This window comes from Ciconia boyciana, chromosome 3 (genome assembly GCF_034638445.1).
Source record: "Ciconia boyciana chromosome 3, ASM3463844v1, whole genome shotgun sequence".
NCBI classification, from domain to species: domain Eukaryota; kingdom Metazoa; phylum Chordata; class Aves; order Ciconiiformes; family Ciconiidae; genus Ciconia; species Ciconia boyciana.
This window is the reverse complement of record NC_132936.1, coordinates 63,349,632-63,410,579: the sequence shown is the minus strand read 5'-3', so window position 1 is coordinate 63,410,579 and position 60,948 is coordinate 63,349,632. Positions and strand designations below refer to the sequence as shown.

At 40.2% G+C, this 60,948-nt stretch overlaps 1 protein-coding gene across 1 annotated transcript; it reads left to right on the top strand.

Annotated features, from left to right (window-relative positions):
* Positions 1 to 1,477: 1,477 nt before the first annotated feature.
* MOXD1 (monooxygenase DBH like 1) lies at positions 1,478 to 52,172 on the top strand. Its single transcript, XM_072857911.1, has 12 exons — positions 1,478 to 1,759; positions 13,365 to 13,511; positions 14,980 to 15,147; positions 15,274 to 15,357; positions 33,085 to 33,264; positions 35,577 to 35,679; positions 38,805 to 38,971; positions 40,422 to 40,613; positions 43,394 to 43,453; positions 45,440 to 45,582; positions 49,146 to 49,314; positions 52,008 to 52,172. The coding sequence occupies exons 1-12, from the start codon at positions 1,478 to 1,480 to the stop codon at positions 52,170 to 52,172; spliced, it is 1,860 nt and encodes a 619-aa protein (XP_072714012.1).
* Positions 52,173 to 60,948: the final 8,776 nt, after the last annotated feature.

Genomic DNA, 60,948 nt, shown 5'->3' with positions numbered 1-60,948 from the left:
ATTTCTCCTTAAATTAATCCAAGTCCACTTGTAGGTGTCAGCAATTTTTTTAGAAGAGAATCTAAACACTCAGCATCTCCCCATTTTCTATTTCGTCAGTCATCTGGGTTTGTACCTTTGAAGTTACTGCTGTAATTGGAAGAAAGGTCACACCAATCTATTCCCTTTAAAAATTATTTTCATTTCACCAGTACCTAATTATTGTTTTGTTCTCATTTCTTATGATGTTTTAGGTGAAAGTAATTTTTGGTGCTTATCTTTTTGTAAGCATTTTCTTTTCTAGAAGTTGTTTTGTAGTTTGATGTATTCCTCACATCACAGTAGGTGGTGATATTCTGGAAGCCCCAGTGATACTTGTGAACGATTTTCATGCAAAAGTCTAGAAAGGAAGCATTATTAATTTCCCTTATGTACTAGTTTGATCGGTTTTCATAGAATTAATGTTAAATTTCTGTTGAGTGCCAGGCTCTTTCGTTTAAACATGAACAAAAACCATTTCCAACAGCATAACTTCATCTCAGAACTGATTTCCTATTGCTTGGAGCTTTCAAGGGCCAGTACGACTTCTCGTGGACCATGACCCTCCCGTTTTGGGCGCTATGCTATTTTTGCTTTCCACCCAGATTTGCAGGGGGCTGGGGAACATTCCTCCAAAACCATCTTTCTGATCTCTACTTCCCTACCGAAATGGCGGTGGCGGTGCGCGGAGGGGAAGTGGATGCAGCCTCTCTCACTGCTGTGTCGGGGACCGCACGGCCAGGCTGGCCGAGCCGTGCTGGCACCGGGGACGGGTGCGGGGGGTGCCAAGGGACACGCGTGGAGTTTTGAGCTGTGCTTTTGGAGCCGTCTCAGTGCAAATCACTCTGGGGGTCCTCGTTTTCCACTTACGGAGCAAAAGTACCTCTCCCGACGGGGCATCTCGCGCTTAGCCATCCGCCGCGGCACCGTCCTCTCAGCCTCAGTGAAGAAGCGTCTGAGAGCTGGAAAGCGCTCCTTTGCCTGCAGGCTTCCTCCCGCGGGCTTCTTCCACTGGAGTGAAAGCTCCCGTGGGGCCGGGGGGGTCCCCAGCGAGCAGCGGGAGAGCCCCGTCCGCCGCCTCCTCTCCGCTTCCCGCGTCAGGAGGAGGATTCTCGCTCGCCAGCGCGAACTCCGAGCGGCTCCCCGGGAAGCCCCCGCGGGAGCCCGGCAGCCGCGGCGAGCGCACGGCAGGTGCTGCCGGCCCGGCCCCGACGGGCGGCGCGGGGGAACCGGGGGCGGCCGCCAGCGCCGGGCCGGGGCGGGGAGCGAACTCAGCGGCTGCCGAGGGCGCGCTGCCCCGACGGGGCCGGCCGGCGCGGTGCCGCCCGCAGCGGGGGCGGGGTGAGCGGGGCACCCGGCCCCCCTTCTCCGCGCACACACACACCCACACGCACAGACACGCACACGCGCGGCCGGGCACACGCAGAGGCACAGGCGGCCGCCGGTGCGCGGCGGGAGGATGCGGCGGCTGCGGCCCTGGGCGCTGGTGCTGGGCGGGCTGCTGTGTGCCGCCGCCGCCGCCGCCGCCGCCGCCGGGCCGGCGCGGAGCTACCCGCACAGCGCGGTGCTGGACGGCGCGGCCGCCTACCGCCTGCGCTGGGGCCGCCGCGGCAGCGCCCTCGCCTTCCGCCTGGAGGTGCGCACCCGCGGCTACGTGGGCTTCGGGCTCTCGGCCAGCGGCGGCATGGCCTCGGCCGACATCGTGGTGGGGGGCGTGGAGAGGGGCCAGCCCTACCTGCAGGTAAGGCCCGGCTCCTTCCCCTGCCCGCAAGCCGCCGGCGCCTGCCGGGGGAGAGCGCTCCCCGCACCCCGCTCCCCGCCCCGCGTCCCGGGTCCTCTTCGTCCGCCCGCCTTCCCCCTGCTGTTTCTTTCCCGCGACGCCCCTCTCTCCCTGCCCCTCTGTCTTTGGCAGCCTCCTCGCCCCTCATCTCCGTACCGCCTTGCCTCTTCCTTCCAGCTTTTTGGTTATTCCTATTGTTCTGCGTTCCTCTCCCCCCGGAGGAGCTCTTCCTTTTCGGTCCGCTCCCTGCCAACCTTCCCTCTCAACTTCTACGTGGGTTTCGTCAAAGGTGTCAGGTTTCCTTCCTCTTTATCCAGAAAATGCAACAGCCCTTTTCTCTCTCCTTGGGCACTCTCTCCCTGCCGGCCCTCTGAGCCTAGACCCGAGGAGGAGAGGGGAGGCATGGCAGAGTCTCTCCCAGCGAGGTGGAGAGAGAGGTGGCAGGCTGAGGGAGGGAGAGGTGCGTTTCCCCTCACCCTGCCAGCCAGCGACGGAGCTTGGATGTCCTGGTGCCGCCTGAGCTTCCTCTTGGTAATCCCGCCGGCGTGAGGGCACGATCCCACTGCCTTCCCAGCCTGGCCACGTACTCGTCTGCTGGGGCACAGCCGGGGCTGCTCCCGTCCGCGGTGTTCCTCCTCTCCTCACCTGGAGGTGTTTTGACCCAGATGTTGAAAAGGATTTCCAGAGTAACCACTGGGGCTCCTGGTACTTGTCCTTGGTCTGGTAAAGCAACCTCAGAGGAGCCCAACTGTATTGGCATAATTCTCTAGGTATGTTTCTGTGGTCGTCTAGATATTGCCGGCTACGGCTGGGAACAGGCGTGTGGGACAGAAGCTCCATTGGTGCTTCCAGTAGAGCATCCCCTCCAAGAGGCACCGGTGGCCGGTGGGGTAGGAGCCGTGAGAGGGGAAGGGACCCATACCTTCGGTCCTCTCTCAGCGACCTGAGATCCAGCCTGGAGCAGTTGCTCTGGGGCCAGGGGAGCAGGGACACCTTGTCCCACGGGTGAGTGAAAGGGCAATCAGGCCCGGCATGACGACTTGTCACCCCCAGTTGCCTGAATAATTACTTTTAGAGAGGCAATTCAAGAGCAGAGCAACACCCAGTTGTTAGGGTATGGTCTAGGAGAAGTTGTCTGTCTTTTCTTCATCGTGTTAGAACTAGTCAATCTTTGAAGCTGCTGCTTAAATTTTGTGAGATTTTGCTTTAAAAATATGGATTTTTATATATAAATTTATAACGTAAATATATTTTTTTATATAAATTTATAACATTTCATCATGAGAAAGCTAAATGCTTAGTATGCTCCCCCTACTATTTGTCAAGATCTTATAAAATCAAACTTTTTCCAGAAAAAGGGAGTTTTAAGCATAAATATTTCCTTTTTTTCCCTATTAGTTCAGTATGTGAAGTTTAGGCAAGTATTTGATTTATCTCATTTCAGACTGATGATTTTCAGATTTTTTTTTCTCCATATTTCAAAAGGAAGATAATTTTTCCAAAAACCTCAGTCTAAATAAATCACTAATAATAATTAAAAAAAAAACCTGTTCTGATTATCAAGCAATGAGTTCTTAGCTCACAGAATGTAATGCTTGCTGGAGCCTTAGGTTTCAGAAGATACAGCTATTAACCGTTAAAAGAAACACAAACTTTGTGCTTGGTTAGTTCATAGATCCCGTTAGGGTAAAGCAAGCCTTTTAGAAAGGCATCCAAAGCTAGTGTAAAGACGTCCAGTGATAGAGGATCCATCGCTTCCCTTGAGAGTTTGTGGCAATGGTGAGTCTTTGCTATTCCTGATTTCCAGTATTAGTTTGTCTGGGGTCAGATTCCAGCTATGTATTTTCTCTACTATATTAAAAAGTCTACTCCCCCCCATCTCACCTCCGTAAAGTTATTTATATGCTGTAATCAAGTCACTCCTCAATTTTCTTTTGCATAAAATAAACAGATCGAGCTCTTTAAACATTCCACTGCAGGACATTTTCCCCAGCACTCAAAGCACTTCTGTGGCTTTCAGCACTTCTCGCAGGTTTTCAGCATCCTTTAAAAATGGCTTCATACAAGTTCCATTCTTCTTCCAAAGATTTTATTCACTGGCATCCCATGACAAATACAACTGAGATAGGAAAGGGAAGGACTGTAGCAAGAACCTCCCGTTACAGAGCACCTGATATTTTTCCTGAGACACTAATTTAGCAGGCAAACATCTGCTACGCTAAGTGCTATGAGTTATTTTGTTGCACTTTTGAGTAGCTAAGGCACAGAAGAAACACTTCTATCTGTTAAGCTTGCTCGCAGCCCGAGGTTTTCTCCATCTTCACTTTTTCTTCAGTTCTAGGCAGCAAGGTTTCTTTATAAACTGGAATGATGTCTTTTAAAAAAGTTGCTCAGTTTAAATATTTCTGTACTTGCACCAACAAGGAAAGGCCAGAAAGAAAGATGATGGAGAAACAAAATTTGTGCAAAAGCTTCTTCTGGCCAGTCAGCAGGGATTGCTATAAAATGAATAACTTGTTCTAGAATGCTATTTCAATAATATCTGATTCTTGCCTTTACTGGACATGCAAATACAGTTAATATTTTAAAAACACGTTCTGTGTTAAGTGTATACCATCACCATTTACATTATTTCCTACTAAAAAATAATTTTTTTATAGATAGTACCCTTGAAAGTATGTGGTTTTATGCCTAGCTGCACTCTATAAAATATGTACAGCCTATAATGAAAGAACTTACTTTTCTTTTCGGTTTTAGAAATATGTTTTTATTCCATGATCATCAGTTGGAAAATGTGCATCGTGGTCTAAACTCTTAGAAGGGTCATTTTTTGGTTTCTTTGAAAGTTTTGAGATGCTTGTTCGTGGCCTGATTTTCAGAAGATGTTCTGAAACACCTTTATAGCCTTTCAAGTGGGCATTGAAGTTGCTAGCCTCTTGGGAGAATTTAGCCTCTTTCCCTCCCTTAAATTCTCTCTCCTCCTTTAAAAATAGAAAGTGTTCTCGGAGGAAAGAGTCCTCTTCTGGGAGCAAACATGTAAATGTAGTTAGACTACAGCCGTCAGTAAAGGTAAAAGCAGATACTCCTTAGTCTGTGGAAGATCGGTGTATTGAGGTAGAGGAAAGCTTCCAGACAGTTTTCAGAGAAGAGAGAAAACATTTCCTCTGGCATTTATTCTTCACCCTTACAGAGCAAGTAGATGCTATTCCCACTGTCAGCAGGCAGTGTTTTCCTTGAAAAAATCTGGTGACTCAAAGTTCTGGATATCTGAGATTGGGTTTTACTTTCTCAGTTTTTAGCTGTATCCTGAACTTGGATGTAATAAGTTATTTGTTTTGGTTTGCTTTTCTGTGTTTGAGCTGTATTTAAGCTAAAAGGGTGTCTGGCATACTAAGTAAAGGCTAAAATGATTTGAATGTCCGAGGTTTAGTTCTCTCTGAATAAGTCAAGGTGAAAAGTGTTTCGATGTCATGAGAGAAGAAGAACAAACCTTCATGGTGTACCAGAGTAGTTTTTTGGAGAACATTGAACGATCAGAGAATTATAAATTTACTATCCTAACATTTCTGAAGTTGGGTATTTGGAATGGGAACCTAGACATATTTTGGGAGGTTGTAGAGGATGTAGCATGAATACACGTATACATACATGCATAGCTTTACTGTATAGTCGTGAGGGACACACCTCTACCAAGCAGAGGGAGAAAAAGAGGGAGATCAGTGAACAAATTATTCTATCATGTTACCGAGAGCCCTGTGGTGGTGACAGCGCAGCAGATTATGTGGGGTTGGGTGAGCGTGATTGAGAACAAGTAGAAGATGTCAATGGGGACTGGTGTTGGAAAGCTGGGAGCTGCCTTTGTCTCCATAGGGATGGGGTGGACTTAGAAGGAGAGTTCATACTTAGCAAAATGTTACCTTGAAATATTGCCATGGTCACTTGCAGCATGTGAACTCTCCAAGAACTCTTCACAAAAGTTCTTGGGGCAGCCTTAGCTTTTGCATCTAGTTCTTTTTCCTCCTTTTTTTTCTTTCCTTTTTTTTTTTTTTCTTAAATGCATCTCTTTTGTGCTTATGAATTGACACAGCATGCATTTTCATGCTAGACCCATGCCTTTTCCTTGGTCTCCACCCCTGTCTGGAATTGTGCATCCCCACCCACAGCACGTAGCTGCTGAGAGCCCCATTTTGGGGAGAGTAATCCTCCTTGATGAATGCCTATTTTGTGCAAGTTATACAAGAGGGTTGCATTGTTAGAATCTTCTGTTGAACTTGCACAAAAATAGTCCCCACTCAGGGTGAATAGGGACTGTGTGTCACTAAAAAGTACTTTATTATTCATTACAGCCTTGCTTGTTAACTGTCACCCAAACTAAAGAATATCTGTTATCAAATGTATCCCATAGAGTTAGCTTAATTGCTCATAGGGAAGCACTTGGAAGAGATTTTAAAGGACAGAAAACAGTGAGCATTCTCTGTACTTAACGATATGCTTCTTTTAAGTGCCCTCATGCCAACAGCAACAAAAGAAGTGTTTAGAAAACAACTTGAAAGGCACCAAGAGAGAGATGCAAAGTGAGTGCCACACTGACATATCTCAGTTGCTGCTTTGTTGGAGGTATTTCATGCCTTTGGGCATTTGGGCAAAATCTCCAGATGACTAATGAGTCCCTCTTGGCTTCGATGTGGGGCATAAAGAGACACTCCAGTGTACATCTCCAGTGGCTGGGTGCTTTGTAGTTCCCTTTCAGGGGTACAATAGTTAGGACAAGGAAGCAACAGTTGGTGAACAAAAGATGAGAAGAATTCTGTAGCTCTTGTATTTTGCAGGCTTTGGGGGGCTGTTTTTCAAGGGTTTTTTTGTTCTTTCTGGTATTTTTTCTTGTCCTTTGGATTTTGGAAACACCAAGAAAATGAAATTTTCTTACAGCTCCTCAAAAATCAGTATCTGGGGCAGGATGGAAATGTAGCCACCATGAGTGATGCAAAAGCTTAAAGTAATGGGGGAATGATTTCATTCTCAGTAGAAACAAGTATCTTAGAAGTAGGAGAGGGAGGGGGGGAGATTTTTAAAGGCACATATAGAGATTTTGGGAATAAGTATCACTAATAGGTGTGCTCAAAAATCCCTTAAGTGTTTTTACAACTTCCTCATAATTGAATTAATTAAAGTAATTAAAACAAGAATACTTATACTGGTTAAATGTGGCTCCTGTGTAAGGAATGTTCCTTGTGATAAGGTATAGTTGTGAGATTGAATCACGCAGTATCTCCTACTTACAGGTTTTCTTCCCCTTAAAACACATTGCTACATGTTTTGTCTAGTCTGCTTGTGTTAGGACAGCCTTTAATCTAGCTTTATAGCTTCTGATATAACTAGAATATAACCTCTTAAATCAACATTTATTCTTGCTGTGAAGACTCGGATAGGTCCTTGGGACTCTGCTGCAAAGTCAAATTATCCACGCCGATACGCGATGTCATATTTCAATTTCTAACCGCTCGTGCTTCTTACACCTTTTTGTGGTAAGTTAGAGAGCTCTCCACATTTCAGTGTTTTTCATTTGTGTGTGGAGAAAGCGATATTTTTAATCTCTCAGGAATGCCACAGAAACCAAGGGGTGTCACTGCCAGCTGCAGGCTACCGGGAAGCCGCCCCAGGCAGCATTTAACTAGATATAAGAAAGACACTGAAGTGTATTCAAATGACTTACAGTTTGAATGAGGAAAGACATGTCTCTTAGTTAGTAGTACACCTGAAGTAAATAAGCCACATTTACTTCAGTGTAATTCAGTTTAATTGGAATTGTACCAGGAATTGTGTACAGCTTCTCAGAACTGCCTGCAAGAGTGACATCCAGGCTTCCTAGCAAGGAGTGAATCACTTCATACTAATCTGCTGTGTAGGTAAAAATAAATAAATCAGTCAGTAAATTAATTACCAACAGACTTCTCATAGGGCAGCAGCTGAACTTACTGATCCCAGGAACTTCTTGCAACTGCTTGATTGCTGTCACTGTACCCTTTCTGTGGATAATTTTTCATTTGGGGCCAATCCCAAGATTGGATCAGTCAACTGGAATGCTCTCAAGGTATTCTCATACAGAGCAGTGATGCTTTCAGACTCCTGCTTCGTATTAGCTTTCTGTGGGTGGGCTCTGTTTTTCCCTAACATAAGAGCATAGTAAGATCTTTGCCTGAAACTCAAGCTGAAATTTATTTGAGGTTGCAAAAAAGTTTGGTTTGCTTATTTGTAAACTCATACCCTGTTTGCTTCTTGCCAAATACAATGTAAAAACAGCTTCTTTTTGGTGGTAACATCCAATGTGTGCTGGAACCATGAGCAGCAAGATTCCATCTAAGTTGAATGCAACAATAAAAAAGAGAAATGGTAACCACAGTTATTTTTTTTGAAACCCAGAAAGGCATAGCTTGGTGCTTATTTCAAACAAATGTTTTGGTCAGTTCTTTTGTGTACTGTAGCAATTTATCCATCCTATTTGTACTCAGATAGATCCCCTCCTGCACCAACTTTCATCTTGGTTACAGCTTCCTGATTCCTTTTGCCAAACTTGTCTTCAGCCCTGGTCTTAGACATCAATTTGGTAGTTTGGGGATGTTCAAAACTCCATGGGTTGGCTACAGACCATAGGCGAGGACTAGTTGCAACACAGGTTGTTTTTCCCTCATTTCCTGTTCCCGGGTTGTCCCTTTACCTGCTTGTAAGTGTTAAATTGCTGCTGAAATGGAAGCGATCTCCCGGTTAGAGAAGGGCAGGATGTATAAATCCCGGTGGCAGAGCTGCTCGCAAGCCGAGCCCGCAAGGCGATTGCTGGACGGGGCCACAGTTTGAGAGTTATTTTATGCTTCTTGAGGTTGAAAGGTGCTGTATGCAATTTAGGATGGGAAATGGATACCATAAACAAAACAATCTTGTACATTGTAAAGATCTGGGGAGGGAGTCCCATAAACACCTGTTCAAGTCTGGGACAACAGCTGGTGGGGCTTTCGGGGTCAGGCTTCTCTCTGCAGCTGTGCTTACATTCTCGAAGGAGAAACCAGCCTCTTTTCACATCCTTGAGAAATTATTCTCCCTGACTGTTTGGAGAGCAGCAATCAGAAACCATATATGCCGCAAAACATTTTTTTTAAGAAAGAGAGTGGTTAATGGGATCTGAAAAACAGTATAACATGATCGGCTTCACATCTGGAAAAGAACATAAAGTAACTTGTACTGTCAGGAGGATTTTTCATTTTCCATATGTTGTTTCACCTTCTAGGTAATGTGAAGAAGGAGATACCTAATTATTTGACTGATTGAACAACTTAGTCCAGAATTTAAAATGCCATTTTATGCAATGTTATCAAAGGGAGTACAGAAACTTTAAATGTTTCACATGTAAACAGTTTACATAAACAAATTATGAAATAAAAATAACATCTTTGTTATTATGTAGCATGACCAATAACACTTCTGAAACTTTGTTTTAAACACTTACTACTTAAATAACTGAAATAAGATATTCATACTAGAAAAATATAGTAATTTGACCCTTATCTTCTCTTTCTGTAATGCTTACACTTCTGTAAAGTTGATGTGAAACTCGAAAACTTTATCTTCATTTAACGTAAGATATATACTTTTGTGTGTATCAGAAACTGAAGAATCTGGATGCAAGTGCCGAATGAACACATAAATCCCTGTTGTCAGGTTTGTGCTATGAGTGTTTCAGAAATTCAGTTTTAAGGACTTGATAATTATTGTAGATGAAATTCAGGGGGACTTGTATCAGTATAATCTGTCCTACAAAACACACAGGTTTTCTAGCTAACTGTATGGGGTGGCAAAACCAAATCTGTGTAAAAGAGGTCACCACATTAGAGCCTTTTCCTACCCAGTAGGAAGAATAAACTGTTCCAATATGAGGCACATTTCAGACCATCTGTGATAGATATCGAAGCACTGTAATTCTGTTGAAGAAAATGTCACACTCCTTTCTTTACAGAATTAAATGAGTGAAACTTGTGAATTTAGATGAGTTCTGTGTTGCAGTAGTCTGGCCCTGAGAGAGTTTCCAAACATACTTAGATGCCCTCAGTTCAGCTGAAGCCCAGATGCCTAACGTCCCCTCTCTGGCCTCTGGTGGGTCCATCCTCTGTGCTGTCCTTTGGCCTTATAAGTCACTTTTCAAAGGCCTTCAGAGGTACCCAGCTTTCTCCTTTGACTAGACACAAGGACTTAAATGGAGTGTAGGCTGTCCAAATGTAGTGGTTTTGACTGCATTTGCACCATAGGAGCAGGACTTTCATTTATTATTTTTCTACTCTGAAAGGAGGCATAGGAGATGTATAAAGATACAGACATATATCTATATAGATATATCTACAACTAACTTATTATCACTTTTCCAAGATGCTGCTGAAAAGGATGTGGCATCACAGTTTGTCAGCGTGTCTTCATTTTTGATAACCTCCTTTTGTTCATTACATTTTGTACACAAACACGTCTTAAAGGCTTTTAAGCTCTGATGAGTAAATTGAACAAATTCTGTGTAGTTTGACTTAAAATCTCCTCTGTGAACAGAAAGAGGTCAGTATGTTTCCTTGGCAATGTGGCCTTATTTTGTTTTAAAACTGGTAAACAAACCATTTTCATGTGAGAGGTTGAAAAATCGAATTCTGAGCTGTTCAGAAATGTTTTTGTTACATTATTTGATTTTATTTTTGTGATGAACATCTGGATAATTTTCAACAAAGGAAATAAAAATAGGAATAGAGGCAGTTCGCTAACTCCTAAATAGCTCCTGGCAAGCATACTCACACTCGATTCCTCTAGGGCAGTCCCACTGCACTCAGTGGAGTTGTAGGATTTGGGGAATAAATGGGCACCTCTGTCTTCCTGGGCACTACATACATTTGCTTCCCAGGTATTCTCATCACCCTGATATTCAAGGGCTGTTTCAAGGTGGCATGTACCAGGCAGAGCAAGTAAGTAGAGACAAGGAATTAATTACTTCACAGAAATTTTCACATAGGAAAGATTAACGTTAGTCAGTCAGATTAGCATCTACCCACAAAATAATTTAAGGCGAGTCACCGAGTGAGGTGCCGTTCAGCGTCGACAGCAGGGGTAGGCAGGGAGCGCGCGGGCACGCAGCGCTGCAAGCGCCCAACGCAGCTCTCCCAACCCAGCTCTCCTCTGGTGGGGAGCAGCGTGGTCCTCTCCTGGGGCCTGGGCTGAGGGCCCACCCTCCTCAAACCATTCCCTGGCAGCCACAAAATGAGCCCCTTGCAGTGAGTCAGAGCTGTGACCTGTCTTTGACTGTCACCCAGGCGAGTGAAATAATTACGCTGGCGGTCACGTTATCAAGGCGCATCTGAGCTAATACCTTAATTACACAACTTCTTCGAGTTATTTTTGCATTCTCCCCACAGGCTCATGGAAGTCAGGGCTGTATTACAAGAGGTTATTTTGGTTATGGCTGTGTCCTCTAGACTTGTTAAGAAATGGTGAAGTTTACCAGCAAAATATTTGAGTGTGCACCCCTAACTTGGATTCACATTTCTGAGCTTTCCTTCACAGCGGTTTCAAGCAAAGACTTTCAACCTGTTCACATGAGGAAAAGCTATTCTTGAATTTGTATTCCTCAATAATTCATTCTTATGCTCTTGTGCTTATTCTAATACAAGGATGCCTTCTTCCAATTTAATGTAACATTTCAGCAAAGATATCACACTTTAATAAAAGCTGATGTTCACAAGGTTACGTTTCTCATCCAGACCAGCCCTTACTATTTTTAAGATGGAAGCGGAGATTCCGTAGAGGAGTGTTTTCAGAGCAGGGATGGGATTGCGTATAAATGTACACTGCCTCTTTCCAAGCTCTGATGCAGGGTTAAAGTGGAGCATTTTGATCCCATAAAGTACCCATCTTCAAGTACTATCCCAGAACAGGCCCATTATTTCCCTCTGGAAAAGCAAATCCAAAATTCTTTCTCTAAACAAACATAAGTCATCAGTTCCCTGCCTTTCAGCATACAACTTCAGGTCCCAGTGCCCTCTTCTGCTCTTTTTGGTGATTATTTTTCCATGCGTATATTCTTTCACATATGTACTCATTAATTTGTAGTCGTGAGAAGTGCTGACAGGAAATGAAGGATCTTTTTGGTACCTTCCAAAATGTTTGAAATTTACATTTGTTCCAGGACTGAAAAAATCCAACCTGTTTCAGTAGTTTTGGCAAGACAGAATTAAATCTGAGTATTTTCATACTGATAAAAAATGGTCAGCTTTTTACCCTTTCCTTGAAACTGCATCATGACTGAGATAATTTTATACAAATTTTCATCCAAATTAATATACCTTAATGAAATGTTTGGGCATGCAGTCGTTATTTGTACATCTATAAAAGGCAGACCAGCTTGTGAACTCGGACTGGTGTGCATGTGGTCTCTTGCACACACACGGATTTCTAGGGTGGGGTTAAGCTTAAGATTACAGCTCCTAAATGATCCTTCAGTGGATTAATAAGGTATCAGCTACTTTTACCGGTATCAAAATACTTGGACATAACATTTTACAATTTTTCAGCTTGGTTACCTCCACTTTAACAAAAGGGGAAAGCTAGAAATCTCTCTAAAAGTGAATGGAGGTCCAAATAGCTGCAGAAGTAAACGCCTTCCAGGAACAGCTGGCACTGCATTATTCTGCAAGGATGCTGCACGATTAATGGTGTCTGCCTGTAGCCTGTTCGGCATGAGAAACATATCTGTTAGTTAAAAGGCCCCCTCCCCATCCCAAACCAGGCAGAAACAGCCTAAACCTCAAAGGAGGGTGACTGGAGGAGGTGCATCTGAGGTGGTGGCGAGCCCTTTCCAGGTGGCTGGGGTGGGAGGGGAGGGAGGGCTGGGTCCCAGCTGCGTGGGGCCGCAGGAATTCGGGGTGAGGAGGTTAATGACCCGGCATCGCTGCAGCCGCTTCTCCATTGTACCGTGCCTCTGCTGAACCCCAGATGGGTAGCGTCTTTCTTACAAGCAGCTCCCCCCGCCCCCAAAACCCCAACCCAACCCCAACCCAGCACCTTTTGTATGAACTGAGCACTTTCCGTGCTAGTTAAGCTGTAGGGTTTCTAGTTCTAGTCGATGTTCATTCAAGAGGTTTGCTTTTGTGGGGAAGAAAAAAGAAAGAAGAAGTTGTGGTGATGTGAATACTGAGTGAAATTCGTTCTCTCTGTAATTTCCCCCGAAGTTCATGACACCCCAGTCACGATAGATTAGGCTTCTGGGTTGTTGGGTACAGCCTTTATTTCTGCAGTTACATACAGGCAGCGTGTTGTTAAAGTTGCTCAAGACATTCTTTAAGCTGCTTATCAAGGAGACTTGCTTTCCTGAAGATTTTTAATCAAAAAAATGTTTGGTGCCACCTCAAATTTATCATTTGATACAAAACTGTGATACTTCAACATTTTACATAAAGATGTGTTTTAAGAGGCTTCAGCATTGGACATAAAGTTTTATTTTTAATTTAATATTAGATATTAATAATGGCCCACCTTTTATTTTTGACAGGATTATTTTACAGATGAAAACAGAGTACTTAAAAAGGACCCTCAACAGGATTACCATCTGGAATATGCCATGGAAAACAGCACACATACAATATTGGCTTTTAGCAGAGAACTGCACACTTGTGATACAAATGACAAAAGCATAACGGTAAGAGGCTCTGCCTATACGTAAAGAGATGAAGTAATTAATACAGGCCAAATATATACATGGTTATGAATCTGGTTATTCAAATCTCATCTTAGTAAAAGGACAGAATTAGAGAAATTCACTTTCTGAAACATGTTTGGTGAACTTAAAATAACCATGTAAAATACTTGTGCTAGTTTTATTAAGCTCTTATATTTGAATTTCAGCTTTCTCTGTCCTTCTACTTTAATGCATTATGTTCTTTAACTTCTAACACACCAGGTGAGCGCAGGATTGAAACAGGTACCTCTGGGCCATCAAGGCCCACATCCCACAGTTACAATCATTCAAGAGCTGCCAACTTGAGAAACACATTTTAGGTCTTACACTAACTTGTAATTGATCTTAAAGATAGACTTTTTAAAAAGTTTGGAGCAGATATATTTAAAGTATATATTTGTTTTAGTTCTTCATTCAAAATTAAGAAGTTGAAGAGTTTTATGATAAAACTCTTTCCATGGTAAAACACTTTTCATGATAAATTCTCCTGTTGCCCTAGGGACTGCTGTACTGTTTCCTAAGCATAATTTTAAATTATATGAAGTTGATGACTTTGTATTGGAAATGACAGATAGGTTAGAGAGATTTGCAAGATTTTCTATGCTTTGGCTTGTTTACTACTCATTTTGGAAGCATTGCTATAGTAGTTCAACACTATTTTCATTATCTGTGTTTTCACAATATATGCAATAATAACAACATGAGGAGCTGAAAGATGCAGGAAGCAAACCACAGCTGTATAAACTGCCAGATTTCCAGGCAGTCAATAGATCTATGGTTTTCACACCTGCTCCAAATTCTCAGTATAATTTAACATTCTGGGACACTTCAGGATTTATTAGAGTACTTTGTCTCAAGGGTGATTATTGCAATCTGAGAATGGTTTACAGAGAATTGATCTGTGCTGTGGCTGTAGATTGATTTTTAAGATGTAAATCTGTTCTGTAATTGAATGCCTGTCTTCCCTATCATGTAAGGACAGCAGTTCACAGAAGGTATTCACATCTTTACAGAGCTGAGCTTGGAAGAAGTTTTTGGGGAAAACCTTCTGATTGCTGGCCAAATAAGTGACCTCTCTAGAAAAACTTTTTTCATGTGTTTAGTTGGTTACTCTTTATGAGTCTGTTCTGCTATATGCAGATATGAATTAAATTCACAATATTAATGAAGGAATCTATCAGAGAGAGATTCAACTTCTGCGTTATCTCCAATGAACCCTATGAGTATAAAACGTTATTAATTTTAAAGGCAAAGTTGAGTCATTAGGTGACTCTCCTCTGGTATACATTGTCATTGTTCAAATACAGCAACACCGACATCATACCTATCACAGGAGTTATGTGAACTATGTAAAGAAGATATTGTTCCTATTCCTTATGGGCTTTTTGGGTGGGTTTTTTTTGTTTTTGTTTTTGTTTTTTTTTCACAGGAGAGCACAGTGCGGGTAATATGGGCCTACCACCACAAAGACATGGGAGAAGCAGGTCAAAATTACCATGGGTCTAATCGTGGTACAAAGAGTCTACGTTTACTGAATCCTGAGAAAGAAGAAGTCTTATCTGCCTCTTTGCCATACTTTGACTTGACAAACAAAGACGTAAGTTACTCTGGGTTTTGGGTTTAAGTGGAGGTGAGGATGAGGTTGCAGCCAAAGCTTTGGGCTTATGCAGCAGGGTAATGAGACTTCTATAATATTGTGTTCTTGCCCTTTTTATTAAGACAGGTGCCTGTACCAGACAAGGATACAACATATTGGTGCCAAATGTTTAAGATCCCTGTACAACATGAAAAGCATCATGTGACAAAGGTGAGTGATGCTGACTGAGCACATTTAGAGGAGCTCAGATAACGATTATTCTTCAAATCGATTATTGCACTTTCAAAATTTGTTTCACTACTTACTGGAGTGAAAACAAGACCTCTTGACTGTCTTCACAAACATGGGTCAAGTGTATGTGTGTGCGTGTCCAGGATCTGATTCTGGTGTGCCCTGACAACCAGCACGCGCAGTGACAGAGCCCCTTTCTTTCTCTTCTCCTACGTCCTCTCTCCCTTAAGAAAATGAGGTTGAAAATTATTTCTGTTTGTAAACATTTTTGGCAAAGACTAAGTAAAATTGTCTAAAAGCATGGTTCATCAAGTTTCTACTTTTATATAAAGATGTAATGAATTTCTTTTAAAGGAGAATAACTTTTGATTAAAAAATAGTTAAATGGTGAAGTTCGTTCAAATAAAGGGCCAAATATTTGATTCCAGTCACCTCTCTTGCGATGACCACAGTGGAGTTATGCCTCGTTACATCACATGAGTGCAGACTTCGTTATTTTCAGCTGTGTAAAAGCCAAATATTATGAAAACAGAGATGGATGTTGTAGTTTATTTAAAAATTAACGAAAGTATGTAAACATCTACACAAGGTTCAGCAGGATCCAAGGTGATTTCAAAACACACATGCATAAACATGTTTTCCTATAACACATTTTCTAGCTTTTCTTTCAGTTTGGAAATGAAAGCTTAAGAGTGCTGGGGGAAAGATGGTTCTCGCATTCCTTTCCAGAAGCAATATACTGAAGACCTCCTAAAAGAGCAACTTCTTATTGTTGTTCTAGACTGCTTAAGATAGCACAGTGAGATAGCTCTGGCCCTAATTTTTATCTTTCTTTGAACCCATCAATCCTTTTAAGTATAGAATTCTATTCCAATTTTGGATTATTGTCAGCCATATTTCTCCAATGCATTCAGTAAGACTGAAATTTTAAATTAACTCAGAGAACTTAACGTGATCTCCAGTGCATGTCTGAGAAACACCTGTAGTTATTCTGAAATATTGTACGTTTCTGCACTTTATCAGAATGAAGAATTGCAAGGTCCAAATTTCTGCCTTCAGGTACTTGATCTTTAATCACATTTGAAACTTGTGACAGCTACTTTCACAGATCTGTATGAAAAGCAGAATTTGCTTGTAATACAGTATGTATGTCAGGATTCCTAGCTTTCTGCTTTCGAGTGAGAGAGCTTCAAAATGGTAGTATCAGAATCATGCTTTCCATGTTAAGTTTGGTGGAAGTTGTAGATATATGCTGTTCTGCTAAACAGTTCTCTGGAACTATTTATTATTTATATTTTCTGAACTTGTTTTTTAAATGTTTTGCCTCACTGCACATACGGTTACTCATTTTTTTAAAAAATTTTGGTAGGTTGAAGCTAAAACATGATTTTAGCTCAGAAATACACTGACTAATTTTTCAGAATAGTTTTATATTCTTTATTTTTATAATGACGTATAAAGAATATTATAATTTTAGAAATAATATTTTGGAATCAGCAATTTATTTGGATTTTCTATAAAGTTAAAAATTAGAGTAGAATCTGCAGCAATTTTCCACCTTCAGAAAAGCAAACAAATTTCATCTTGCTGCTTAAAAGAGTTAGTTTTATCTCTCTAATTTTTTTAGAGAGATAAAAATTATTACAGAAAGAGAGAAGAATTATGTAGGAACACTTTCTTAGCATTTCTTTTCAGGGGCACAAATTATGTTTTCATATACGTGGCTTTTGTAGATGACACACAGAGGGTTGTTGTGGAATTGTATCTATGCGCTCTTGGAAACAGATTAAACATTTCCTAAAGCTTACTGATACAAAAGGATGGGGCTTATGGCTACTCATGAGGATATTAGCTATGCAAACAAAGATTGAATTTCACAAAGGGGAGGACAGATGAATTATTTGGCCTGATCAAACTGTGTTAGTTAAATACTTATGTAGATGTTGATTCTGGATTCCTTCTGTAGCACTGTTTTCATACAAACCTACACATCTCGTTTTTGCAGACAGAAAAAAAAAATTAGAAAATGGTACAAATTCATCTCAGGTATAATTCAGTCTACTTAAGTAGTGTACATGTGAGCTGACTTTGGCCATTTCTATCCTCCTGTATGATTTTGTGGAGCACTGAAGTGCAGTTCAGCTCTTGTTGGACAATATGTGCCATCAATACCGTGGAAATGTGCGCTTAGCTGTGCGTGTCTGTAAATCTGCTGGTGATCTGGAGTCTCAAGTAGGTGCAACAGCTACAATAAGAATTTTTTTGATACTGTTCAGCTATTCTCTGTCATTCCTTTCTTCCTGAAAATTGCTCTGAGCATTTTATAAGAACGTATTTTTAAAAATACCAGTCTCATCAGGAAAGCACAATATTTTAATGAACTAAACTGTCTGAGAAAAAATTAGACCTGTCATTAAAGGCAGAGGCCAAGACATTTAATCATCTCTGGTTAATGAATGCCAGATTCTGAATCCAGATTCCGAATTAAAAACGATTTTTTAACTTCCATTGGTCATGCATTATTTTAAAAAAGAGTACCTCCATGCTGTCAGGCAGAACTTATTCAAAGCATTTAAAAATATATTTTGTAAATACAATCTAGTGGTGCTACAGCTGGGTAAGTGATAACACTTGGTCTTAGGGTGCACCTACAGTAGTGTTTTAGTTTGGATGAGAAGCACGCTTTTGAAGTAAATCTTGAAGTTATTCTTGCTTACTTCAGCGTGGTTGCTGCCATGGAGCAGTCGTGGAGCTTGTGAACTGAATCCCTTTCAGTGAAACTCAACAGGAGGGTGTGCGCCAGGAGCACGACAGAAGTCCCCCAGGTGGAAAAGGGCCATCAGTCCATGGGACCAGACTGGCGCTTGTACAAATAAAACATTTCTGATGCTGGATAGTGTGGATGTCAGGACCACATATTTTTCCTCTTTTGTGCTTTTTTTTCTCATGGAAAAAACATCCCCCAAACTGAATGACTCCCTGGACGATGAGAAGCTGTTTTGCAGATGTCCCAATATACTGGCTTTGCCTTCCGGGTAGCTCAGGCACGGTCCTCCACCTGATTGCTTGCATGAGCAAGCTGTTGATTTGAAGTGAATCAAAAGGCTTGTTTGGGTAACGATTGGAAGGTCTGGGTTCTTCTGTTAGCACAAGGTAAAGAAATAACTAGCATAAGAGATCTCAAAATTAGTCAAAGGTAAATTATGTAAGAACATATGTCTTTTCTTTCTCTTTACATAGTATTCATGCTACTTTCCAAGAACCTCAGGTAATGAGAAACAGCATATTTTCATTGACTGTTCTTGATCAAGCTGCACTACATGACGTGTAAATTGTGCAAGAGATAAGACTGTAATCTTGCGTTCATCTCATAGGTAGAATAAGGACATGGATAAGTAGTTTCTCCTTATGCTGCATTTAGCAATGGAGAGCAGAGCTTCACTGCGATAACGGGGCACCCAGCCAGGGTTAGGACTTCTCTGTTTAATCTTCCTTTGTTTCATATCTCTTGCAACTTCTTCCCTAGGGAAGAGATTGCGTCTTCCTACATGTCTCTACAGTGCCTTCTGTTATGAGATCTTCTCCGATGCCTCTGGGAACTCCTGGAGAAATAACTCACAATAACATTACGCCTGCTAAGAAATGAAACAAAACAAGATGAGTTCTCAATAGCTGGGCATAATAGTGATAAGAGTTACTCAGATTACAACCAACACCAGGCACCGAGCTGGTTTTGTGACTCTGACAGAGTACATCCCTGCTCAGCTTCAAGCTGCCTACCTGGCTGAGTGGTGGCTGCTTGAAAATTTGTTAAACTTCTACTGATTTTCCCTCCCATGTGTTTTTTGTTAGAAGAACCGGCTATCAGGGTAATAGGTCAATTTTGAAAATAACAATATGTGGAACAGATGAAAGAGATTGCTTGGAGGTAATCGCAGGCAACTATCTTTCTTCAAGTCAGCTGTTTGCAGGATGGCTCCAGAGTGGTCCTGGAGCAGTGTACCCTGCCTGCTCTTTGCGTGGGAGAGTGCACATTGCTGCCTGGCTGCAAAATCCTCCTGCAGCTACATGTGCATTGGCCTGTTTTGCTGCTTTGAGCTTCAGGCTGTGGTATGTGCCTCAGGCTTACTATCCTACAGGGATTTTTACTTTTCTTACGTACAGAAGTTAGCCGGGAGCTTTCTCAGAAGCAGCTTTCTTAGAAAAAAAGCATTCCACTTCTTAGCCCAGACTTTCCGGAGATGGGTTTAAGGTTATTTCTTGCTAGGATTTTTGCAGTTCTCTGTAAATATCGTTATTCTGACTGGTCCTGAATGTGCCTCTTAATCGCATCCCTAAAGAAAGTTCCTTGGTTTCACCAACTGCACCTGGGGAAGGACCTCTCAGAGAGAGGGAGGGAGGGACCCGCTGGTAGAGCAGACACACAGGCATGTCCATGCGCTGACCTCTGCATGAAAAGGTTTCTGTCTCCCTGCTGAAGCCATGCTGAGGGCAGCTCCTCGGGTGTGGCGAGCCCTTGCAGGCAGTCACTGCCATGCCAGGGCCGGGAGCCGGGGCTTGCAGAGCAGGAGGTGCTTACTCAGAGGAGCACGCGCTGAAAAGGGGAGTCTCTGCAGCACTCTCCCTCTTGCAAATCGCCTGTGTTTGTTAAAAGTCTCTTTTTTATTGCTCTTTCAGTTTAAAAAAGAAGTTACTCAGTGGCAGCACACTGGAGCTTCTGAGATCCTTTAATTCTTGTACCGTCGAGATGTCTGATTTTCGTGATTTTCAATGTGTGTGGATATGTGTGCTGACACGTCCCTCTCTACTTCGACAGTTTGTAAGACTATTTGTTTATGGGGTTTTTTTTTCTGCCTATTTGCTGAATTTATTTTTTCTTACCACGAGCTGGCATCACGCAGACATTTACCAGCAGCATGAAAGTGAAAATTTGTTTCACATTCATGAGAAATACTTCCCAGTATTTCAGTAAATACAGCTTTTGCTGTATGTTCAAAGCTTGTTTTTACTGCTCTTTCTACTTGTGGTTCTACAGATACAGGGTTTCTTTAGCTTAAATTTCAATACTCCATGTCTTCCATTTGTTTAATTTAATTGTATTTTGCTTATTAATGTAACTGCATCTGCTAAAGATTCATTACTTTAGCTTTGCATTAACCGTAGGTCTCGCATGTGCTCCACTGTTTTTTACACTGCAATTAAAAAAACCTTAAGATACAGTATTTCCTCTACTGTCTCTAGATTTTCTGTGAATTCTCTATACCTGTGGTCTCCCACGACACCTGACAAATTGTTTAATGCTGTGTGTAAACTTCTGAAAATTTACAGTATTTACTGGTGAAGGAATGGTATGTATATTCTACATGCCAGATGTACCATAATCAATTTGTGTGAAGCTTTCCAGCTTCGGTGTGTAGCATGTCCATGCTAGTTTGAACACTGTAAATTTTCCCTCTTTATTTTCTTAATTTCTTTGAAATATACTGTGTTTTCCTCAGGGAAAGTAGTTCCCCGGGCTTCAGTAGTGATAATCCCCACAGACAAAAACATGTTGGACATTGAATTTCACTGTTTAAGAGTAGAAAAAATGGTTTATATAAAATAACAAATACAATTGGGTAGTAGGGTCATTTGGCTGTATCTACATGTCTTTTCTCTAATAATTACTCATTTTCCTATAGTTCCAAACTTTCTGGGTTTTTTTGAAACTAGCATAGTCAGAGAAATACTGGCAGAAAGGCTGCAATGCGGATGTGCTCAAGAGTATAAAATACTTCAGATTCTGTAAGAGAACTCTTTTAATGGGGCATTTGGTGTTGGAAAGGAGGAAGCTCTTAAACGTTTGGATGCCTGTATAAAGCAGTGCTTTCGTGTCCGTTATTTGAACCTGCTTATGAGAATGGAGTGAGCAGGTTTAGCACTGCTGAAACGGGGAAGAAGCCCCATGCGGGGGATTAGACTATATGGTCAAAATTCAGTATCTCTTAAGTACACCTCATGCATACTAAGTTAAACTCAGGCAACATATTAAAGACAGTAAATTTCCAACCACGAAAATGGGCTTCCTCTCATCTAACTTGACTTATCTACAGGTCTGAGCCAGCCGCTTAAATGACCTTACAGTGGCAAAAATAGCCGTTTGTATCATCCTAGGGGAGGTGTCTAAAATACATGAGCTCAAGCATCCCCTGTATGGTTCAGTCTCTCTCTCCATTGACTGATGAGAGAACCCAGATAGCCAGTCTGTATTAGATATGGAGCTCTTAGATGGATGAATCAGGGGCCAGGAGTCCCACCAAAAAGGTTAGGGGACAGAAGAGACTGTGATAGGAACAAAAATTGCAAAATAAAACTTTTTATTTTAAATTTGCCTTTAGGAAAAATGGATTTTTCTCAACCATAACCCTATGTAACTTTTTGGCACTGAACTTCGGATGTGACTAGTGAAAACAGGCCAAGCATATCACCAGAAAAAACTTAATTATTTAGCATTAACTGAAAAGCGTTACATTGGGCATATTTTTATATAAGCACCAAAGTTTTCCATTGTTGATCCCCTTAGAAAAGGGAGCCTCTTTTCAATTAAAGAAAGGCCTGTATTAGAGCACCCCAGCAGCTGCTAGTTAATCTTCATGTTCAGTTTCAGAGCAATCTCTGATAGGGAAGTAAAAACTCCAAAAAAACTTGTTGCCAAGGGTAACTCTGCTTTTTGACAGTGGAATGCTTTAGTAATACCAAAGACCCCAGTGTGAAAATACAAAGGGACTCCAGTTTAAGAGACTGATTGATTGAAAGCCAGAAGGGCAGCTTGTAACCTTCAGTACCTAAATGAGGGCACTGATTTTTAACTTGAGTGATACCAGACAGTAACTGCTTGTTGTTCTCTGGCTTGAACTTTTACGTTTTGCTAAATGTGATAACTCTAGCAAATTGCATCATGCAGCCTGACATAAACAAATGTTCTGTATTTTCCTGTATGTTCCCCTGCAAAGCAATTTCAGCCCTGGTAAATTAGATTGGCAACTAAACGATCATCTTACGCTGCAGAGCTTGCAAGCTATCTGCCCTTTGATCTGGAGGGCTGTCTCTTCAGTGCAAGCCTGAATTGGCCCATTAGGCTTTGCAGTGTTAAAGAATCATATATCTGAACTGGCTGGAAATTAAAAGTTTCCCAAGCAACTGTCTCAGGAAATAACAGAAATACTGTCTTCTCTCATATGCTACTAAATTATTTCATAAGTAAAATTATTTCATATATTATTTCATTCTGTGATCAAAGATGAAACGACATATGACCACAGATTTTACTGTCACACCAAACTTTATATTTCTTAGTGGAACATATTCTTATTTTGCGGCAGTCTTCTTTCATTTCACTTGTATATCTTTACAATAAGAATACTTAAGCTATGCAGCTATTGCTGCATTATTCCATACTTGGTACGCAAAAATAATCTACTTCAGTTCTGTCTTCAGCAAACTTGAACATCTAGTTAATTTAATCCAGTTTCTTTGATTTTTCTTTTTTTTTAATTAAAACAACATCCATCCATTATGGCAATGTATCGACTATGCCAGCACGTGGTTGGAAAATATGTATTTTATATGATTTTCTGGTTAAATGAAAGTCAGAAGTTATGTAATTTCTAGTTATGTAGTTTCTAAGTGTTAGATGACAGGAGCCTTAACTTAAAAGATGACCAATGGTGAGCACGGGAAAAGGGAGGGTACAATTTTTTGTGAAGCTCTCTGAGTTTCACCTCCCCATTCTGAGATGATTTGTGGGGTCATCTTCAGGAGGAGATTGCTATTGATTAACCCCATTTTCTCTTCTACTATGTCTTTGTTTCTTCTTCCTCATCCTTAGCTTTGAGTATGGTTTTACAATAAGCCTGTGATTAGGTAGTACACAGAAAAGATAAGAAAATTATGTCTAGGAATTGTCTGCAGCCAAACGATCAACACTTCTTATCATAGCAGGCAATAAAATATTTCAGAGTAGAACTGGGCCTTAGATGAGCAATTATAAAGCATCTTTTGTGCAAATACCAGAACAGCAGGTTCATAGGTAGTAAAATCTGACTTGATGGGGCTTGCACAGTGTGAGGTGAGTGGCTGGATGGATCACAGAACAGATCTACCTTGGTTGTACTAGTATCTTGGCATTGCTTCTTAAGATGAACTTTCTAATTCAGACAAGTCATATAGTAGCAGCACCTTAAGCAAATTTTCTATAGGGCCACATTTAATTGCTCCAATGTCATTTAAATGGAGAAGAAATGTCATTTCCGATCTAACTGTTTAAAGTGTTTCTCTCCAGTACTGACCTCTCACTCTGCAACCCCAGCATTAGCTACTGGGGTTAGTTTTCAGAGAATAACGTTATGATACCCTTTCCGTCTCTGCTTCCACTTGCAATGCAGCGTAGTCGCAGCTATGTCTAGAGCACAGATTCATTGATTCCCAGAGGTAAAACAGAAAGAAAGAACATTAACAACAGTGGAAATATAGACAAACAATAGCCAGACAATACCACTTCACTACATCCACACACAGCATACATGACATCAAAATCCACACAGATGACAACTGAACCAGAGGTAGATGGTGAATAGTTTCTCTTTGCACCAAGTCTGAAGTGAAGTTTTACCTGGTATGAAAATAATTTACATCTTGGATCTAACTAAAATACACCCCCCCCCATCCCCAACCCAAACCACCCTAACCTGAGAAAACATAAGTATCTAAGCAAATTACTATAAACTGCAAACTAATGCTCTTCAGTCTTTCTCCATCCCCTCATTTCAGTGACCTTTCCATTACTATCTCTTAGGTTGCTTGGACTGGAACTGTGTCTTTCTGTTTTATGAAGTGCCAATTACAGTTTTGGTTTCTAGAGAATTAATACAGTATAATTTTAATACATTATTCTCAAGTGACTTCAAAAGAACCATGTCACCTGAAAATGGCCCTTGTTGTGTGCCTTCGTGGGTGCCGTTGGGGGGTGTTGGAGCCCTACACAAGGGTACGAGGATCTGGCACATGAGAAAATGTGGTGAGAAAATGTGGAAATCATAGTATTAATGTAGGCGTTACCTAACTGCACTTATTTTGTAAGCCATCTCATGTTTGTATGTTCACCCTGTAAATACAAATTTTTAGAGGGTTATGAGCAATAGTTCCTGAGATTTGTTCTCCTGACTCAGGAAGCTGTGTCATGTTAAAATCATGAGCCTTGTGCTTATTTTATCCCATGCTTTCCCTTCAGCAAACTTTAGGTGCCAGAGTATCCAGGTTGGTGACTCCTGTAGAAGCTCAGTATCCAAATGCCTAAGGTCTTTCTTGTGTGTGTTCCCTTTCGGTAGTCCTTCACAGAAGTCAGCATTTCCTTGTCAGAAAACATGTTTCCTAACAGTATACCCCAGTATGTGTAAAACAAGAAATGGACACACTGTAAATTCTCACATGCTCTGCCTTCGGGCAAGGCTGTCCGTTCACTCCCAAGCAGGAGGAGAAAAAGTATAATTAAGCTACATGATCGAAGGGAACATTTTGCAGTTGTACAATAGAATTAAAACCTCTTCCATTGACATCTCAAAGAAATAGATAGACATCACTGTGCATGAATGGTGATTTCATGAACAAAAGGGAGTACCTTCATTGACTTTATTATTTATACTTTTCATATTATATGTTCCTCTTGAAAAAATACAAACTCCTTATCGACTACCCATTTTGGCTTTAGATCTGAAACGTATTTGGTTACATATTACTTTATTATTATATTGTTTTCACAAGAAAGTAATGATGTTGCTGATTAATTGCCGATTAATTCTGCTTGGTGTGTGTCAACTGTGCTGAGAGTCTATGGCTGTACTGAATACCACAACCACTCTGCCGGGGTTTCTGCTGCTTAGGAGCACAATGAGTGTATTTCCAGGAAGCGTAACCAAATGAAACATGTTTTTTCTTGACCTGAGCTTTTTATCAGATTACTCCTCAGGGTTATACTTTTTAACTGTTACTAAATGCCTTATCTTAAATCTTCAGACATACCTCAGGCAGAAACAAAGTTTTATGAATATTTCTTTGAGGTATACTTCTTTGAATTTAGTCTAAATTACTGCATGCCTTTAAAGTCTGAAACTCGCTATGAGTGGTGGAGTTCCAGGCGATTCATTAGGAAAAAGAACTTAGGAATGGCCTTGACGGCAGAGAGAACAAGAAGCCCTAAACCCATCTCTAGTTCTCATTTTTAATTTTTTTTTTTAATTGGTTATTGTGTTGTTTGATTCCTCTTTCCTAATTAAAATATTTAAGTTGTTCTGCACACTGACTTACAGAAATTCTGGACATACAGTATAATCATTAGTATGTGGATTTGTGTGAATTTAGAGATACAGCCTTCTCTCCAAGCTAACAGCACAGCAACAGTAACTTTTACCTGAAAGTACGTATTCTTTTCCAGTAAAACTTCTGCAGCTTAAAACAGAGGTGTGGTAATTACTTCTTAATGTGGTATACTAATAAAACTTTAATAAGAGCCTTCATTGAACAACACAGTCACTGAGTAAACAAATCCTTTCTTCTTTACACCAAGAACAGGAAATATCTGTGCTTTGAATAAGGTTTTCCATTCATGTGGTAAGGACTTTTTCTCCACGGTGATGTTAGAATTTTTGTTCGGCATTTTAAAGTATACCCAAAACCAGTTAAACCCAAATGCCAACAATATAGCTTAAATAAATAAATAAACAAGTCAGCACTGTTATTTCAACTTGGGATTATGTCCTGTATTTGAATCTCACTTTGGAAAAAAAAAACCTCCACGCATATTAAGGACGAATCATGCAAATTTAAATGCCTGAAGTTATACGGAACCTCTATTTTTGGTCTGGAAAATTTCCATCTTCCAAGGAAACCTTACCTAATCACATTACGAGGCTGGGGGTGGGGATGGTTGCTGTTGCCTGGACCTTTTTCTCATCTCCATCTCTTTTGTATTAAAATAGGAGAAGCACGGTATGTCACTAACTACACAGGTTATATTTTCCTTCAACTGGAAGATGTGCAAAATGTGTACTAAAACAATTTGGATGAACATTTTTGTGTTTGAAGGACAATTCAAGTTAAGCAGTAATGCTCCCTGTTGTACACAGATGACTATCAGTGAACCAGAAACAGTGGCTTAGCTCTGCCTCCTGCAATTCACTCACCAAAATACACACCTTTCTAAGTAAGCAGCACAGTATAAATTCAGAAGCACTTGGGACAGAGAGCAATTTAAAGGGCTTTGTTAGTAATGAAGACTGAATTTAGGATCTGGATTGTACAGTGAGAAAACCGGAGACGGGCACTTAGCTGTGTACATGCAACTGATACGGCTGATCTCAGGAAAGATTATGGCAGCTAGTCCATGCTAGACTACAGCCGGTTGAGCACTGGAGGTATCTCTTTCAGCCCTAACTATGCTATGGCATTAATTTAATGCCTCCTGACAGATAGGGTGGGGTGGGGGCACTGAGAGGGTGGTCCCTGCCTGACCCCGGGATGCCTGAACTCCCGGCTGAAAGTCTGCAGCAGATTAGTGTCCCAGATGTGATGCTGGCCTAGGCAGGCTTTTCTCCTGACATGAGATAGCTGTTAGGTTGTTAGGGTTAAAATCCTGGTCTTCCCTGAAGTCATGGACTTAAACATCTACCCCAGCTCAGAGACGTATTTCCAGCTCTTGGGTTTTTGCTCAGCACACCTCTGGGTTGTATGCAAGAAGCAATGTTAGGCAGAAAGCAACTAGTGTTTTTCTTTCAGAACATTTATGTGAAAATAAAACCATATTATTATTGAGTTTTTTTCTGGAATACGTGGAATTTTTTGCTGAAAAAGACCCAACTTTATTAAGCCAAGTATTCTAAGTATTTGCTTTTTTGAAGAAAAATCTAAAACCTTAAAAGAGATATTTTAGATAAATATTTGTTCATTCCACAACTACACTTCTGAAAAGCCAAAAAAAAATCAGAAAAAAATCTTGATGATTCCTAATAAGAAGACATCGTGTCTACCTTTGAAGAACTTAGAAAAGTTAGACAAATATTTCAATATATGTACATGGTACACATTTGTGAAAGAAGTACAAAGACCAGAGTAATCAGTAAGAAGGTAATAGTTCTTCCTGAGGATGAGTATAGAAAGCAGAGACCCTATAACTTGGTCTTCTGCTACAAAAATTCTCTCAAGTAAACTCAGCCAGTACTCAGTTTCACAACCATCACTTTTTGGTCTGAGTTAATCAGGGACATGGCAAACTCATATAAATAAAATAACCAGACACAGGCTAGAAATTCTCTTAGATGCAGCAGTGCCAGGACAAAATCTTGTGTCAAATTTTTGCTCTCAATTTTGAGATTATAGAATAATGTTTTTTCCCAGTATCACCACTGGCTACATACACCAGGTGTTGTGTAAGGCTGTGGCCTTATTCAGAGTCATTTATATGGCAATATACCATCCCATAGAATCTTTAAAATGTAAGATTAAATTGAAGCTACCTTTCAAGCTAGAAAAAATATCATATTTTTCACTGATATTTCAGTTTAGAAGCATCAGTACAACAAGATAAAAAACCTGTTGACATTTTTGTATATAAAAATAAATTCAGCATTTTGTTTTCTGAAGTTCGGTAGGCTGTATTTTCTAACAAGGGCACTATGGGGAGACTATGGATATAGTTTACTAACTTTCATCATTCGTACAAGCAAGCATGAAGAACAAACCACAGCTGTTAACATCAAAGAAAGCAAAGCAAATAAAAAGGAATAAGCAAGAAAGACTTCCAGGTTTCTGGAGATATTTTTCCATTGTAGGGAATCTAACTTCTTGGACCATTTGAGCTGTTTGCATTTTCATCCTGTTTAATACATCGTACATTAGTATCTTGATCCTGCTTATCAGCAGCTTGAAACGCGAGGCTCTATTATGTTACAATTTTGGCTTGTTTTTTTAAGAAACAAAGACATGTGGTGCGTTCAGTTCGTGCAGTAGGTAAAGGGATAATAAGAAATACAAAAGAGAGGAAGAAAAATTGAAGCTGAGTAACCCGGCACTGGCAGATATAGGCATTTTCTTTGTTCGTGTGGTGTCAGCCTGTTGACTAGAATAGAGCTTCTGTTAAATTAACAGGTGGAAAGCACACGTCTTATCTGTATTAACTAACTTGATAATAAATTGAAAATTTGTTTGTTCTATTCTTTGAAAGTCAGTATTTTGAGAAGTGCGAAGAGATACAGTATGATGAAAGGAGCTCTCTAAAACCTCTCAACCTGCCCGACAAGTACAGGTCATGGTAATCCAACTCCATAATCATAACGCATACTTTTGGTTGCAGAAGGCAGTGTCTTCATTTTGCATTTGAATGCCGTGTATTTTAAATACCTACATCTTTGGAAACCCTGATTTGATGTGGTGGTGGATTATAGTACATCTATTCTTTTTTATTTCTGTTAGTGGGAGTCAGATAGGTTCATATATGTCAGTGTGCTCGGTTAGAAAGATCTTTCGCCCAAGCTTTCAAGAAAGATAGAGAGGATGCAGAAAGTAACTCATCATGAATAATAAAACAGGAGCTTCTTTCTGTGGGTTTCATGAAAAGCAGGGGAGATCGTGTCTTGTTGCACGCACTTGTTTTTTGCAGCCCCAAATGCTTTCGGCATTTTGATGTAGGGTGGATATAGGGCTTTTGTTATCTGAGCCTCTGGCAGTTAGGAAATGTCAAGCAGAAAATGCACTTTGCCTGCAGGGGAAGAAGTTGCCGAAGTGCCCTGGCGGTGCAGTATCTCTGCAGGCTTATTCACGACATGGCAAAGAGATGAACCCTGACAGCTGGGTCTTACTTGCATGTCAGCAACAGTGAAAGAGCCAGAGATGACCCTCAAAGAATGAGGCAAAATGGGGAAAATGGGTAGTTACATGAATATTCCCTTTCAGTCTCCTTTCAGCCTCTTTCCTGACTCCCTTGGCTAACAAGAGGTGGGTAGGAATTAGCAAGGAAAGAGGAAGGAACTGTGTTTCAAGGTCACAGGTTTCCTCATAATTATCGAAAGTGAAAGGCAAATTACCATCTTCACTGCAACTCATGTAAATTACTCAAGTTATCAGTGGCTGAAAGTGTCATTTGAGAGTCCCCTTGCACTACGAGAACAGAGTAAACAAGGCTATGTATAAATAAGAATCCAAATAAAAATGAATTGTTCACTTAAATCTGCAGAGTTTATTGACTATTATGTACTATGCCTACTTTTATCACATTTTTTCTGTATTTCACTCCTTTGCCCTAATTTACCACAGTAAATTATTATCTTTTCATAAGTATTCTACAAGTTGCACTATTTCCCAAGACAAATTAACAAGACAGTCATGGTGACTTTTCAGGGTTGGTCCACTATTATTGTGACTGGAGACCTGCAAAAGTAGACTGTAGCTTAGCTTAGCTTTCAGTTGTGTGATTTGGGGATTAAAGACTATTAAAGAACCAAAAACTTTATGCTTAAAAAATGCAAATAACTGGAAACTTTGAATGTGTGCATTAAACAGTCCATGTTTTAAAAATGAATGCCTATAGTTAGGGATCAAGGCTGATAAAGGGCTGTTAACATAGGAATAACCTTGTAGGAGATGAGCCCTTTCAAATTGTGTTATCATTCATTGGGGCTGCAAGTACTCTGGAAACCAGGCCACCCTGATGGAGAAATTTAATTGTAGATACCTGCTCTAGCAACTAATTTTACACCTGGGACTACTTATGTGCACATTTAAACGCATTATTGATTTGCTGAATTTGGCCCCATATTTGAAGAACTTGGTCATTGTTCATTATTGTTTATAAGGCTGGCCAGAAAACAAGAATTTTGTTTATTTGGAAAAAAAATGAGGTTTTGGAATTTCTGTTCAGCTTGGAGCAAACTAAGCTGTACAGATGCTCTTTGTGGAAAGTGGGGGAGGAAGAGGGAGGCAGCCTAAACAACTGACTTACTCTATAAGCTAAAATAACAAATGGCTGAGTAACTAGGGCAGCATTCACCTGGGATGTAGAATGGCATGTTTAAATCCCTGCTCCAGTTAATCACTTCAATAGAGAATCAAATCATATTTCTTAATTTTCTTTTCTACTGAAGTTATTCTAGTAAGTAAATAGTTAGCTGTTCATTGAATCAGAGAAAGGGAGCCCAACATGACTAGGGGGTCTGCTCCTCTTCTTCCTCTCATTTGTCAGAAATGATGCTGTGATCCTTAGGGAGCTGGCCATTAAAATATTTCCATACATTTCAGGGAAATGAACAATTTGTGATTACTGATATTTTCCTAAGATTTTTGTTAATAGATTTTTGACCACTCCTAATAGTTTCTTTTTTTCTCTATTTGTTTAAAAAGGGAGAGAGAAAGGTGGCACCTCGTTAGCAAAGTTGTAATAAAAAATGTCTAAAAAGTGTAACTTCACTGCTGCTTTTCATTATTAATTTGTGCATCTGAAGAATAGAAATTGTCCTACAAGATGCATCAGAAAGATGATTAACGGTTTGTTCTAGGTTTTTTTCTTTTCTTCAGTGAAGAAAGCCAAAAAAACCTACTTTTTGAAGTGCTGTTATTATTTAGGTAACCGACACTAAGAAAGCAATGACAGGATGTGAGTTTCTAATTTTGGTAATGTCCCATTGTTTTGAGGGGAAGTTGGTTTTGAAGTAGTGATTGTAAGCACAGCAGGTGCTGGGATCTTGTAGCAGCAGGCAAAACTATCACATGTTACAACAAAAATATTCTTTTTTCTTGGTAGATACAGGGATAATAATCCCATAACCATTTCCCTGACTAACCTATACATTATGTGGAGCTTTTGAATTCTTGACTTATATACTGCCATTTAATGTATAAGCTGCCGTGGTATGAGTGTGTTTTGGTTCTGCAGTATTTGGATAAGTATGCAGGTATATGATGGAGCAGAGGGAAGAAGCAACATCAAGCTGAAATGGATTTCTGAATCTTTGTCAGTCAGTCTGATATATTTGGGAATAATGGGAAAACTAACTCCTATCTCCTTCAAAAATACCTTTTACTTCCATAGTACAGAGTTCATGATGATGGTAATGCTAACTGAAATAGGGATTACTGAGAACAGTACAGAAGATCTCTTGCAAAGTGTTTCAGTCTTGCCATCAGAAGAAAACTTTGGTGCATCCGGGTAAATTGGCATCCTTCCATTGACTTCTAAGTGCAGTGAAGTGGGTGGTTTTGGGTTGTGCACTTCTTGGACAGACATGCAGGTACTCAGCAGCAGCTGGACTCCCTGAGAGCTCAACTTCAATGGTATTTTGCAGATTCATATCAACGAGGGTGGTCTTGATATGCACAGGCTCTGGTTGCTTCTTCCTGCCCTTCCTCTTTTGTAATTGGTTTAGTGGTTTGAACAAAGTGCAGAGAGATACATTTCTGGTAACAATATTGTGCTGACTACATTTTAATAATGTAATAAACTGTTCTTGCTTACCCTTTTCTGGTCCTCTGGTAGCTGGGGTTCATGTGCTTCCAAAACAAATGGATGCAAAGTTAGGATGTATATACCTTTTTGCCTGTTTAAAATACCTTCTTTTTCCTAATATTGAAAGACAATACTGCATGGCACCCTACATATTAAGAGTTTCATTGCCAAAGCTTTACTTTTCTTGTGAAAACTTTAATGTTTATCTTATTCAGCTTGGTAGATATGATAGAATGGGATGCAATCTTTGAAAGCAAAAGCAGGGGAAAAACTCCTTTCATTTTAATACTGTTTTCTATATGCTGATATTTTGTGGGATATGATCTTTCTGAAAAGCAAAATAATTTTTTTCAGAAGTATTCATGTTTGCCCCAGGGATGTCATCTCTGACAGAGATGATTTAACATCATCCATCCAAATAGAGAGTGAACATTGTTGTCTAGGAGTGAAATCATTTCAGCCTACCCTGAAGTTCGGTGGCCAGATTATACTGGGGGCACCCGGGCACCCCTGAGAGCCCTCCAGCTCATCACTGCCATAAACAGGCTGGAGGTCCCGACCTCTCAGGAATTACTTCATGTTAATAAAGTATTTACAACTGAGCAGATTGTAAAATAATTCTAATTTCTTGTAGATGTCAAAAAAATTTGAAAGTCCATCTTGAGCTGCTGAGGAATGTGGGGTATACCTCCAGGCTCATCCTAGATGTACAGAACCTATGGGCAGCTCTACTTTGAAATAGTACAAAAGAGGCAGAAACAGGGATGAAAAGTTCTGAGTAGTTCAGATACCAAGCTGGTTTAGCTGAACAGACTTTCATCTGGTTTATATCCCCTTCATGCTGGAATGTGGCTAAACAAGATTGGGCAGGGAGAAAGACAAGTGACAGTGCAAGACTGGAGTGGGAGAAAGGAGAACAAGACAGATGGCAACAGAGGTTTCATCAAGACACAGAATTTTCTTCCTGTCCCCTGTTGATGTACTTGGACAATGACGTTTTTAATGCTTGGGGTTGCAGAGTGCTGAAGTAACATCTCAATCTAACTACAATCTAACGTCAAGTCTCCTCTTTTAAAATAAATGCACCATACAATTTTTAGTTCTTTCTGCATACCTGAATTGAAATGGTCACATTTGAGATGTGTTTTCTTTCTTTTTATTTTTCATTTTAACATTGACAGGTTGAGCCATTGATCCAGAAAGGCCATGAGAATCTGGTGCACCATATCCTGCTCTACCAGTGCAGCAGCAATTTGAATGACAGTGTGCTGGACTATGGGCATGAGTGCTACCATCCCAACATGCCAGACTCTTTTCTTACATGTGAGACGGTCATTTTTGCTTGGGCCATTGGAGGAGAGGTAGGATGAATGTCTGTCTAGCATGGTTCATCAATGGGGCTTTAGGAGGTTGTGTATCATAATGAAGCTTCTTCCTAGTATGTTAGTGATTACTTAATCTGTCTGTTTTTAAGAGTACACAATCACAATCTCTAAGTGCCTCACCAGTAAATCCTCAACTTCTTGTTGGCCTCTTAAGTATGAAATGTAACGAACATCCTGAGCGACAAGCTAAAAGTAATGAAAACAGTATAGACAAAGTTGATGCCTTAGGGGAAGAAAGGTGACTTCAGAGCGTGGCAGTCTGTCGCCATATCAGCTTGGCCCATCTGATACGGAAATACACTGCCTCCAGCAATGACCAATATCTGTTACCTGTGGAGAATGGCAGAAAGAAAAGCAAGTCTTTGTAGGTGATTGCATAAAAGACACGGAGGCAAGATTTTCCAAATTAAGTTAGACATGGTTTTAGTTCATTTCGTGCCTCACCAGGACCTGGTTACAGCGTTGCCCCATTCAGGCATATCATTCTGAAGTTTCCTACCCAGCCCAAAGAGACATCATTTCAGTGTGGGAGTGATCCTGTGTCAGTGCAGAGCCAGCACAAGGACCACTTTGCTGATGGCAGTGGGGCATAGCTCCACAAAACACAGTCTCTGATGCCGTGTTGACCCCAGGCTGTATTTTCAGCTTATTTCATATGTTAATTTAGGCTGCAGTTAATGCTTTCAGCTGACATAAGGCAGCATTACTGCCAAAAGAATCCCACCCCTTCTTTATCCCCTTGATTCACTGTGTGCCCACACAAATGATGGTGTGGGCACAGAGAGGGACTGGGGTGATGATAGCTTCTGGAGCCTTCATTTGCCAGCCTGCAGTCCAAAACCATCTTCGAGTGCTGCAGTGTGAGGAAGCCAGAGCTGCTACATGGACCCATCAAAAGAAGTTTAATCTACTATGAACATTATCCCTGATGTATGCTTTGTACATTTTCGCCATCAGCTATGCTTTGACCTAGTATTTGTACTTCCAACTGTCTTAATCTAAGTGAAATTAAAAACTCATATAAATAAGTTATCATTTGACAAGCACTATGGAGGCTTTTGCAAGGATGATCCCGTTGTTAAAGATCTGTAGAGAGGAATCTGGCAGATCTGGGTTACATTCAGGTTTACTGGAGTACTTACTTCACTTACTTCAGTTTACCCTTATGTAGAATGGAGGTAATAATATTTATTACTATATACTATGATTAATTCTTTAATGTCCATCAAGCATAAGAAAGTTGGGATCTCAAATTGCACATTTCAGAAAGTTAGAATCTCAAATTGCACATTAAATATTAGCTATATACTATAAAATATTGCAGATTAATTCCTATAAAAGTGAATTTGGTAAATGAGTTCACTTAGAAGATGCTGGTATTTCAATTTGAATCAGGAGTGAGTTTTTGAAGTAAATCTCACGGTTATCCCCGCTCACCAAGCTCTGTTTGTCATCATGAGTGGTTTGAGAACTTGCACAGCCCCCTTTGGGATGAAGTTAAACTGAACATGCAGGGGTGAACCCAGCACCTCCCAGCAATAAATGGGGTTCAGTTCACGGGGTCTGACCAGAGCTTGTCCAAAGGAGCATCATTTGGGGCCAGTGGGTCCAGCACAAGCTGTTGCACTGTAAAGAGCTGTTTCTTTTGCACTACATGGCTTGCTAGTGTAAATGTAGCCATGAAGATCAGCTTCATTGTTCAAATCCTTTTACTTAGATTGCAGTGATTTCTGCAGGAAAAACAATATAATTACGTACAACCTCAGTATTCCCTGGAAATTACTGCTTTTCGAAACTAGGAACATTTAAAATGTAAAGTCACTTTTTCATAAGGGTTTTATTGTCAGACTAACTGCTTGATGATGCAGTGTTTATACATTTAAAATGGAATTTTCCTTTTCCGCTCAAGGAATAAATACAGGATAAATAATCATAAGATCACAGGTTAATGCAGGTTGGAAGGGACCTCAGGAAGTCTCTAGTCCAGCCTCCTACTCAAAACATGGTCAGCGGTGAGGTCAGGCCAGTTTGCTCAGGGCTTTATCCTCTAGCAAGCATAGGATCTACTATTTTATATTGACATAGTTATTTAGTGCATTGAGTATATAATAAATATATTATGCCACAATGCCATGTTCAGAAAGTTTTAAAAGAAGTTACCTTTGTAAATTTTATCATTAATATGATTGTATCATTGCAAAAAAAAAGGAGCTGTATTTATAAAAAGAAATTAACTCTTTAACCATGGCAAAAATACCTTAACTCTGTATGGGTGTGTTGATTTCCAGGGCTTCACCTACCCCCCTCATGTTGGCTTATCCATTGGCACAGCAGCTGACCCTCAGTTCGTTCTTATGGAGGTGCATTATGACAATCCATCATACACAGAAGGTTTGTACCCTCACACTCTTTACAACATGCAAGATTGGAAAATGTACTAGACACAAGTGCTTCTCGTTGCATTGCACGTCAAACGGAGCAAATACAAAGCTGAGGCTTCTTTTTCCCTGCTCAATAGTTCCTGGTTCCCAGTGTTTTTCTCACTGCGCTCAAAAGCTTAACCTGAAGTCAGTGGGCGATTCAGATGTACAAAGAATTGTGGACCAGGTGAATACATCTCCTTTTATCACTACATTCTTCATGTTATCTCTCTCTCCTTTCCCTTTGCTGGGAAATCCAATCAGACTGAGAGCGAGCAGCACAGCACCCAGACTGTGAGACAGCAACACAGGGAACGAACCTTTTATTAATTTTTTTTAGGATTTTTTTCAAGACATCTACCTGAACTGCGGGCAGTTTCTGAAGGTGAAGTATAGACTCAGGTTGCTAGACCATTCACTGGGTAAAAGCAGTTTACCTTAAAAGATAAGCTTTTCATTTATAATGGTGTTTTTTTAATCTTCTTTCTAAAATTCATTTACATTTAGAAGAAGCAAAAGGAAGAAATCAGGGAGGCCCAGAAAATCTAGGGAACTTTGAAGCTGACTTTTGGAAAGATACTTTTTTTGTTCTTAAACAAAAGTTTATTGAGCAACTGTACCTCAGGATATTCTGGTGATTGCGATATATGAACTGAGTAAAATCCAGTGCAGCACAGTGTATTGGCCTTTTTTTACACCTTCATGTGTGTAAATAAAATCCTCTGTGTGGGTTATGGTGTTCTGTCTTACTGTTATTCCCCCTCTTTTTGTTGTTCTAGATGAACTATCTCAAAACTGTTTTATTTAATGACGGACTCTTGCCCTTCAGCATGAGCATTTGCATGGGATACAGTAAACTTCATTTGCATCCTTGATGTTGCATGCTTTTCCATCAAATGTTACCTGAAAGCCTGAGAAGTCACATGCAGAAAAACTGTTTTTGAATTGGTCATGCCCCTAAATTTGCTATTTTATTTTAATCGACTGTTCTGTATGATACCGTTGTCTTAGTGCAAGTGGCACATACAAAAACTGGGAATCAATAATGTTTCATTTCCTTTTCCAGCAATGGTGACAATTTTGCCTTGTTGGGACAGTCCCAAGTGAACGCAGGGTCTTGCCAAAGACCTGGGAAAATTCAGACAGCATAGGCAGAGCAAGGTGTCTGTAATCCAGGTCATGTTTCTCTCCTCCCTGACAAAATACATGGTATAAGATCATTCCAGGAGCGGGAGGGAGTAAACTTGGGCGCTCCCGCTGCTTCGGGTGGGGGCACATGAGTCCTCCTGACACAGCACCTGACCTGCCACTGCGTCACCTTCATTTTCCCATTTCCAGATCTGCACTTTCTCAGCTTGGGTCTCACAGTTAAAGGCTGCATTGTTCATGTTGTGATGCGAGATAACGTTTTCCTAAGTGACTCAGATTGGTAGTCAGCATTGGCTCCCAGTTAGACTCAAAAATGTTTGAACTGCTCCTAACTTGGCTGGTTTTAAATGTTTCTGTTTATGAAATCCTTAATATTAACTTTTAATTGGAAAGGTGACCTCTTTTGAGATTGTTTATCAAAAACTCTTACATATCATAAAAATTTTTGGTCTTTAGATGTTAGCAACAAGCTTGAAGGGGAAATACCACAAAGGAAAAATTCAAGTTGATGAGATTGGACAAACAGCTTCAGAAAGGGAATGAGTATGGATTCCCAAACACATGAAAACTGGGATGTTGTGGGACAGCATATACCACCTGAAATGTCATGATTTGTATATTGCAGAATGTCTCATAGGTGATAATCACTCTTAATTGGCTATGCATAGTTCATATCCTTTGTTCCTTAATAATTATATAGTACTGTCTCTTAGGTATTTTAGTGACTGGGTAACTTAGTCCCTGCTCTGCCCCTCTGTCATTTGCCTATCTTAAAATAGCCTGCTGATTTCATGTTGATGTAAAATTTGGTTTCAGGCACCGCTATGTCTGTTATGTTTTTTAGAAGACCAATATAGGTCACTAGGAAACCTCTTACCTTCTCTAAGATACTTGGTAGGTTTTTTGCATTTTTAGTTTTCAAAACTGAAATTTGAAAAGAGACAACAAAGAAGAAGGTAAGAGGTGAGCTAACAGAATGTAGGGATTGTGCAACACAAATTAATCTTTGTTTTTTGCTTGTATCTTTCCTAATAAAAATGGCTAATAAAAGAGAAATAATTATAAGCAGTTAGATGACAGAGGCAACATAAATTCTGAGTAGATACACAAACAAATGCATATGGCTAAACATTTAAATGAATGAGATGATAGATTTATATAATTTTGACTCTTAAAAACCTCAACCTTTTTACATCAGGATTTGGTTCCTTAAACTACTTTTTGAAATCAAGAGAAGTCCTTGAGTGAGTGCAGCATTAATATCCTATGTAGTTCTCTTGTCTACTTTACTCAAGGTGCTGGTATTATCTTCAAGTTTGGGATTTAGGAAGCTACTTTTCATATGTTTAGTTGATGCTCTCTTAATTGGAGCGATTACAAAAGGGATGTATTTGGTCATCTGAGGTATACTGTAATGTGACAGGTAATCCAAAACAAGGAAAAAAAATAATTAATTCTAGGGCTCAAGGTGAAGGAATAGATAAATTCACAAGTAGAAGACAACACACAGCTTGAAAATTTTAAAGAAAAAGACCCACAACAACTTTAAGCTCTGCTTTAAATATTTCATTTGAAGATTATACATGGCCCCTTTTGAGGTCTTATTATTTCCTTGTATTGTTTGCTCTGCCTGTGATCTACCTTCTTTTCTCTGAGGTCCATGTTGGATAACTAGCAGAAGGGACACAGGGGCTATGGTCAGCACATATTTTTCATTCACATCTGAACACCACAGATATCAACATACCATGTTTAACAACTCTCCTGTGGGCTGCCCCTATTTATTGCTTCCTGGATATGGTTTGACTCATTTCCAGGTTATTGAGGTTGATTCCTTGATTTTCATGTAAAAAACTTAGGACAAGCCTTGAAAATGTGAAACAATTGGATTTTTTTTTTTTTTAATACTGATTTACAGCCACAGCTGACTGTGTTGTCTTGTTGCAGGTTTGATAGATAACTCTGGTCTGAGGCTAATTTATACTCCGGTTTTAAGGAAATACGATGCTGGGGTTATTGAAGCCGGTCTTTGGGTCAGCCTCTTTCACAATATCCCACCAGGCATGCCTGAATTTGTGTCAGAGGGTCACTGCACACTGGAATGTCTGGAAGAGGTATGTCTCCTGCCTGAATCCATTGGTTTTCATTCTCAGAAATAGTTTTGGACAGCCTCTTTAACTTCTTGGGAAGATTGATAGTTACTGGTTAAAGACATGTGAGCAAAGGCATCTGCTACATGCTGCCCTCCAGAATGTTGAGTCTTTTTGATCTGGGTATTTGGAGTGCTCAGTATTCAGGCTACTTTACTGATATGAGTAATACTGGATGACACAGTCCTTGTGATGATTTAATTGTGTGTTCAATATATAAGCATACATTGCTTTCCATGGCAAAGCTATTAATAGCCTGGAAAAGCTAGTCCAGAAAAAATGTTGGGAGAGACTAATTAAGATCTGTGCATGTGCAAAAGGCTCCTATTAGTGAAGTGAAAGCCTGAAAGGTATTCTTAGACCAACCACAGAAACTAAACACCTGAACAGATTTTGTTGTATGGCCCAAAGTACAAAATTATGCATTCATTAAACACTTGGTTTCATTAAGGTAATTTAAATATCTCTACAGATAATGGAAGCACTGTCTAAAATATGTGATTAAGATATCATGGGAGATTGTCATATACTTTGTCATTTGTAGAGAAAGGCTGGATCAATGTCTGCTTTTTATAATGTGGTTTGGAGTGAAGGGCAAATTAGATATGGAATTTAGGTTTGTTCTTGGTGGTGTGAAATGTTGCATATTGTCATAACATATTTCAGCCTAAAAACACCTGAGTGATCTATTATCATGAAATTTCTGACCTTAAGGCTGTACTTGAAAGGTACTGCGATAACAGATTATTTCTAGTTTGGGCTCTGCATAAGAATCAAAGTTTAGCATACCAAAAGTTCAGATCCGTACATCTCAGCTGGAATGGGAGTGATGTCAGATTTGTGTCAATTTGGAAAATTTCATTTTAAAATGTTTTTGACCTGCAAAAAGTTTCAGCTGTAAACCTACAGTATTTCACTCCCAGTTGACTTGAAGATGGGAAGTAGACAATATTATACTTACAGCTTCTTAATTTAAAGTGCTTCTTTTGGCACAGTATTGATGATAATGTCATTCATAACTGCATAGAAATTATTTTTCACAATACACATCCACATTCAGCAGTATCGGCCAATAGCAGTAAAATAATTTGCAGGTTTTAGTATAATAATCTTGAAAGTCTTAATCTATTGAGAATTATTTGCAGTCTAGTTGATTTTCATAAAAACTGTGTGCATTAGGAGTCAAACCACTTTTTTATTTAAAAAAAAAAATCACAGAAAAAAACCTAGCCTTTTTTGTATATAAAACCTTAATTTCACATACAGGTTTGTTTTTGCTCCAGACTGCATTTTGCTGTAAACTGAGGGAATGTAAAATGCATTTATTAATATATTTTCACTCTGTTTGTACATTGCATTACATTACATTACATTGCATCTGGACACACTGATTGTGTTGCTTTCCCCTGGCCAGGCTCTAGGTGCCGAGAGACCTGCTGGGATTCATGTGTTTGCGGTACTTCTTCATGCTCATCTTGCTGGCAGAGCTATCAGGATGCGCCACTTCCACAATGGCAAGGAGCAGAAGCTGCTTGCATATGATGAAGAGTTTGACTTCAACTTCCAGGAGTTTCAGTATCTGAAAGAAGAAAGAACCATCTTGCCAGTATGACACTCTTAATTCTTTCCCTGAAAGTGTTTAAGAGATCATGTGCCTAACATTTACTCACATTTAGGATTAATTTTGCTACAGAATTTCTTGAATATTTTGTTCTTTTTTCCACTTATCTCAGAGTGGCTAATGCATTAAAGTTTCAGTGTCTCAGGAGTGTCCACCCAATTCATGACAGAATTGGCTTGGCCCATCAATTCAAGCTATTCTTTAGGTGTGCTTGGTGTCCACAATTACTTGATTTGAACTTTACTGTTATAAATGTTTGAACAAAGCAGATTATAAAATCACACGTGTGCCTGGTTGTGCCATCTTTGTGCACCTAGCCAGCTGAAGAATAGGAATGCCACTGCATGGCTTTACGGAGCTGTTGGAACCAAGGAGCACATCCTGAGTATTTGCACACAGCAAGTATCCAGCCTTGCAAACTCGTCTGCAAATCAGCCAAGCCTTCTGTTTGTTTCACATTTTTGTTTCTTGTTGGGAGCGAAACTCTGTGCTCATGTTCCACATGGGGTTTCACTGAGTAAACAAAACCCTTTGGAAGAAGAAATCATGGAATTCTATCATCTACTGTTTTTGTGAGAATAGTATATCTTTTAGAAAAATCCCAACTGCAATTATATTATAAAGCAGTAGCTATCCATGGGTATTGCATGAAAAGAGTCTATATTTTTTTGGATGAGTCATTCATTTAAAAATTATTCACTTAACCTTTGTTAGTTCCAGCCAGCATCTATTTTTGAAGCTTTGGCCTGAGAACAGAAAGTTTAATGCTGCAAAAGTTGGGTATTCCAGATCTGGCCAGCAGAGCAGCTGCAGATGTGCTTGTCCTGGTACATGTGAACAAGCCTGTTACTTCATGGAATTGGTCAGATGCAAAACATCAAACAACTGGATTTTGTTTATGATCGGAGCCAGTAAGGGAAAAGGAACTGAAAAGGCCATTGCAATGACTGAACTTCAAGTATGATCAGGAGCCTCATGGTTTAAACTTCCAGGCTTCTCTTCAAGTTCCTTCCTCTCTTATGTCTCTTCTCCCACACTGGAATACTTTGATATTTGTCCTTTAAAGGCAAGAAGCTAAAATGCTAACTTTCTAATTTAATTTCTACAGCAAAACCTGGATGTTCAGGTGCAGCATTTACTCTTTGAAGTCCAACTGCTTGTACTCCACAGGGACTTCAAAGACAAACTGGTGTTACCTCCTCCAGGAAAGAAGTGTTGAAGTGTTTAGGAAAAGGGCTGGCAGAAGATGACAGGTTTGCAGAGAAAACCTGTAATATTTTTAGGAAAATCCACGCAGATTATAGAGAAAGGCCTCTTAAAATTCAAGAACAAAAGGGAGTAGACAGCAGAAAGACTAAAAGAGGTATTCGATAGTATCAGCAACTTAAAAAAGACAGCTTGAGCAGAAGCTGGAATTCTTTCTCTGAAGTGAGCATTTTTCATGCCTTTTATTGTTTTCATCTTATGCAAAACTACCAGTACAGCTTTACATACATCATTCTGGTGTAATTCAGACCACAGTCTAATCAATTAACTAATAATATTAAAAATTTTCATAGAAGCTGTTATTCTCTCCTTCTGCCAGCTCTTCCAAGGGTGTATCCTTCTTTCAGCTCGTGGAGTCCAGGTTATTTGTTTTCTTTGCGTACTAGCACTCTCTTCTGAATTTGGAAGCAAAAGATCTAATCTCACAGAAGGAACACTTCTAGTGAATGTTATCCAGTCCGTAAGCCACGAGAGCCAGAGACCTCACTGGTGGGAACCAGCATATTCCTGCTGGGAGCAGAGAAGCTGTGCCAGTACACACTGCTCCAGAAAGCTCTGTCTCCATTTGGCCGACACAAGGCTGACGCACCTTCTTCCAGCAGCCCGGAGTATAGTTAGCACTAGCATTGATCTGGCAATGAGACAGCCTGCAGGAAAGGAGAAATTCTCAATGTTTGAAGGGTGATCTGGTTTTTTGAGGGAAGATTAATGCAACAGGTGATAAGGGAAGATGAAGATACAAAAAAATGAACCAAAGCAAATAAAGCTCTGGCATCTTTGTGATATGAAAGTGCCCAAAAATACCAGATTTTTGATGTCTGGCTATGTTCTTCAATATTTTAATTTCCACTTGATTATCATGATGGTTTTGAGATTTGTCTTTGATTAGGTACTGGGAAAAAAGTTACTACCAAACTGTAGATCAGTTTGTCAAGACAGCAAAAAGTTAATTGTATGTACTTGAGAAGGTGAGTATTCAGCCTTTCCCATACATCTGTCAATGTAGTTAAGTCTTTGCCTGCCACTCCTCTACTCCCAGGCTTGGCAGATAAATAGTTGTTATTGTGATGTGGAAAACCTTCTTTTCCTCATTTGGCAAGTATTTCTATTGAAGTTGGCAGGATAAATTAGCCTGGGGAAAGCTATCCAAAGTAGCACTGGATGAGTTTTGGAGCAAGAATCATGTGTATACATCGTCTACACATAATTTTCCTGAAAATAGGATTATAACTGGGCACCTCCATTGCTATTTTAAAAAAACCAGACCAGACTCTTAAGACTCCTTTTAAATCCATGGGGGATCCCTGAGGATCTGGGATAATATGAACGCTACGTGCCAAGGCCTTAGCATACGCCAATTACCTAATCCTTTGCTCTTTCAGAAAGTCGTATCCACTGCTCTGATTTTTATTTCTTAAGTGTTTGCTGTCATCTGTGGTTACCTGAAGCTGGTGTTGATAAACTTCAGAACTGTGAACTTCCCAAATATTGTGTTTCAGGGGGATAATTTAATCACAGAGTGTCACTACAGTACTGTGGACCGAATTCGCATGACATGGGTAAGAAAAGTTTTAATGGATCAAAATAAGTACACAGGTAATATTGTGGACTAAAATATTTTTCATAAAATTCTATTAAAAAGTGTGAACTTAGTTGCTAATGCCTGTGTGCACGTAATTATGTATTATCTTTCCTTTCATAGATTCTGAGGTTTTAAAGTCATCAGGACTATTATGATCATAGTCTGATCTCTTGCATAAGGCATTCAAATGACTAGCTTATAAAAATAAGCAAGCCAGCTCATAAAAGATCTTTAAAAATCAGACTTCGCTAGTATAAGGAGTGCTTTCTTCATAACGTGTATTGACATGCAAATTCTGCATATTCTAATGAATTATTTTTATGAACTTGTTATGCATTTTTCCCCGAAGTTGTAATTGCCAGTTCTTACATATTGATTTTTACTTATGCTGTGACCAAGATGGGACCACTTGCTTTTGTGCCTAACGTAGAATCCGGGCAGAATGCAGGTCCTTTGGGCTGGGAGGAGGAGGCTGGGCGCAGTGATCCTTTGCGCGTTACCTTCTCACGCGGTGGGTTTTCCAGCGGCAGGGACCCTCCTGGACAGCTGCTGTCCCCGGGGCGGCACAAGAGGAGCCCGCACCGTACCCTCACGTCCTTGCGGCTGAGGCACGAGGAGCGGCTGTGCCACAGCCCTGAGTGCAGGTTCACGGCAGCAGACAAGGCAGGGCCATGGCCAGGGAGTGAGCATCCCCTTCGGGGTTGAGGGGGTCCAGCTCAGGTTTGGCACATGGCAGTGCGCGGTCTCCCAGATGCAGCTTTTTAGGTTAGCAGAGGCCAGGCACCAGCCATTGCGAGGTGGCCATTTGGTTTTGGAGGTGAAGCAAATTCGGTTGTTGGGACATGAGCTGGACTGTGCCGGCTGGCTGCGAAACCAGAGAGTGATGCCAGACCCACTATGTTTAGGGGAGGGACGTAGCTACCAGCACCCAGCCTTTGCCAGGGGCTGATCCCGCTTCCTAGGGAGGGGCTGGATCCAGACCTCCAGGAGGTGAGACCTGAGGGGTTTCTCTTCGGCAAGGAAGACCTGTTCTTGGCATCCAGAGAGCACAGGGCTACCTCTCCCTGAATCATGGCTTGCATGTAGGTACATGCAGTAGGTATATAAAGAAAAGCAAAAGAGTGAGAACAAAGGCTTTTGAGTTTTTGTCCTATTTTCCTGTGTGGTGATCACACTAGCTCTTGGCCCTTGGTTCATGTGTTTTGTCTTCTCCATTCCTATTTCTGTGGTTCTGTGAGATTTGTGGAAGTGTTCCCACATGGGATTTAGGAACGTGCAGCTCATAATCTTGTCCATATTTACCAAGATTAATTTTAAATTAGTTGTTTGCCCCATGGCTCTCAATGAAAGACTGTTTAAGAGTCTGTTTCTTCTGCTAGCTAAAAATCTTACTGTAGTTAATTATTTTATAGTTAGTGCTCATTTGTTCTTGAGTCAACATTATCTGTTAACTTAAATAACTCTTTTCTTTCTTACTCTTTATCTGCATATGTACTTACAAGGAGAGTCCATATAGATACGTATTCCATCCCAGCCTCCATTTTACTAGGCGAAGCTCATTTAATTTCTTATTAAACAGACTAATTATCCTACCAGATTTTTTCTACATCTGCTCCACTTTGAAGTCCTTTTCCCGAAACATGGTAGATATAAGTACCTTGGAGACAGCTGAAAATAAACCTGAACTTCTCAGATAGTAATCTTCAACATAATAGGAGTCTTATTTTATTGATAATTATTCTTGCTGACACTTTTTAAGCTCAGGAGCTATTGGTTGAGCTTGCAGTATATTTTATAATTAATTATGTAACAACTTATTGCTACTTGATAACCTAATATGCAAGATAAACGTGTTGAACTGGGCCTCCTGATACATGTTTCATTAGCATATAAATGCTAATCAGTGTTTTTATCTGTGGGATTCCAATGCTATCTTGATTAAAAGAAAAAATCCTATTTTCAGGGTGGTCTGAGCACCAGGAATGAAATGTGCCTGTCGTATCTGCTCTATTACCCACGAATCAACCTCACCCGATGTGCAAGTATCCCAGATATAATGGAACAGCTCCAGTTCATTGGTGTTAAGGAAATCTACAGACCGGTCAGGCAAGTAAAATATTTATGAATATGTGTAGCACCTCTATTTCTGTCTGTGGGATTACAGGGTCATTTTTATATGACCTTTATTTCTTTCTGGTAGTGCAACATGTTGCAGGGTCACTCATGCCACTTCTTTTTGATCAATATGCTGTGCTGCTACTTATTTCTCCTGCCAAATTATTTTGCATCTTTTTTTTTTTTTTTTAAATAAAAAAGTAGTTTCTTCTGTTAAGGAAATAATATTTCTCACAGGAAATAGTATTTCTTTTTTCACCACAACCATCTGTAAAAAGACTATGTATCAATGTCATATCAATGTTTCAAATCTATCAGTTTATTAAAACATATCAGTGTTTCACATATATAGAGATAATTTTGAAAAAGGAGTTTGGGAGCATTGGTATCGAATTACCCTGGGTAGATTTGTTGTCAGTAATTCTGCTGAAGTCAGTTGGTGCAACCAGATCCTAGAACTGTTGCCCACGTATAGAGCTTAACGCTGTCTTAGTGACACTGACAAAAATGCACAAAAAGGGAAGAAGTTGTAAGTTAGAAAGGAAATGGAGGGATTGAGAGAATATGAAATTTTTCGTAGTAAAAGATAAATGGCAGATAAGCACCATGATGGACAGAAATGAGAGAATTGGAGGCTTTGGAAGAATAACAAGTCAGAGGATGATATGCAAGGTAAGTAGAGAGAAAAACATGGAACCAGTGGTGGGAATCTAGCCAAGAGGAAGAAAAGAGCTTTTTAGGTGAACTGTTGGCTGCAAGGGCTTGCAATTCTGTGCAAAGACACTGTATTCCGAGTCTTGGACTCCTACTCAGGGAAGCAGGGAAGCAGGACACTGCACATTTTTGAGATGTAAATCCATGTCAGAAAGAAAAACCTCAAGCTCATTCATCAATTTTTTCTTCCTAATAAAAATAATCCACAAGAATCTGAATATTGACCCGCTGCTCAGCTCAAAAGACGTAATATAATTTTGTTGTAAGATCTGCCTACTTCAGTGCTCCATAAATATTAAATACCCCCTCTGTGAACGGCGAGGGGTGGGGGCTGTTACCATTTAGGCAACTCAGGATCTATAACAACCACCATGAAGGTCCGTGCAATTCAGCTGGCATCTGGCTGCTGGGGTGAACCACAGGCTGGTGAATTTTAAACAAGGTGTTACAGTTTCTCCGGTAACTCAGCAGAAGTCTTGCTGTCCTTCATCATGAGAGTCCTCGGCAAGAACAAAATGCTTCCCAGTGTGTTGCTGGATCTGGCTTTTCTGCCCTTCAGTGTCTGTGGGGTGACCTGCACAACGATATTGCTCACTAAGAGCAAGAGTGATTTTCAGAACCTAACATAAAATTTAAATTTTGGCAGGAGATGGGAGGAAGCCCACTATAGACAGGATAGATATGTGTGAGTATATAAAAATCAATAAATAGCATATTTCAGTTTTTAAGTGTTCCTTACAGTGCTTAAAATTAAAGCATCTCAGTAGCAGATCAGCAGTGGAAGTGACTGTAAACAGTGAGAATAGCCTAAAGAGGAAACTTCCCACATGAATGAAATGCAGAAAAATAATCAAACAATAGAAAGTAGAATGCACTATTAGTGGTGAAAGGTTAATTACATTTGTATTGTTAGTTGCACTAAACTAAGGTAATAATAAGATTTTAAAATAAAATGGATAGACTAGTAGTGTGTCATCACATTTAAATTTTAAAAATTGTCTTTCCTTATACAGTTTATCTTAAGAAAAACATATAAAACTATTATTGCAAAGTAATTTGATGTACAAGCTTACTGGTCTTAGTTCTGAAATTTATATCCAAGACAGAAGAGTTTGAAGAAAGTCACAATGCAATCAATGTCTACTTCATTTTCCACACTATTTCTACTTAAAATCTCTTTTCATACAGGGAGAACACAGTTTCTAAATTAGTCCTAGCTAAAAGAGTCTTTCTGAGCTTAGAAAGAAAATATTCTAACAAATGTATGCTCTCTTGAGTGTTCATTCATGATAACTGTACTTAAAGAAAAAATGCACATTTGGCCTGGGGAAATAAAGATGTTTTGAATAGAGTAAGTATGCAGACTGTCTGCTGCAAATGGAATAGTAATTAGAAGAAGAGATTATTAATGCCTCTAGTATTTATGACCTAATCCACAATTCTTGTTTCATTAAGCTCTGTCAGCCTAAGGATATGTGACCTGATACTCATCTCTCTTGTGTCAGTCTTACACTGGAATTGCTTCACTGACGCCTCTGAAGTCTCTCTTGACTTACACATGAAGGCAAACTGGAAGCAGGATCAAGGCACTGTGGCTCACTTTAAAACTTCTTCCTCAGTCTGGTGGCACAGACATGGTATAAATCATGAGGAGCTGAGATGAAAGCGATTGGGTCACAATAGTGTAAAATAGGTGCTTGATTAAAATTATGTCCTCCGTGCCTAAGTGTTGAGTAGGGCAGAACTTTGGCATAGGCAGCACTTTACCCAAAGCAAGTGGGAGACAGCCTACTGCAAGATAACACAGATCTGTCTAAAGTGCTTTGAAAAGATAACTCGTGCTCCAACCGAAGTATTAATTAGGTTACTTAGATAAAGGTTTAGCTACTTTCATTCTTCCACTAGCTGTATTGGACTTTCTGTTTTTAAAAACTTGACCCCTCCACCATGTTGTTTCCATTCATCCCAGTAGAGTCAAACAAGGAGGAAGCAAGAACAATGGAAAAGGATTTCTTAAGCTGTTTGTTTGGTTTTTTTTAATTTTCCTTCGTTATTATTTTTTAGTTTTGTTTACTAAATGAAAGACAAGAAATCTCATTCCTTCCCTTTCCACATCTTTGGCTGGTGGGGAATTGGATTGGTCCTACTTGTTCATGGGGAGGATTCCCACACGTGGGCACATAGTCAGATCTCTCACAGCAGTGCAACAGGTCTCTATCCCACCCCCGGCCAAAAGTCCCCTTGCAGCCAGCATGTAGGGACATGCCAAAAGGCAATGTCCACAACACTAGTTATTCTCATTTGATCTTTTGGCACTGCTGCCAACCAATGCATGTTAGAGCAACTCCTGTGCTAGGCTGAGTTTTGACCTATTATCTGAGTTATGACCAGAGCTTGGCAGAGCCATCTGGAAGCAGCTTTCTAATGGCAAACGTTTCTTTACAATACTGTCTGCCAAGCCTAGTAGAGGGTGTGGCGCTTCTTTTGTCGTGTTTTTTTGAGAAGTTACAACAGAAGTTATGTTTTGTATTGCCTTGTGTATTCAGTTTGTAGATCAGAGAACAGTAATGTAATTCTTTTTCTTAACTTGAAGTCCTTCATTTCTAAAAGCATCTGGCAGCAAGTCCTAAACTGCTGACAAACTTTCATAAGTCTGTTAAAATCAATGAAACTGCATCAGTTTTCAGTAGCAGAGAACTTAGCTGAGAATGTGTTAGGCATAAGACACGTTAATAGTACATTTGTTTTTCTGAGTAGATTCTCCAAAAGCTTTTCCTCATCAGTTCCAACTTGATGGTATTTATCTATTTTTTAAAATCTATTTATTTATTTTTCTTTAGGACTTGGCCTTTCATTATCAAGAGTCCTAAGCAATATAAAAACCTGTCTTTTATGGATGCAATGAACAAATTCAAATGGTCCAGATCGGAGGGTCTCTCCTATAATGAACTTGTGCTTAAACTACCAGTGAACGTGAGATGTTCAAAAACAGATAATGCAGAATGGTCGGTAAGTCTAAGTGTTGAAAAGAAGGCAACAATGCCATGAAACAAATGTGATTTACTGTGCTTCATTGCGTATGAATAAGTACCTGGTTATATGCCTTCAGAATGTTTACATGGCTATATTGCATTTACATACAATAACAAATTATGAGAATGTTTCATCAATGCTTTCGCCTAACTCGAGTTCTGGAAGTTTTTAAAAAGAAAAGTTGGAGCTGTGATCAGCACTTGGGATCAGTAATAGGAGTATGAAGTCTTTCAGTGTGGCTGGGACTGATCAGAGTGTAACCATGTGTCCAGATTAGGTGACCAAGTTAGAAAGCTGTTTTCCCTTGGTTGCCTCCATTGTCAGGGACTTACGTTAGGGTCTTGTGATGGATGATTCAAATCAGGTTTCTTCTCTGAGTCGCTCTGTAGGGGGAAGCTTATTGACTGCATAAGAAAGCCTCAAGCATCTAACTTCTTAACTCAGGCATCTAGACTACCTAAAGTTGTATAAGGACTCTTGCAATATCCCTTGCTTTTTTGTTGGTCTTGTGTCTTAGAGAGGTCTACAGTATTTGGCCAAGAAAAGTACATTTGGATTGTCTGTTTCCTTTGTGCACCTTTGGAAGATTATCTTCTATAGTTTTCCTTTCCCAATTCTCTTGATGAAAAAAACTGTAAGATAAAAAATAATTCCCCAGTAAGTTGTTACTTATTCTAAATGTCTACTGGTATTTTAACAGGACTGCTGGGAAAGGCTGTCATCTTTAGTATTCATGTGTGTTTATAAAGAAATACTAGTGCACGTAGTATCATCCCTGAAGGAGATGCTGAAAAATATATATTACTCCTTGAACTCCTTTACAGAGTCCAAATTCAAGACTCCATTTTACTTTTTTGAGCTTTTCTGCTCAGAAGGGGAGATTGTCTCATTGTACTGGCTTATCTCCTACCATTATTTTAGACCAGCCTAACAGAGCTGATACCAGATACTACCGATGAAATAATTCCTAGGAAAGGACCTTTGCTTCATTCTCCTCACCCCACAAAACAGCCCACACTGCCTTGTAGTGGGTCACACAGTGCTTTTAGGTGGTGGAGAAATTGCCCTTCCTGCAGCAGCGTTCTCGAGACTTTCCAACATCGATCAGACTGTTCAGCCCATGGGATGTCAATGAAATACTGTGTGCTATAAATAATCAAAGAGGTTCTGTTTTTTTCTAATATTTGTCCCACTGCAGACCTTCTGTGAAAAGTAGTTATTGACAGTACATGTGACTATTCATCAGTTTTGGTTAAACTTCTTGACCTTTGCAACAGCTGGCCAGTAGCTGCTGCATAGCTACTCTTTCACTGATTATTTGTCTGAGGACAAGATAAGATGATGAAAAGCATACAGAAATTTTATCAGGAAGAGATAGGCTTCTTTTTTTTTTTTAAATGGGATGCTTTCTGGAAAATGCTGTTCCCCTTTATCTTACAGGATGAAGGAGCAATACTTATGACTTAAAGAACATAGTCAAAGAGTGAGCTCACTGGAACTGGGAGTGCTTAGTTCTTCCTTCTAATCATAGTTTCCTATTTCAAATGACTAGGGCATATTCATCAAAGCTAAGATTAGGACTCTTTCCTTTCCCTTCCCTTATTAGTGATATTACATTAAATTTGCCATCCTCATCAAAATCAAGAACAGACTTAACCTGAATAGCCAAACAATCAGTGAGTTGTTACAAGAAGGAAAAAAGTTGAACCAGAGGAAGTGAGTTGAAAATACCTTCCTCCTTCTGTAGGGATGGTGCCTTGATCAGTTTTACCTTTGTGTTGTGTTTGCTAAGATTAAGTCGATATTTAGATTTTTTTTTCTGCAGTGCAGGATAATTGTGACATGGAAAAAAACCTAAAGCAAGCACATGCTGTGCAGGTGGGCATTCAAACTTTGAAAAATGTTTGTGTCTAGGGGCTTGCTTTTTGCATAGTTTCTTTTCTTTAACGTGTAGGGAGTACATTTAGGAAAAGCATAGCCAAGCAGTGTACCCAAATCTCTCCAATTTCATGTCAAAGCCAGGAAAGGCAGGCAGTTGTCTAATTCCATAAAAATTGCACTGAGCTCTAAGGGAAGAGTAAAAAATGCTCAAGGAGAAATATGACACTGCTGTAGGCAGCCCTGCTTGAGCAGGGACGTTGGACCAGATGACCTCCAGAGGTCCCTTCCAATCTCAACTGCTCTGTGATTCTGTGAAATAAATGTGTGCACAATTAACTGCCTTGTACATGCAAGTGTAAGCCTTGTATGTACAAATGAACGCGTTCAAATATCATCCAATATCCCTATAGCACTGTAACACTATAAACTTCTATTTTTGTCTGCCAGAAAGATGAAAACAAAAACCAAACCAACCAAACAATCCCACAAAACAAAATAAGGTCATACAAATCAACAAATAAAGGCCTAACCTTGCTTTACTGGAGAGGATGCCAGTGTGTATAGCTGTTCCCAAGCTGAGAACAATGGATGTGCACACTGGCAGCTCATTTGGCGTGCAACATATTAATATTTTTACTGAGCTTGATGTCTCCACAGTAAGAGTCACAAGCCCAGTACAAAACTAACAATAGATTCTCATGCAAGCTGCTAACTAGTTAGAGAGCAATACACAGATTCCTAATCTTATGTGATGAAGCTCTGATCAATTTTTATTATTTTAATTGCAGATCCAAGGCATGACAGCTTTACCTCCTGAAATAGAGAGACCGTACAAGACAGAACCAGTAATATGCAGCTCATCTTCCTGTTTACGTTGCAGTTTATTCCTCACCCTGTTGTTTGTTGTACATGTCACAGCCAGTATCATAAGAAACATTGGGCCCTTTGTATAATAATTTTTATTCATTTGTGTTCTGTATGCCATGCAAGTTCTGATGTGTTTGCACTGTTGCTATTGTAGATTTATTTTTTTACGTATTAATAAACTAAATTTGCCAGTTCAAAATAAAATGTGTACTTCCTCTGAAAACTGTGGGTTTTTTGGTTTTCAATGTAAAGTATGTATAAAACACAGTAGGTACACTGGCACGTCGCATATTGAAATCTTTTCCTGTACCATTTTGTAACACTTTGTCCTGGCTCTTTCACGTGGTGTTTTCAAAACCAACTATGTATATGGGTAAAATTAATAAACTAAAAGCAACTTAGTTAACCACATTCAACCTGGTGTGTGCTGTATTATTTTGTCTTGATTCTTGACATCTGCAGGTTATGAAATGATTTCTGTATGGACAGGTCTTGCAAACATGTATTTGGGCATGTCTGACTGACACCTGCTGTAAAGCTACAGGAAGGATTCATTCAGGGAGGACATTCCTGGGAGCAACACATTGCAAACCATCTCTCCACCTTAAGAGAAGCGAGCGCTATGGGTGTCAAAGGGATGAACCCCAAATCTCCCCATAGCAATTGCTGTACGAGCCCTTCAGCTTGGCAGGGATTTCTCTCCCCCTTTTCTGTTCTGTATCTCTTCCCCAGTCCCTGGCAATTCAGTGTGTTTCTTTTGTCTGAAGGTATTTGTACAGTGAGTAAAGCTTTGGCGAGGGGTAGGCACGCCTTTGCTAGATTTGATCTGGATAGCAATAGCAATAAAGATCTATCTCACAGCCAGGCTCTGGCACACACAGGGAACTAGAGTACGAGCCTGCCAGGAGCTATTGTTAGCACATGCTGAGCATCATGATAGTCCAAACTGTTGATTAAGAGGTTATTTTTGTGTCTCGTGTAAAATTTTTTATTTGTTTGTTTATTTATTTGGAAAACTGCAACTTTTTTACTCAGGTGGTGTTGGGCAGGGAAGATTCCCAAAAGATACGTAATTTATTGTTCCCCAATGAAATTATGCAACACAGTAGAAAAGGACTTTGAACATTCAAAACCCCCCTTATTTTTGTAGTCACACTGCAGTAACAGTAAACTATAATTTTTCCATAGTGCTGCATAAACTTTACTGGAGCGTGGCTGTAAAAATAAGTTGGTTTGGATGTTGAGAGTGCTTCCCTGACCACTGCAACACCTGCACTACAACTAACCTCTGTAGACTTAGTTACATACGGACTCTGTTACTCACATTTTATGTCAGTGAGCACTCTTGTGCAGTGTCGTGAGTCCAGAGCAGATCAAGAACCTGACTGAGCTGACAAACTGGTTTTCTGAACATTTTTGTTCATTGACTGTTAATGACTGATACCCGTCTGTGCAGTTGCACCTCTTAACGAGAACCATCTTTGTTCTGATGCAAAGAAATATCACATAAGAAGAAAAATAAGAACAGCATTTGGGAACTGTCTTCTCTGTATTTGAGAAGTGAGAAGGAAAGTATCACAAAGCTGGTAAGGCTCCTTTGTGGGCAGCCAAAATGACAATGTGTGTGATAATCGACACAGAGGAGAGGCACTGAAGCAGCTAATGCCTCAAGTAGAGACAAGAGAGTTAATCAAGTATAGATTAATTTTCTAGGAGCTATAACAATCTCATTACAAAATTTATGCATAAAGGGAGTTTAACATGAGCCATGAAGACAGAGGTTCACAGGGCCTACTATATCTTCCTGATGCTGTAGCCTGCACTTGGGGTAAGAGCAACTCCCACCAAATCCTGGGGAATTTCTTCATCGTTATTGGGCAGCTGCTTGCTGGACAGTGGTATGTTCTGCTGTCCTTCCCACTGGTGCTAGAAAAGGTAAGGAAAAGGTGTACGCCAAATAGCATATGGACTTTTTGGGGTCAAATGCCTGAAGTTTCAATAAAGATGTGTAACTCTTCAGGTGTCTCCTTCCTGGCAGCAGCAGAACTATGCTTTTCTGTTTCGCGTTCCTGAATAGAACTGGTTGAAAAATGAAAAACAAATAACGGTCATGGTGAATTATAGGCAGAAAAATCTTCCAAGTGATTATTTGTACAGATCTGTTCTCAACGTGAAAAGCTAGGGAAAATCCCCCAGCTAAGATACCACAGAGTCCAGGGTGCATCTTATTGTAAAAGGAGTCAGCAGGAGCCCTGGCCTTTCTTACGCTTAAACCCATCCCTGAAGTGGGCATGTTTGAACAGCTTTTTGTCAGGGAATGAGGGGAAAAAATAATAGGGAATGAAATGAGAAAAGAGCATTTGTGTTGGACAAGGGAGCCCTTTCACATGCAATGCGGTCTCTCATTTGCTAATAGACGTGGGCTGCTGGCATCAGTCCTATGTTGACTTGGTTTGCAACAGAGAAAGCAGATCTAAGGTTATTTTCCATTCACTTGGCTGTTCTCTGATTTGATGCAGTTTCTTATCTACGGGGATTTCCTTTGCATAGGCACCCGTCCTCAGAACATGTGAACAGATGGGTATTTGTTGTTGCCATCCAGTAGGCCATGAGATGATGTAAAGCAAAGCCGGCTCAGAAAGGATGTCTGTGAGAGATAATTGCCAGTATATCAGGAAGACCTGCCATATGCTCTAAAAGTTTATTTTTGTTTAACCTGCAACTGTTTTATAACTTCTGGAGGAATGGAAAGGGAAATTTTGCTTCACAGGTACATAAAAAGAGAGACTGATAATACAGTTCTGGGACCCTTCCAACTAAAAGGATCCAAAACAATGAGCACATTACATTATGAAAGAAATGTAAAACAAGAAAATAAATCATAAAATCATAGAATCATAGAATAGTTTGTGTTGGAAGGGACCTTTAAAGGTCATCTAGTCCAACCCCCCTGCAATGAGCAGGGACATCTTCAGCTAGATCAGGTTGCTCAGAGCCCTGTCCAGCCTGACCTTGAACGTTTCCAGGGATGGGGCATCTACCACCTCTCTGGGCAACCTGTTCCAGTGCCTCACCACCCTCACTGTGAAAAAATTCTTCTTTCTATCTAGTCTAAATCTACCCTCTTTTAGTTTAAAACCATTACCAATTGTCACCCCACTATCACAACAGGCCCTGCTAAAAAGTTTGTCCCCATCTTTCTTATAAGCCCCCTTTAAGTACTGAAAGGTTGCTATAAGGTCTCCCTGGAGCCTTCTCTTCTCCAGGCTGAACAACCCCAACTCTCTCAGCCTTTTCTCATAGGAGAGGTGTTCCATCCCTCGGATCATTTTTGTGGCCCTCCATTGGACCCACTCCAACAGGTCCACGTCTCTCCTGTGCGGAGGGCTCCAGAGCTGGACGCAGTACTCCAGGTGGGGTCTCACCAGAGCGGAGTAGAGGGGCAGAATCACCTCCCTTGACCTGCTGGCCACGCTTCTTTTGGTGCAGCCCAGGGTACAGTTGGCCTTCTGGGCTGCAAGCGCACATTGCCTGCTCATGTCCAGCTTTTCACCCACCAGTACCTCCAAGTCCTTCTCTGCAGGGCTGCTCTCAATCCCTTCGTCCCCCAGCCTGTATTGATACCAGGGATTGCCCAGACCCAGGTGCAGGACCTTGCACTTGGCCTTGTTGAACCTCATGAGGTTCATACGAGCCCACTTCTCGAGCTTGACCAGGTCCCTCTGGATGGCATCTCGTCCCTCAGGCCTGTCAACCACACCACTCAGCTTGGTGTCAATAAAAGCTGAAAGTCTGAAATGGTCAAAAATTCAAAGCAAGGACAAAGGTGAGAAATACCACAAGCTAACTCCATGCTACTGAAGAAAAAACAGGTGGGGCAAACAGATACCTAGTCACACTGCACAAGAAAAACCTCTCAGGCACAGATTTCTGTGGTTTTCTTTCAATATTGTGTTATGCTAAAGCATGTACACTTGCGTTGTATAGTTACACAAAGCTGTCATAATAGTCATAGTAAAAGTGTATACAGTAAATACTGTTTTCAGGCAAACTATGGTAGAGGAGAGGATAACGAGTATACACTGGAAGATCAATGAGTTAGAAATGATGAGCACAAAATGGCTGAATGTAATACTTCCTTTTAAAGATTTTGCTATTCAGAGCTTTTCTGTGTGAAGAAATGTGTTAAGAGTTTCTAGTGAGAAGCTAAATATGTAACTATTTTAGTGAGATCAGGAGCTGCATTCTGGAATAGCAGCTGAAAATCCCATTCTCCTTAAATCAGATTCCCCACACAATGGTCCAGCTGCCTGTCACCTGTAGACTATCTATAGATATACTATTGATACTATTTAATCCATTTTGGTTTTGTTATTTATTCATTACGAAACCTCCATTTAATGAGCATAGGGTTTTCCTCAAATAGTCACATTATCTGAATCAACAACCATTTGGGATTTTGCCTGTTTGTTGTGAAACTGAGAATGGACCATTGGAGTTTACATAGCTCTTCGATTTGCCCCTATAGGGGAGGGTGTCATTCTCTGTTCGCATAGCCCATCCATGAGGCCCATCGTACAACCCTGTGTCAGCCCATCTGTGCCTGCATCGCAGTGACATCTAGGCTGGGTGCAAGTGTGGACCGATGCAAGGGCGAGAAGCAGAGCTGCAGCCAGTGGGAGTGCAACTGTGCTGGGCTTAAGCCCTTTCACTGGGAAGGTCTGGCTTGATAACCGGACTGGCTGGTTAAAAAGAGGGACTGTATGGCCATATTATCCCAGATGCTGAAGAGGCACAAATTTAATAAATAAAACCTAGCAGAAACACTGGCCTCATTCTCCTCTTTCCTCCATTCATGCACAAAGTGACTATTTTTAGACCAATTATTACTTCTGGAATGTTTCAGAATTTCCACGCCTTCCGCTTTCTGCCTCTTATGTCTGATTTTTGGTACATCCCTGTCTTGCTTGAGAGAGAGAGATAGCAAATTTATCCCTAACCTTTTAGGAGAGGGGAAAGCTGGGAGAAGAAAATGACAGCTGTGACACAACAAGCTCTTCTGGGCTGCTTCCTCCATCCCCACGGAGGTTTCCCTAGGCCACGGGTACCCCCAGGAGCATCGGCTCCCCCAGACACCAGGGTCCTGCAGGCACACCAAGCCTGGCACAGGCTGAAAAAAGCAGTGGGGGCAGCCATGAAGTTTCCCTTCTTCAGCCCCTGCAAAGTGCTTGCGGTGCAGGTACCCACCCCCGGCTGCCAAAACCTGAAGCCTGGTGCTTAGTGCACTCACCTAGGATAAAGGTATGAACATAATTTATGTTTGCACATCAAAACTAGTAAAGTAGCATATTTTCCCAGATTGAATTTTTAGTTTTGTGGTAATGCTACTTTGCAGGAAAACTGTAAGATATCAGGCGAACATAAGATGATCTAAGGTGTCTAAACATGTGACTTACAGTCTGCTTCTGAGAGCTGACCATTTTAGGATGAGTTATTGCATCCTGCTCAAAAGAAGACATCCTAAAATTCAGTACAATCTCTTCCAAACCACTAAACAAGAATCACATCTATCACCACTTGAACGATCCCACATAATCAGATGTGGCTTTTCCTATTACCCACTTGGTTTGCATTGTATCCACAGACCTCAGTGTTGAAAAGCATTTTCGACAGGTACAGTTACACTGCAAATGTTTTACAGGTACAAATGTGTTTCTCTGCTAAATTTGTGATTGTTTCTCCTACTCATCCTGCTCTTCTTCAAGGTGAGATGAGTATTACCTATATGAGGTAATGCTCATGGAGGACCATTTTCTTCCATATAGTGTGTAAGTGCCAACATTAAATGGTGCAAAATGATTTTTAAATGCTGTCATTAACATAATTGTTCTAAATCTACTTTGCCCTGGTTTACGTAATTGCAGAAGGCAGAGGAGAATAGTAACTCCTGCTTCCAGCACCTATGCTAAATCTGACTACCTTCAAGACAACCTGTAAAAACTTTCAAGGCTACGTGTACCACAGCTGTAAAAACATGCAGAGAACAGGAAGCCTTTCCCAGACAACTGCGGTGAGTGAACCATTGACTCCAGCAACACCTGTTGGCTCCCTGTCCTGCCTTTCCAGTCTTTGTAGCACGGATGGTGACCTGTCATTTATAACTTCAGCCGTGACTTCTGCGCTGGCTGTGCATGGGGAAGTTTAGAGGCTCCGCTGCTCTTTGCCCCTTGGCCGTGGTGAGGAGGGCTGGAACTGGCTGTGGCCACCAGCTTTTTCATGGCTGCCCTGCAAGTTGCCTTGGGTCTCAATGAAACCGGTAAGGAGTAGGTGAAATATGTTTCCTTGTTTTTAAAATACACTCGCAAAATTGGGTAAAGCTGTATGTTAATATGTGATGGGAACTCTGAACTGAAGAAACCAAGTTGGATTGTATATATACTATATGGATCTTAAATATGCATGGCTGCTGTATGGAAAGGTATAAAGAAAGCAGGACTTTTTAACAGTGCAAAGGAGGATAGTTGCTCTGATATACAAGGAAAATGTTCAGTACCCTGTGAATACCTGCCTTAGAAGCAAAATCTTCATTATAACATATAACCATAATGCACAGTTAGGAAGGCTGATGAACAGTGTAGAGGTGGCTAATTAAATACTTGTTGGAGCGTCCTTTTAAAATTACTGAAGTGTAAACTGTATTGTTAAGATTTTTAAGAAGGTCTTTTGAATTAAATATCCACCTTTTCAGTTAAATGCAAACAAACCTTAAAAGTCTAAATAAATGACTTCAGAAAAAGGAAGGGTGATATGCTGGGAGTGTGTAAGTGATAATGTTACAGGCTCAGATCGTAGCAACTGCCTTATCACCACTTGCTCAGAATAAAATCATTGTGCGATTCTTTGCTTGCTCCCTTGAGTGGAAGAGTCCAGGTTGGACAGAGCATGGCTTGTGTTAGCTAGGAGAGGCAAAAGCTTTCATCTCACAGGCTTATTAGGATTAAATTATTTCTGTTTAATTTTGAGTTAAACTCTTTCTATTATGTTTTTAATTATTAAGATCATGTCCAGATCATACTGCAGGAATCAACTTTTATTATGTCATAGGCGGCATATAGATAACTAACTAACTAGATGTATATTGCAGCAGTTCTTAGCTCGCAGAGCATGCTTTTTGGGGAGGGTTGACTGGTTATCTTGAAATATCACAACCTTTTAATCATTGAAAAGATACAGAACATGCAGTGGGACATATTTTTCATTCAACTTATACTTTTTCCTTGTATTTTAAGCCTCAGATGCTAAAAGCATATGTGGGTTCTTTGGGGTTTTTTTTTGGTTTTTTTTGTTTGTTTGTTTGTTTTGTACTTACTGTACTCCTCCAGCTGCTCTTTGTAGCAGAGGACGGTGCAGAACATGGGTTCTCCTGGAGGCATGACCCTCCCCTGACAGTATTTCATGTGAAGGAACACTTTGCACAAGATCATACTAACAAAATATTTACTTTAAGTGAATGTCTTTTTACACTTGCTACTCTGTATGCCACAGACTCATGTAACAGCGAATCTGGGGCATCACATCTGATCTAGGATAACATGTTGAAATTTCACTGCCAATGGCAACTAACACTGTGTTGTTGAGGTGACCTCTGAGACACAGAAAACTCTTATTGTAAAACACAAACAGATTGTATAAATACTCCTGGAGACTCAGATAGTTACTGGCAAAGTAAATTGCCTTTTGTGACGCTGTTCCCTCCTTTCCTACGTATGCCTCCCATGGGTTACATATACATCACCTTGTAAATATTTCCACCTTCTTCCATCCTATCGAGCAAGAAACCAGCTGGGAGCTGAATGTCATTCTCTTGCTAATTAACCACCAGGCAGCCTCATTACAGGTGGTTTACAATTCCCTTACGAAAGAGTGGCAAAGCAAAAAAAATCACTCTGTCTTTTAGTTTTATAGGCCTGAGCAACCATTTCCTCAGCACATTGTCATTATTTAGTCATGATTTAACTTCCTTGTTTGCAGTGATTTTTAAGAAAGGTAACGGTATGTTTTTATTGGAAATTTCTGATCTCTTGAAAGGAAACCTGGCAAAATGCAAGCTGCTGACTCCTTCCCCTGCTCTAACCTAGGGACCAGGAATAAAAGGTTCTTACAGCTTGACACAATACTGTGAAGAGTCTTGCTTTATGAAGGAGCAAAAATAATGTGACAATCTCTAATGCCTTTCAGGTTTATTTAAGCATAGATTATCATTACAAGAGAAAATAATGTTAAAAATACCTACTTCATCAAGACAAATAGCATTTCTGTGGGTCTCCTGTTGGTTTTACTGAGAATTTCTGTTCTCAGGTCTAAAAGAGCATGTGCAGTATATTTTTCTTTTTCACTGGTTGTCTTAAGATTGTATGACTGGCTTGTCATCAGAGAATGTCTTAAGACATTTAAGGGAATAGGGTTCGAAAACTTCTTCATAACCTGTGCAAAACCTTGCAAGGCATTTCTGGGGAATACAGCAAACTTCTATAAATATCTATGTCTTTTAGACATCAAGTTACAAGTCTGCAATATGCTGTGAAAGCCATAAAAGCTGCTCAAGTGTTGGCCATTATTTGTGGCATCGTGTAATAAATCTGGGAGAAGCTATTCCCAGATTGTGCCTCTCTGGGGAGACTGTAATTGAAATACTGAACCTGGACCCATTTTTTAACTTAACAGGTTGGATTCACTGCTGATGTAAGGTGACACAAATCCATTATAGAGCTATACGAGTCTACCTCATCTTTCAACAGCAGAGGAATTGGCCCTTCAAGGCTGGCAAGATGTGGAAAAACAGGTCAGAAAGTTAAGAAAGGC

Excerpts from the sequence above, each read along its gene's own strand:
- MOXD1 (XM_072857911.1), top strand. The coding sequence starts at position 1,478 with ATGCGGCGGCTGCGGCCCTGGGCGCTGGTGCTGGGCGGGCTGCTGTGT. Across the intron at positions 1,760-13,364 it reads GGGGCCAGCCCTACCTGCAG|GATTATTTTACAGATGAAAA; the intron begins GTAAGGCCCGGC and ends TATTTTTGACAG. Across the intron at positions 33,265-35,576 it reads CTTGGGCCATTGGAGGAGAG|GGCTTCACCTACCCCCCTCA; the intron begins GTAGGATGAATG and ends GTTGATTTCCAG.